At 47.4% G+C, this 71,644-nt stretch overlaps 1 protein-coding gene across 3 annotated transcripts; it reads right to left on the bottom strand.

The window, feature by feature from the left end:
* Positions 1-21,765: 21,765 nt before the first annotated feature.
* NXNL2 (nucleoredoxin like 2) lies at positions 21,766-62,022 on the bottom strand. Of its 3 annotated transcripts, none has more exons than XM_004048223.4 (3): positions 61,322-62,022; positions 26,417-26,538; positions 21,766-22,472 (listed from the first exon to the last, which is right to left on the bottom strand). In XM_004048223.4, exons 1-2 carry the CDS (start codon positions 61,621-61,623, stop codon positions 26,433-26,435), a joined length of 408 nt encoding a protein of 135 aa, XP_004048271.1. In that variant the 5' UTR covers positions 61,624-62,022; the 3' UTR covers positions 21,766-22,472; positions 26,417-26,432. The 3 variants fall into 3 exon arrangements, with proteins under 3 accessions (XP_004048271.1, XP_063552611.1, XP_004048272.1); XM_063696541.1 differs by lacking the exons at positions 21,766-22,472; positions 26,417-26,538 and adding exons at positions 52,739-53,339; positions 59,256-59,411; XM_004048224.5 differs by lacking the exons at positions 21,766-22,472; positions 26,417-26,538 and adding an exon at positions 52,739-53,339 and having other exon boundaries at positions 61,322-62,015.
* Positions 62,023-71,644: the final 9,622 nt, after the last annotated feature.

Here is a 71,644-nt window from a genome sequence, read left to right as displayed (position 1 = left end):
GTCTGTCACAGCTTCCCTTGGCTAGGAAAGGGAAATCCCCCAGCCCCTTGCACTTCCCGGGTAAGGCAATGCCGCCCCCTGCTTCAGCTGGCCTTCTGTGGGCTGCACCCACTTTCCAACCAGTCCCAATGAGATGAACCAGTACCTCAGTTGGAAATGCAGAAATCACCTGTCTTCTGTGTCAATCATGCTGGGAGCTGCAGACCGGAGCTGTTCGTACTTGGCCATCTTGGAATGGAGGGTGAAGCATCTTTTATTCTAATGAGGCAACTCTTGGTGGCTTCCTAGATATCTTGAGGATTGGAGCTAGTGGCCAAAAAGACCAAGCCTTCATTAGAAACTTGGAACTTTTGTCCCCACCCCTGACCTTTAGGGAGGAAGGAAAGGCTGGAGGGTGAGTTAATAACTAATAGCCAACGATTTAATCAGTTGTGCCTATGTAATGGAGCCTCCATAAAAACAAATTATGGGGTTCAGAAAGCTTCAGGGCTGGTGGATACATGGAGATGGTGAGAGGATGAGATGCCCAAACAGGGCATGGAAGTTCCCTGCCCTTCCCCCATACCTTGCCCTATGTCTCTCTTCCTTCAGGCTGCTCCTGAGTTGTAACCTTTATAATTAACTGGTAACAGTAAGTGAAGCACTTTTCTAAGTTCTACAAGTCATTCTACCAAGTTATTAAACCTGAGTGGGGGTGTGGGAACCCCAATTTTGTAGCTAAATTAGACAGAAGTGTAGGCAAACTGAGGACGTGGTTCTTGCAACTGGAGTCTGAACTGGGGGCTATCTTGTGGGACTGAGCCCTTAAACCTGTGGGGTCAGCTAACTCCAGGTAGTTCATGTCAGAATTATGGAGTCTTCATTAGGGAAAGGGCTAGTGGGACCAAGGGAAAACAAAAAGAGGAAACAGATAAGCTCTAAGTCTGCCTTTCTTCATGGTCCAGGACACATGGCCCTCCTGTGCAAATAACTCACAATCTTCCTGTGCCCAACTGTCACCGGATACCTGCAAGTGAGTTCACTGGAACCTCATCATTTTCAGTACTGCACAAACCCTTCTTCAGCTTACAGCATAAACACTATTCTGTAAAATCCCCACCAAGCCTTTGTCTCCTTGCAGTCAGCTCCTCTCTTGCTGATTCTGTCTGTTGCTTTCTTACAACGTATTTTCCTACTTCCTCTAATAAATCTGCCTTTCTTTGCCTACCACTGTCTTGATAAATTATTTTACCCCTGCACCACTGGCCCAGGCAGTCACTGCTCACCCACAACAAAAATAGGACTGAGTTACTGGACACCCAGTTTGTGTTTGGAGAGTTGCAGAATTGGTCGTTGGTGTGGAAAAAACCAACACACTGGTGTAAGTCAGAAGTGTTGTGAATTAAAAAAGACCTGTGTGTGTGTGTGTGTGTGTGTGTGTGTGTGTGTGTGTGTGTGGTGTATGTGTGTTTACAGTCGCATCTCTATCTAGAGAGAGAAGGAATGATGAGGCAAATATGGTAAAATGTGAAAAATTGGAGAATCTGGCTGAAGGGTGTCAGGAGCTCTTTCTATGCTTTTTGTAATTCTGGAAAAAATGCTGTTTTGTTAGTGTCCTTTGTGCCGCATGACACACTGCTCCGTCTCATGGAAGGAACCACCTCTTTCACCCAGTTTTTCCACTGGCAATGACTTTGTATTCTTCAAATTTAATTTGAACACATTATACCAGGTGTATATATACCAGGATATGTAGGTGTAATAGTTCTCAACGCTGTGTAACAAATTATCACACACTTATGATTTAAAACAACACTTCACCAGCTCACAGGTCTATGGCTCAGAATTTTGCAATGGCATGGCTGGGTTCTCTGCTCAGAGTCACACAAACATAAAATCAAGATGTTGGCAGGCTGAGTCTTCCTCTGAAGGCTCTAGGTAAATATTTGCTTCCCAGCTCATTATTCTTGTGTCAGAATCCAGTTCCTTGTAGCCATGGGCCTAGGGTACATGTCTCCTCACTGACTGACTACAGGCACTCTGCTGTCTTCTAGGCCAGCAGAGCCAGAGAAGGGTTTATGTGACTAGGTTAGCTGACAGGAGAGTCTCCCTATCTGAGGTCAAACATACTGCATAACCTAACCTAATCACAAGAGTAAAATTTGTCACAAAAGACATTAAGTGAAAATTCATAGTCCCAGGATGTGCATGATCTTCAGGGATGTCTTATAATTCTGCCTACCACATACTTCTATTGATAAGAACTTAACATATTTTACAAATCACAAACCAAACTGTAATGGATTAGTCAATACTTGCTGCTGGGAAAATTATTGATCTCATTGAGGGAAAATAAGTCAGCTTTCTAGTCTAACTTCATGTTACATATCAAGATAAATGTTGAATGGATTAAAAGGTGAAATACAAATCTGAAATCATAGAAGTATTAGAAAAACTGTAGGTGAATAGTTACCTTTCTTTTGCATAGGGGTAGGAGATTTTGCATAAAAAATAGCAAAAAAACTAATAGAACTGAAATTACTATAAACAAAATTAAATAATGCAGTAAGCAAAAGGGGAAATGTTGACATCAAATAGGAGAAAGTTTATATTTATAATATTTCAAGAACTCACAAATTTGGTGAGAAAACCCTAATTGTAAAATAGGCCAGGTGTGGTGGCTCACACTTGTAATCCCAAGACTTTGGGAGGCTGAGACAGGAGGATTGCTTGAACCCGAAGTTCAAGACCTGCCTGGTCAACATGGCAAAACCCTGTCTCTACTAAAAATACAAAAATTAGCTAGGCGTGGTGGTGCACACCTGTAGTCCCAGCTACTCAGGAGGCTGAAATGGGAGAATCACTTTAGCTCAGGAAAGCAGAGGTTGCAGTAAGCCGAGATGGTGCCACTGCACTCCAGCCTGGTCAGCAGAGCAAGACCCTGTCTCAAAGAAAAAGAAAAGAAAAGAAAAAAATAAATAAACAAGAGACAGAACCTTCAAAAAAGAAGAAACACAAATATGTAAACAAGTGCCTGTATGAATGTTTGCGCTCACAGTCGTTAAAGAAGTTCAGATTTGAGCCACACTGGAATGGCATGTTTTACCCACGAAATTGTAAACACTGAAAATGCTAGCAGTCTATGACAGCAAGGATGGCATAGGAAGCCCACTCCACTCACTCTACTACTGTTGAAATTGTGAATTGGGACAACATATCTGAAAATGAGAATTTAACAATGTGTATCAAGAAATTAAAAATTATTTAAATCTCTGACCTAGTCGTTCCACTTCTAAAAGTATATGCAAGGGAAATTAAATGAAAAAGAGACAAAATTATATCCACACAGTGACGACAAGAGTGCTGTTTCTAATGGTCAAAAAATGGGAACAGCCTAAAAATCCAACAGTAAACTATGATTTGGAGACGGAGTATTATGTAGCCATCAAAAAAGAGTTTGTGAAGAATTTTTATGGAAAAGGGCTTTTTGAAAGCATAAACTTTTGAGAAAGACTGAAAAGAAAAGCAAAATATTAACTGTGGTGTCTGTGGAAATATGGTTTGGTTTCATTTCCTGCACTTTGCAAAATTTTCTCTCGGGGTATTCTTAATCTGGAGTTATGGGCCCCCTGGTGGTGAAGGGGATCTATAAAAACCCTCAACAATCGTATATTGGGTGTATGTGCAATTTTCCCACATATAAAACAAGCCCTTGAAATGAAATTATGTGGGCTCTAACCACCAAGAAAGCTGAGTCATTTTTTTCCTCAAGAAAGCAAAGACCCTGAGGACCTACACGTTCTTTTCCCCAGCACAGCCTACCATTTCCAGGGGCAAAAGAGAACCATGGTGCCCCACAAATCCCACCTGCCAAGAATCTGTCCCAGGCAGTGTCTCTAGAGCTTCTGGGCAGGTGGAGGAGCCTGCAGGGAGCTGCAAAGAAAAACCAACTTTCCATTTGGCATTTGCAAAGCCTTGACACAGAACCAGGTTTGTCTTTGTTTTTTGCTTGTTTGTTTGTTTCTTTGTTTGCTTTTGCACCTTTTTGTAGGTGCATTTTTTTTCAAAAGGCAGAGAATTTCCTTGCTCATTCCCCTTGTCTGCCTGAAAGATGCAGATGGAATGTGTACCTGAATCCCCAGTGGAGATTCGTTCAGAGTCCTGAGCCTACAAAATTACCTGCACCTGTTCCTGCTTCACGAAATCACAAGAATAAAAATGTTAGCAATCTCATCTTTGTCTGTGAATCAGTTACTCTGAGAGTGTCTTAGGCAAAAGCTTTTGGAATTCCCTTTTGCCCTAGAAACCTGACCTGCAGAGGTGTGCACCCCACACTCACCATTGTTGCTCCTGCTGAGCTGCCTGCCCTGGGCTTGAACGACCAGAGGCTGAATAACCAGACAAATCAATAAGATCCAATGGGCCGAGGTGACACATAGCCCCCAGTGCCAGTCTACAGGCTCTGCACAGATGCCGATAGGTCATTTTTAATCATGATTTTCGATTTTTCAACCCCAGAATGCCTTATACACCCAAGTCTCACCGTGCAGATTCCCTTCTTTAGAAATTACAGAGGTGCATGGAAAGAGGCTGCCGGCAGGCTTGTGCTGCCTGGGTCAGCGTCCTCCATGTGCCACTGATCAGGGCTGAGAAGGCTTCGCGGAGCGCATCTCGGTGTCTTTCCAAAAGCCCAAAACTCTGTATTATGTGGCATCCTCAGACTGGTCTAGGAGAGCCCAGAGCTCCCCAGCTCTTCCTGATATCAGCTTTTCGGGGGTTGAGAGGGAAAACACAACACTGAAACACGCACACAACTGACAATAATATCCTTCCTCTGCTGGCAGCTGAGTCCTGAGAATGAGTTTGAATAGTTTGGGAATGCCCCAGCCCACTGACCTTTCACCTAGCCGCAGATGGTAGACTTTTATTTTTATTTTTACCAACTCTTGCTCCTGCTCCTGATCCCTTAAGGTTTGAACTCTGTCCTACATGTTGTTCCCCTCTGTGTGCCCATTGCTGCAGGTTCATTATACAGGTAAACTCGTGCACAGGGGTTTGGTATACAGGTTATTTTGTCACCCAGGTACTAAGCATAGAACCCACCAGTGATTTTTTTGTAATCCAGCCCTAAACCTAAAATAAAAGTTGAAAAAAAAAACACAAAAAACTACCTATCAGGTACTATGCTCACTGCCTGGGTGATGATATCATGGTAGTATTCACACCCCAAACCTCAGCAACATGCAATTTATCCATGTAACAAACCCACATAAATGCTCCCTGAACCTAAAAACATAAAATAAAATCAAAAAAATAAAAGAACCCTGTCCTACATGGATAGAAATTATTTCAAAACCTACCTCAAAAATGCCAGGACCTCATGCTCGTTTGCCACTTGGTTAAGTCACAGTTATCCTGTGTGACTGTTAGATGAGTTTCCTTCAAACGTGAGCCCTCTTCTTAACAGAGAGTTGTTCCTGACTCGGAAACTCTGCTTTTCGGTGGACCATAAGGTGCCCCTCACTCATTGCAAAGCGCAGGGAGGTTCTTGAGCTCTCCTGGCTGGAACACAGCAGGCAATTTCCTCCATGAAGCTTAACTTTTATTTTATATAAAAACAGATAAATTGTATGTACAACATATAATTTTTAACTTACAACAAAGTATAGCTACATAATTTTATAGTGGGGTTTTGTGATGACACATGAGGTCAAAGTAAAGAGCACAAAGTTGAACTACAATGCCGCCAGTTGCAACGCTGCCCACAAGAAGGGAGCTGGTCCACAGTCATATGTGTGGCACATTCGTGTCCTCACAGCAACGACACGGCTTCTGAGCTCCATCCTCTGCCTGGAACCAAGCAAGTCTATTTTGCTGCTAATAGTAAGGCCCATCTCAATTTCAGAATTTGTGTTAAAGAGTGAAAGAATTCTGTGTTGAGACTCAACAAAATACTGTTGTCGAAATGTGCACAGCTGCTGCAGGGTCCTCATTCACTGGCCTTGCCAGGAAGCCACAGCGTCGGCAGGCAGAAAACGATGCCCACATTGAGTGGAGAATTTCTGTTTCTAATGAAATCTTCCACGCAGTTGATGGCCTGCATACCCTGGCCTATTTTCCACAGCAAACAGAGTCCTTCCAAAAGATTCATCAACTTAGCAGCATGCATTACATATGCACACGATAGACCCTTTCCCCCTCCATTACTGCCTCTCAGCTGACTGCATTTGGCCTGAGACAACTTCATGGCTAGAAAAATCAATAGTGTGGAGGGCAGCCACGCCTTGCCAGTGGATCCATTATCTGTCTCTTTCCTATCTCCATTAATAGAGGGAAATGTTTTCTTAGTGTTATGCGAATTAGAGAAAGAAGCAGTGTCTGCCACGGAATATTGTATTTGTTGAAATTGCCTCTTTGGTGGAAATTTGCCATAAAGTATGTCTGACCAAAGGCTAAAATCACCCAATATTCCTGATTCACTTTCCCTCTTCCTGCTCCCAAGAGAGCATTGGCATTGGAGGTGCATGCTCTCCAGGGGACATGGATGAGAGTGAGGCAGGATATTTTCTTGACCCTTTTGCGGGACTCACGAGAAGGGTGCCCCTTTTACTCAGCTGACCATGCTCAACCCCTCTCAGGAGGGAGCACATGAGCGAACCAGTGCAGGAACCAGCCAGCCAATTCTGGCTTCTGTGCAGACAAGAGCAAACTCGGTTTACTCCAGCCCACCACACTCCATTTCTTGCCAGAGGGAGCGAGTAGGCAAGCCAGTGCAGGAACCAGCTGGCCACTTTGGCGCCAGCAGAGAAAACTCAGTGCAGGCCCTGCGTCAGCATCCAGGTGGGGGCGCCTGCGATCCCAAGGCCCCAGAGGGCATGTTGCAATACTCCCTTAGTTTTGCTGTCCACAGACAGCAGTGTGTTGTCAGCTCGGTGGGCCTTTTGTCTCGCTGCATGGGGCAGCTGCCCTCCACCAGTGAGGGCAAAGGGCCAGTGTGACAGCCTTTTTGGTACCCGCATTTGGTAGGTCTTGAATTCTTGTCCAGTTCCAAGAAGAATGCGGTCACATGAACAAATTGAAGGATGATGAATGTGGAAATTTTATTGAGTGATGAGAGTGGCTCTCAGCAGAGAGTGGAACTGGAAAGGGGATGGAAAGGACAGGCCACTCTCCCCTGAAGTCAAGCAGCCTCTCTGCCTCCCTCCTCTGAAATCAAGTTGCCTCTCTCTGAAGTACAGCTGCTTCTCTCTACCAGCTAAATCTGGGGTCCTTATAAGCACAGGATGGGGGGTGGGGCAGGCCATAAGTAGTTTTGGAAAAGGCAACATTCAAACGGAAAAAACACATTACTCAGAAAAAACTAATAGGGAGAGAGTAGGCAAAGAGGGACGGAAGTTCTCACTTTAAGCCGTGGGTGTCAGGCTTTTTGGCTTGAAAGTGGGGCTTCACCAGGGACCAACTCCTGTCTGTCTAGAGTTTCTCTGCCTCCTGCCTCTATCAAGAGGAAATAGTAAAAATAAGTGAGGTGACAGCCATGCCCTATTCCAGGTGTCAATGTACAGTGGGGCACAGGCAAGGCAGTGGGGCCAGTGGCTCCCTGCTGGGCCTTGTCCTCAGATGGGCACAGTGGGTGGCTCGCAAGAAATTTGAGAGGTCTTCCCCACTGCCTTGCATTGATTCTGGAGCCTGTGTGTGCAAGCCCTCTGATCCCTGCAAGGCCACCCTCCCTGAAAGCGTCTAGAACAGGGGTGATGCTGGGGTTGCCCCACACCACGCTCAGCCCTGCCCTCAGCCAGGCTCACCCCAGGGGGACAGGGTATGTGAGAGGCGTGTCTACACACCCCTACACAAGGCCAGGCCAGTGGGGACTTCTGGAGGCATCACAGGTGTGCATGTGGCAAGGGGCACATTTAAAGCTGGTTTCTAGTTCCTGCAGAGAAGAGGAAACTGGAGCCTCTCCCCTGTACCCTGTGTGTGCACAGCCCCATTTTCAACCTTGCTTACCAACCTTGGCACCATCCCTGGGAACGTTCCAGTTTTTAAGCTTCTCTGCCCCTCTGTTTAACTCTGGCCCTCTTGTCACACCAGAGCAAATCCTGGGACACAAAAGTATCCTAGCAGGACATGGGGTCAACAGAAAAGGCTACGGAGTGGTAGAACAAACTAAGATTTGGAGCCCAAGTTCAGTTTCCCTTGAGGTTTCTCCATGGAACCAAGTGAAAATGATACCCCCACCCCTCCGCTCACACTGTTCCAGCGTGGACACACACACCACAATCTGCCACGAGCAAAGGAGAATTCTGGGCAGCACAAGCTATTGTGGCTAAATCCAGAATTAGGGCCCATTTTCCCCTTGCCCACAGCTGGTTGCCTTCTCTGCTCATGCATAGAGCATAAACTGAGGCCCAAGGCACCCTGCCCCACAGCCCAGCAGGGCAGACAGATGCAGATCAAATCTCTCTTTCCTTTGTGTGATGTTCTTGGGTATCTTTTTCCACTATTTTCTGTGGGCAGAAAAGGGATGGTATAGAAATGTGTCACCTCCCACCCACAAGACCCCCACAGTCAGGAGAGAGGTAAGGATTGTTCTGCCAGCTCCTATTCACTTTATTCATTATTGAAGACTTTAAAGACGAGGTAATGAGACAACCTGGACCCTGTTGAAGTACATCAATAGGAGAATTTTAAAAAACAGAGCATGGCCCCTCTGCACGAAATCCACAAGTTTCTGTGTGTCTGCGTAGCTGTTGGGAGAGAACAGGCAGGACTGACACCACTCCTGCCGTTCCACCAACCAACCTCCCTGGCAGGGCCTTGCCTTTGGGGAAGCTCAGCCCATGAGTGGTATTAGTTCCTGTCTTCATCCATTTGGGTGGCTATAATGGAATACCATAAACTAGGTAGCTTATAAACAACAAAAAATTATTTCTCACAGTTCTACAGGCTGGGAAGTCCAAGATCAAGGCACCAGAAGATGTGTTGTCTGGCCAGGTGAAGGCTCCTTCCTCAGAGACAGCGCCTTCTCGCTATGTGGTAGAAGAGGTGAGGCAGCTCTCTGGGGTCTCTTTCAGGAAGGCACTAGTCCCATTCACGAGAGCTCCACCATCATGACCTCATCCCCTCCCACAGGCCCCACCTCTTACTGACATCACACTGGAGAGTCAGTTTCAGCACAGGAATCTCAAGGGACACAAACATTCAGGCCATAACAGTTCCTTTCCCATGATCTTTAGTGCATTGACCACTGAAGATCACCAAACTAATCATCTCCATATGTACCCTACCTCCAACTGTCTCTATCTTCTCTTGCCCCTCCCCCCAACCCTATTTCCTGCCTGCATAGGAGAGACCTGCTCAGCAGCCTGGAATCTATATGGAAACATCTTCACAGACACAACACATCTAGCAAGAGCAAGGGCTGCAGCCATGGAGGACCCTTCAGAGTCCCTCAAGGCTGTGTTTGGCCTGGGACATTCCACAGGCACCATGAGCATGAAGAAGAGGTTCTGAGAGGACCTTGTGTGCCACCCCGAACACATGCACACCCTGCTGGATAACCACAAAAAAGGAACAGATCCCACCACCTACACCTGGGGAACCCTGAGACCAGCCCTCCCTGCACACCCAGGGACGCTCCAGACCAGGTCCTGACCCACGCACGGGGATATGGGGACCAGAGGCCCACCCACACACTCAGGGACATAGGAACCAGAGCCAACTGTCCTTGTCCTCTTCTACCATGTACCTCAGGAGCTTAAGGCAGTGGCTTATGTGCCTGGAAAAGCAGAAGATTGCAGAAATCGTGTTTTGGAGGGAAATGAACTTGCAGGGGTTTTTTGGTGACAGGAAATGCTGTTTCCTGCCTGGATCTTAAATTTGTTTGCGAAGCATCTTTCTGAAGGTGGTCTGTCTTTCAAGGGTCAGAGCTTTGTTTTCTAAATTCAAAATTATAATTGATTTTCATGCTATCACACAGGCCAAGTTTTATTCTCCTTCCCTCCCTCCCTTCAGCAGTGGGCTGAGACCTGATGCCAGCCTGATGCCTGGGCTCCATCACTGGGCAGAAAGGACCCAAGAGGGTGTTTGAGAGAGTTAGAATGCAACCAGGAGCACATCCTCATGCCCACCCTTCCTCTGCTGCTCCTTAATTTCCTTGTCTTGGCTCTTGTCTCCACTGCAGCTCTATAGAGGAAACATGTAGGCCTCACCCAAACACACCCTGCAGCCCTGGCCTCAGTGTCACCCTGTGCTGTTGGCACCCAACCCTGGCTTGCTGCCAGCAAAACTGAAGAAGAAAACACGACCTGCAGCAGTCCTTCAGATCTATTGAGAAATAGATGAGTCATTCCAATTTGAAAGGAAAGACAACCACAAGTTGGGGGGTGTGGGGGGTACTATCTCGTAACAAAAAAATTAACAAAAAAAAAACCCTGCTGAGAAAATGACAAACACTATTTTTTATAAAGGGAAAGATATTTGGATGTACTGATAGACACAAACCACCTAGGCAAAGACCCTTCAGCCTGTAAAGAATGACCACTGTGAAGCACTGAGCACTGGCTCAGTGTTAAGCAAACAGGTGAATGAGTTGTATAAAGGAGGTGGAACTAGGGGCATCTTTCAATCTTTAACTTTAAAGTTAAGGCCTTCACTTACCACCTCATTATCAGTGAAGATGTTATGTTGCCTGCTATCTTCCTGAAGACACTAATACCTAAAAAACTCCAGGGGAAAATTATTTTCAGCCTGAAATTATACATTCAGCAAAGTATTCATCACATGTAAAGACAGACTAAAGAAATTTTCATACATATAAAGATTCATAAAATTGACCTTTCTTGGCCCTTCCTTAAATAGCTACTGAAAATAATGTCCAGTAACATTAGGAAAACAAAGAAGCAAAGAAACAGTAGGCCCCACCCAGGAGAGTAAGAAGCAGCTCTAGGGTGAGAAATGCGCCACAGGCCTAGAGGGCAAGCAGCCCAGATGTGATGGGTTTATAGAAGTATGCAGAAGGGAAGACTCTTGGGGAAAGGGAGAAATCTAGTAGAACAAATTATAAAAATTGAACATTTGGGGACAACAACAAAAATATGTGGCTAGAAAATATACAAGTGAAAAATGAGGCAATTAAAAACTCCAGCAGAAACAAAAAGCTCCACAAAACAGGAAATGGACACACTGTATATTCACCTCTTGGGGCCTCAGTGAACAATATGTAAATAGCTATCCTAGTAATAAAAATATTGATTATTGATTCAACTGTATGATAAGATGTGAGAGAAGACAAAAACATGAGGCAAGAAAATCTGTCATTACAGAAAATCATTTCACAATTACTTAATAAAATTGATCAAATCAAGAAGTAATTATATGAGCATACTGACTAAAAGCTATGGAGGTGACTAGCAGAAGAAACTGCTAAGAAGTTTAAAAGTGAGTGACTCTGAGAAGCTGGGCTGGGGGACCTTGGGGAGGGGCAAGGGGACTTATTCTTTTCATTGTGAGATTTTCGGTTCTGTTTGATTCTTTGAATAATAAGTATGTTTTACATTGATAAATATGTATTTATTGATTTTAATAAATAAATATTCCCAATGGATGAACAAACCAACGTCGGCCTGTGAAAGGGCAGAAAGAAGAAGAGCAGCAATTGGTGGTGAATGTGATGCAATAAATAACCGAAGCTGGAGGACAGGACCTCCAGAGGACAGGTGCAGGCAAACCCTTGGAGACAGGTGCAAAATTCAGGTGGAAGGGGAAAGGTGAGAGGGCCTTCCATTCAAGTCCTATCCAGTCGTCACTTCCTGGAGAAATTTATTGTCAAATGTGGTATCAATTCAAATTGAAATGTCTTCACTTTCATCACTCCTTTTTTACTCTCCTAAGCAATACTAGGAAATATTTGCTTTTGATATTCCTGGACACTTGGCAAGGAGTAGAATTTGTTTGTAACACACTGCTGCTGTGTTTATGCACATGGTTGGAACACATTCAGGGAAACTGTACCACAAAAGCCCAAGAAAAGTAATTCCCAGTGGTGAAAATAAACATGGTTTCTGGAGAAAATGCTACATATAATCATCACATGTTTGTCTGGATTCAAGAGAATGTTAAAATCACTTCTCAGGGAAAAGAACTCATCTAGGATAAGTGCACAGAATTGACCATTTTCCAAAACAATGATGGCAGAATTTCAGCTCTGTCTGGTATTATTGGTGTGTGTGGCTCAAAAAGAAACTTAAGAAAATAATTTCTCCATGGAAAACTGAGCTGACCTGCTGAGGTGTGTCTTTACTTCTAATGTACATACATGTGAGGAGGAACATAGCCATATAACCTAGACTTCATAAAATGAAGTGAGAATGTGTTTTCTCATTAATTTATCAAGGGTTCTGTGCTTAATGACATGTAAGTGGTGATCTTTATGTCTCACCATTCAGAAACGAGATGTCATGAATTAAGACTTCAAATAGAGCTGAAGCTGTTGCCTCTAACCCTTCACCCTCTTCTTCAGGACCCATTTCTGAACTGACTTAGAAATACAACAGGAGAGGCAAGGCATGGTGGCTCACGCCTGTAATCCCAACACTTTGGGAGGCCAAGTCAGGCAGATCACTTGAGGTCAGGAGTTTGAGGCCAGCCTGGCCAACATGGTAAAACCCCATCTCTACCAAAAAAACAAAAATTAGCTGGGCATGGTGGCGTGTGCCTGTAATCCCAGCTACTCGGGAGGCTGAGGCAGGAGAATTGCTTGAACTCGGGAAGTGGATATTGCAGTGAGCCCAGATTGTGCCACTGCACTCCAGCCTGGGCATCACAGTGAAACTTCATCTAAAAAAAAAAAAAAAAAAAAAAAAAAAACGGAAACGCAACAGGAGAAAATACACACCCACACCCCATACCTCATTGTAGCTCAGGAGACTAGCCACAGGTGAACTCCCCTGTCCTTAGAGCCTCTAGGAACTTGGGCTGATAGCTCAGATGGCTCAGACTCAGGAGGATTGATGACTGATCCTCCCTGAGTGGATGGTTTCTTAGCTTCAAACATGTTTTTTCTCTCTGGACATTAAGTGACTGTATTTGTTCGTTCAGGCTGTCATAACAAAATACCACAGGCTGAGTAGTTTAAACAACAGACATTTATTTCTCACTGTTCTGGAGGCTGGAATTCCAAGATTAAGGCCCGGCAGGATTAGTTTCTAGGCAGAGCTCTCCTCCAGGCTTGCAGACAGCCGCCTTCTCTTTGTGTTCTTGCATGGCTTTTTCTCAGTGAACGCACACACTTCCTGTTCTTATAAGGACACTGGTCCTATCAGATTAAGGCCCCACCCTTATAATCACATTTATAGTTAATTACTTCCTTCCTCCAAACACAGTCAGTGATGAGTTGTAGGACCTCAGGCAAATCACCTCGACAGCACTTGGCTTCTTCTGAGATTATTTCATATTTAGAAATACTAAAAACAGACTGGCTGTCAGGCTAAAGAATTGCTTCTTAGTTTCACCAGCTTCTTCCCAGTGATGCTTTCGGATGATTCTGCAGGCAATTGGATTGCTTCCACCAGATGGCTTGGAACAGAAAGTGCAGGCATGGAGAAAAGGTGGCCGCATGTATTAGTTGGCTCCGGCTGCTGAAGCAAAATACCATTGACTGAGTGGCTTACAGATAAAAGAAAATTATGTTCTCATAGTTCTAGAGGTGGGGAAGTCCACATCAAGGTGTCAGCTGATTTGGTTCCTGGCAAGGGTTCTCTTCCTGGCTTGCAGACAAGTGCCTTCTCAGTGTGTTCTCACATGGTGGAGAGAAAAGAAGCTCTTTCTCTTCCTCTCCTTATAAGACCACAGTCACATCAGATTAGGGCTACCCTGTGACACATTTAACCCTAATTGCATTCTACAGACCTTGTCTCCAGACACAATCACATTGGGCGTGAGGGCTTCAACATATGAATTTGGTAAATGCAGGACACAATTCAATCCACAGCAATGATAAACCACCACCACCACGACCAAAGTCTAGCTTTCATCCCAAAGCATCAGAGCAGCACAATCTCAGCACCATCCTAAGATTTCATGCCCCCAAAGCAGGGGTGTCTGTGTAGGGTGGAGTCACCCGTGAACAGTCAGACCCCTCAGATGCTGACCAGAGACCAGTGGGGTGATGGAAATCCATTTTGGGGCCAGATTACCATGCAGCATCAAATACCATTATTCCTGCTCGACCTAAGAAGAGTGAGCTATGGATTGGGGGAATTCAGAGAACATTCCCTCTCACTCTTGGAAGTTGTGCCCTGCTGAAAGAGTGAACCCTGATATTCCAAAGGAACTAAGAAGATAACACTGAGCGGGTCTCCATGAGCATGCCACGCATTAGGGCTTTCATCCCCGTTTGCAGTGCAGCGGTAACAAATGCCGCAGAAGCAGAGACTTGAACAGTGCTGCACAGGCTTAGAATCCCAAAACCACCATGGGAATGAGCCCAGTCGGGCCTGCCAGGGGATAAGAGGCCACAGAGAGCAGCATCAAGGTGCCCTAGCTGCCTGGCTGCCCACTGGCCACAGACACATGGAATTGTCCAGTAGAGACCATCAAGCTGGCCCAAACTAGAAGAAATGCCCAACCAACTCCTAGACTAGTAAACCAAAGAAAAGGGGTATCTTGGGCCAGGCTCAGTGGCTCATACCTGTAATCCCAGCACTTTGGGAGGCCAAGGTGGGAGGATCCCTTGAGGTCAGGAGTTCGAGACCAGCCTGGCCAACATGGCAAAGCCCCATCTCTACTAAAAATACAAAAATTAGCTGGGTATGGGGCACATATCTGTAATCCCAGCTACTCAGGAGGCTAAGGCACAAGAATTGCTTGAACCCAGGAGGTGGAGGTTGCAGTGAGCCAAGATCGTGCCACTGTGCTCCACCCTGGGTGACAGAGCAAGACTGTCAAAAGAAGAAAGAAAGAAGAAAGAAAGAAAGAGAGAGAGAGGGAGGGAGGGAGGGAAGGAGGGAGGAAGGAAGGAAGGATTGTCTTAAGCCTCTAAGTTTTGAGATATTTTGCTATGCAGCAAATAGTGCTTAATACTTGCTAATGGTGCAATCTCCCAACTTAGACTACTTTTCTTTTTTTTCATTTTTTTATTTTTTTGAGATGAAGTCTCTCTCTGTCGCCCAGGCTGGAGTGCAGTGGTGCGATCTCGGCTCACTGCAAGCTCCGCCTCCCGGGTTCACACCATTCTCCTGCCTCAGCCTCCCGAGTAGCTGGGACTACAGGCGCCCGCCACCATGCCCAGCTAATTTTTTGTATTTTTAGCAGAGACAGGGTTTCACCGTGTTAGCCAGGATGGTCTGACCTCGTGATCCGCCCGCCTCGGCCTCACAAAGTGCTGGGATTACAGGCGCGAGCCACTGCACCCAGGTCTAGACTGCTTTTCTAATGAAGAACATCCTCCCCTTCCCAAACAAAATTCCATTTCTTTGTACAAATATAGGACTAGAGAGTAGCAAAACCTCCTGCAACTCAAATATTCTTCCAGAAGCCAGGTGAGGAATGACAGAAGTAGTGAATGAGAACCCCGAATGAGCTCTGGGGTGGGGAGTGGTGACAGGAGAGGAAGCCGAAGTCCATAAGGAGATGTGCCAAAACCACTCCTCTCCATGGGCTGCAGCCACCAGAACCAGCCACAAATGTGGTCATCTTGCCCATGGTTAGGCTCACCTTGAAAAACAGAACCTTCTCAACTGTAGAGAAAAGCATAGACATCAGCAAGTACTTATGTGCAGCAAAGTCCATTCCACAATATGTTCTTACTGATCTGGAAACAACACAGTCACAAATAAATGGGTTAAGAAAGTGTTTGCAGCCGGGTGCAGTGGCTCACGCCTGTAATTCCAACACTTTGGGAGGCCGAGGTGGGCGGATCACCTGAGGTCGGTTGTTTGAGACCAGCCTGACGAACATGGAGAAACCCCGTCTCCACTAAAAATACAAAATTAGCCAGGCATGGTGGCACATGCAGGCGCATGCCTGTAATTGCAGCTACTCGGGAGGCTGAGGCAGGAGAATCGCTTGAACCTACGAGGCGGAGGTTGCGGTGAGCTGAGATCACGCCATTGCACTCCTGCAGCCTGGGCAACAAGAGCGAAACTCCATCTCAAAAAAAAAAAAGAAAAAGTGGTTGCTTCATTTAAAATTACTCATGCTCACTATTGCCAAACTCCCCCCAAAAGTGGTAGCATTGCCTTTGTCTTTGGACACACTGGGTATTGGAGGTCATTGATGAGGAACTCCTTGTGGACCCCCAGCCGGCTTTGTCCTCTTGGTTTCAGTGAAGCTCCAATTAGGCTTCGCCCATTTCCTGCAGTGGGTAGCTGCAGACAGAAGCTCCTTCCAAGGCAGTGGCTGGGACAGCAGCTAAAAGACTTAACTTGGCAGACACTGTGAGTCAGTGCATGAAAAGGCTGGTATGGAGATACAGATTAATTACATAGGGAAAAATAGCAACTGCCCCGAGGAGAAAGCTGCACACAGCACCTTCACCAGGTGAGCCGGGTTAGCATCATCAGTCATGCCACATACTGGCCTTATGTGCCCTCTGATACCACACACTGAGGAGGATACCACGTCACTCTTATGATATTCTTGCAAAAAATAATGCATAAGCTACATTTAATCAGGAAGAACGTGCCACAAAATCATGGCCAGTACTCTTTAAAAGTCTGAAGGTCATTAGAGACAAAGAAAAGTTGTGGAACCATTCCAGACTAAAAGAGACCAAGGACATTTGATGACTTAAATACAGCATGAGATATTGGACTGGGTCCTGAATCAGAGAAAGACATCAGTGGGGCCATGGATGAAATCTGAAGAGCATGGGTGGATTCGTTAACAGTACTGCATCAATGCTAAGTCCCTGGGATTGACTATCTTAACATAATTATGTGAGGTGTAAACACTGGGGAAACTGGGGTAAGGCATACGGAAAATTTTTGTACTGTTTTTGCAACTTTAAGTTCCAACTTATTTCAAAATCAAGTTTAAAAAGTAAAAAATAAAATCTCTTTAAAATTTAACAAGAAGAGAAAAAAAAAGAGAGAAGCTCCCACCACTGTTGGCTGACATCTATGTTCTTTAAATTTAGTGGGAAAGAAATGATCAATTTTGGCCAGGCAAGGGAATCCTAGCACTTTGGAAGACCGAGGCAGGTGGATCACCTGAGGTCAGGAGTTCAACACCAGCCTGGCCAACATGGTGAAATCCCATCTCTACTAAAAATACAAAAAATTAGCCAGGCCTGGTGGCTGGTGCCTGTAATCCCAGCTACTTGGGAGGCTGAGGCAGAAGAATCACTTGAACCCAGGAAGTAGAGGTTGTAGTGAGCTGAGATTTCACCACTGTATTCCAGCCTGGGCAACAAGAGTGAAACTCCATCTCAAAAAAAAAAAAAAGAATTTTATTTTTTTTTGAGCTGGAGTCTTGCTCTGTCACCCAGGCTAGCGTGCAATGGCGTGATCTTGGCTCACTGCAACCTCTGCCCCCAGTTCAAGCGATTCTCCTGCCTCAGCCTCCTGAGTAGCTAGGACTACAGGCGTGTGCCACCACGCCCGGCTAATTTTTTTGCATTATTATTTTTTTAGTAGAGATAGGATTTCACCGTGTTAGTCAGGAGGGTCTCGATCTCCTGACCTCGTGACCCACCCTCCTCAGCCTCCAAAATTGCTGGGATTACAGGCGTGAGCCACCACGCCCTCACATCATTTTTTAATTCATTTGGCTACCAGCCCTCAGAAGGTTAACAGATAGCCATATGGTGGACATCTGTTTGGGGCCACCCTGCATAACCCACTCACCCCCTTCTCTCACCCCAGGTTTTCATTGAGGAGTTTATTTTTCCCTTGACTCGCAGTCATAAGACTCTGGGGAAGGAGCTGCTAACTCCAGCCCTAGAAAAGAGGTGTGTGGCCCAAGCCTACCCAGCAGCATATGCAGTCTCCTTGGCCCTGGTGACACTCCACAGAGGGCATGTGACAGCAGGAAGTAGACTTAATTCTGAGCGTTTGGCTTAAGCATCAGGAGGCTGTCACAACCAGCCCCACCTCCACTGGACTTGAATAAGCTCAATGGGGACCAAAGCTACCTCTGTGACCAGCTGCTGCCAGGAGGGAGTCTGTCCCAGCAAGGAGCCAGCCCTGAAGCTGCAGAAATGAGTCCTGCCACAGCACCCAATCCCTGGTCAGGCCACACCTGACTCCACCCCGTGGGTCCTGTAACTAGAAGAGGTCAGGAAGCCCCCCGTCCTTCAGGCATTCCGGATTGCAGGGGCCTCCGGCAACCAACAGAGCCATGTTTAGCTGAGTTCCATCTCCTGCTGAGAAAGTCAAGATCAGCCAAACCACATGCTGCAGTGTCAGAGTCTCGGATTATGAAAGGCGGCATCAGTGGGGTAGTGAAGACAGGAGGAAAGGGCAGAGAGGCCACCAGTGTGCCTCTGGGAGGACAAACATTTTACATTGGCCAGCGTGCCCCCATATTTTGGTGTTCTGACAACCCACCCACTTAATCAGCAAGAAATCGAGACTTTCCTGTGATCCCCATGTCCAGTTCATCCTTTGCAAGTTCCTGGGCGGGGAGCAGAGTGGCTGTCACATAGACAAAGATGTAGGCCGCCCACCAGCGCCTACTTCTCCAACTTCAAGGTCCCCTGCTCCATCCACTGCTCCCCAGATGGCCTGGGCATCCTTGAACGTGGCCAGCCCTTTCCCCGTGAATCAGTTCCCTGTATGGAGTCCAGGTTGCTCAGAACTGCCTGTGGACAATGTCTGAGCCCCAGTCGAGGCTGAGCTCCACCAGTTCCTGTGCCCTAATGAAGTCAGGAGATGGGGCTGAGCGCCCAGCCTTCCGGAGGTCGGAGCCTGCTGCCTAGCAGATGACCAGGAGGGGGCAGTGTGGAGCAGTTGGTAGGCCGGGCCGGCGGCTCCTGGCTGACCAGCCGGACCGGACTTCCCAATCTGAAATCCAACCGGAGGGAAGAGAAAATACACAGCCAGTGGGCAACAGCCAACCCTGAGTGGCGGGGTGGCAGATTATGTTTATTTCCCAAATGTCCTGTAATTGATAAGTAACTGATTACCAAATAAATTTTATTACTAAAATGAAAGAAAGAAGCCAGATCAGTAGATACTTGTTTTTCTGCATTGCTTGTATCCAAATTCACACATTTGTCCAACTGCAAAGATCCTGAACAGGTGTCACGGACCACTCCAGGACCGGCAGGGACTGCTTCAGGCAAGGAAGATTTGTACCCCTGGGAGCCGCTGTGCCCGTCTCCACCTGGGGTCCAGCGCAGCCCACCTGGGGTCCGGGAACCCTCGCCTTGAGGACAGGTGTCTCTTATCCTGCGTCCAGTTATTTTGGTTGTGATGGAACTCCATTTTCTCTTGGAGATTAACAGCGCCTGCACTTTGTATGCTTGAGGACATTGCCAGGGGTGCCCTCTACCACCCCGCTCTTAACTTGTTTTCATAGCGACATTTCCCAAATTCTCAGTCATTTCACGTGAAGTCTTCCCAAATTCTCCATGGATCCACTTCAACCGTGAAGACACTGGACACAGAGTGCCATGAGGACTGAATATAACGGCAAGGGCCTGCGCCTAGGGGCGGGTCCCACAGCAGGACACTGCTCTTGCTGCCAGACCCACCGCTGGACCCAGGGTTTCTAGGCACTGATGACTCCCAACCACCCAGGGTTCTTGTTATGGACAGGATCATGTGCCCGTAGTTCATATGTTGATGCCCTAAATCCCGATATGGCTTAGAAATGGCACTTGGAAGGACATATTGGATTAGAGTCTCACACTTTTGAAATGAGGTCATAAGTAAGTCCCTGATTCAATATGATGATGCATCCTTAGAAGAAGAGGAACAGATGCACGGTGCTGCGCTCACTCGCTCTCTTCTCTCTCTCTCTCTCTTTCTCTCTCCACATAAGCACAGGGGAAAGGCCATGTGAGGACACGGTGTCCACAAGCCAGGAAGCAGGCCTTCATCAGAAACCAGATTTGCCAGCACCTAGATCTTCAGCCTTCAGAACAGTGAGAGAATGAATGCCTGCCATTTGAGCCCCCAGCCTGTGGTATCATCTGAGGCAGCCTGAGCTGGCACCTGCAGTTCTCTTAGGACCGTAGACATGCCTACCCGGCACAGAGGCCACCATGTCCATTGTCTGTGCAGGGCTGTTCTCACCCCTGCCCAGGGGTGCATCACAAACACCTGATGGTCTCATGCCGCCCCCCCATTCACAAACACACACACCCCATCCATGAACAGTAGAAATAAGCATCCAGGAAAGGAATCAGGGAGCTAATTCCTCTTCCTAATGCTAAGAATTGCTCAGAAATCCATGCACTTTTAACCCTCACTTGTCTGGGGCTCTGACAGACCTCCCTCTCTGGATGGCAGCTGTGTGTGCTTCAACCTGTTTCAGCACAGTCACCCCACTCCCCTGCTTCCTCTCTGCTCCTCATGGCCAGGACACCTCGCAAGGACCCTCCCTCACCCTCTACCTTGAGGGCAGCCATAAGCAGTAGCCTGGGGCTTGGGGGTTGGGAGCTGGGACCCCCCTACCTACCACTCTATGGGTGGTGGCTCACCCCAGTTGAGGATAAGGCTGCAGGGAACACAGTGTTGGAGCCCCTTAAGCATGGCTGAGAAGAAGCACTTCATGGAGACACTCAGGCAGCAACATGGCAGGGGCTGTGTCTGGTCCTCAGGCTCTTACATCCCAGAGAACCCAGAGGAAAGCAGGGCCGACCTCCCTGCCACGGGCTGCCTGTAGTCTACTCCATAGTCCCAGGAAAACAAGCTCTGCCCTTTCCCTTTGAGGGGCTGGTGGAGAAGGGAGCAGTCCCAGCCAAGAAGACACAAGTTGTCCTTCTAGGCTTGTGGGCCCCGAGGAATAGCTGCCCCTCCCGCACCTCCATTGGCCATTCTCCCTCTTCCCCTTCTCCCCTCAGGAGAGCAGACATGTCTCCCTTGTCACCTGCTAGCAAACTGGAAGTCTCTCTCCCTCCTTCAGCAAGCACCCCTGGGAGACTTTATCTTCAGCAGACAAGCTCTTTGCTCACCCTGCACGGGGAGAATTCAAGAGGCCTTGGACGTCATGAGGAAACCTGGCCCATGTGGGAGCTGGGGGTCCAGGGCCACCACATAAGTGTGAGCCCCCAACGTGAGAAAGAAGCAGCCACCTATTGAACCAGGTATAAAAGGAGTCGAGAAACCTTGAGAAGTCTAGGTCCATTGCTGTGGGTTCACATGTCAGGAGAGTCAAGCGCATTGGGTTTTTGTTTGTGGTTTTCAATATTTTGTTTGTTTGTTTGTTTTCTTTTCTTTTTGAGATGGAGTCTCGCTCCATCGCCCAGGCTGGAGTGCAGTGGCACGATCTTGGCTCACTGCAACCTCCGTCTCCTGGGCTCAAGCAATTCTCCTGCCTCAGCCTCCCAAGTAGCTGGGATTACAGGTGCCCGCCACCACACCCAACTAATCTTTTGTATTTTTTAGTAAAGACGGGATTTCACCATGTTGGCCAGGCTGATCTCGAACTCCTGACCTCATGATTCACCTGCCTCAGTCTCCCAAAGTGCTGGGATTACAGGCGTGAGCCACCGTGCCTGGCCTAATTTTTTTATTTTTAATTTTTGTGGGTACATAGTAGGTGTGTATATTTTTGGGGTACATGAGATGTTTTGATACAGGCATGCAATGCATAATAATCACATAATGAAGAATCAGAGTATTCATCCCCTCAAGCATTTATCTTTTGTGTTACAAACAATGCAATTATAGTTATTTTTAAATGTACAATTAAATGATTATTGACAGTAGTCACACTGTTGTGCTATCAAATATTAGGTCTTATTTATTCTTTGTATTTTTTTGTACCTATTAACCATTCCCACCTTCCTCCCAACCCCACTATCCTTTCCAGCTTCTGGTAACCAACCTTCTACTCTCTCTGTCCAAGAGTTCAATTGTTTTGATCGTTAGATCCCACAAATAAGTGAGAACATGTGATGTTTGTCTTTCTGTGCCTGGCTTATTTCACTTCACATAAGGGCCTCCTTTTCCATCTATATTATTGCAAATGACAGAATCTCATTTTTTTAATGGCTGAAGAGTCCTCCATTGTGTATAGGTACCACGTTTTCTTTATCCATTCATCTGTTGATGGACACTTAGGTTGCTTCCAAATCTTGGCTGTTGTGAACAGTGCTGCAATAAACATGGGGGTGCAGATACCTCTTCAATATACTGGCTTCCTTTTCCTTTCTTTTGGGTATATACCCAGCAGCAGGATTGCTGAGTCACATGGTCACAGCACATTGTTAATGAGCACAGACTCGCAGAATGCAGGACACGGATGGTGGGGGGGGAGAACAGCTGCACTCTCGGGGTGTCCAACTCCTCTTCAATATCTTTCCCTCACCTAATTCACAGCAATGGCTTCAAAGGAATAAGAAAGGGAGGGTGAGCTTAGTGCCAGGTCTTTTAATGACCTCCTCTTAAGCTTAAAAATGCAGTTTCAAAATCAAAGAGTCCTACAAAAAGAAATTATTGAAAGTAAGTTATGCAATGTGTGCCCTTTGGAAAAACAGCAATGTCCTTAGAGTTATGCCCCCAGGATGGTGGGGACAGGGCCTACATCTGCAAACACATGTGCTCAGACCACCTGGCCCCTGCCAGGATCCCCCACCCCTGGCCGTCTGCAAGTTTCCAGTCTTCGCAAAAATCCATTCAAGTCTGGAAAACATTCCTTTCCCCCACAAGCTGGCTCCTTCCCTCTATTCAGATCAGCTAAAAATCCTCTTCCTAAGGATCCAGCCCCAAATATGCTGTATAAGGAAGTCCCCACCTCAAAATCTCCACTGCTCTATTTCTTACTGAAATTCCTGTGGACAAAGGACAGACAGAGCTCAACGTCATCTCTCTGCACACTGACATAAATGCATATCTAATTGCTTCCTTTGGAACGACTAATCAGAAACTCAAAAGAATGCAATCATTTGTCTCTTATCTATCTATGACTTGGAAGCCCCCTCCTTGCTTCGAGTTGTCCCTCCTTTCTGGACCAAACCAATGTACATCTTACATATATTGATTGATGTCTCATGTCTCCCTAAAATGTATAAAACTAAGCTGTGCCCTGACCACCTTGGGCATATGTCATCGGGACCTCCTGAGGCTGTGTCACAGGAGTGTCCTTAACCTTGGCAAAATAAACTTCCTAAATTGATCAAGACTTGTCTCGGATACTCTTTGGTTTACAGTATGGTACCACATTTGTGTATCCATTCATCAATTGACAGACATATGGGTTGCTTCCAGTGTTTGACAATGGTGAATAATACTGCTATGAACATTTGTGTATATGCCTTTCTGGGGCATATGTTTTCAGTTCTCTTGGGTGTATATATATATATATATATGTGTATATATACATATATATATATATACACATATATATATATGAGTGGAATTGCTAGACCATATGAAAACATTTAACTTTTTAAAGAAATCACTAAACTGTTTTACAAAGAGGCTGCACCATGTTACAATCCCAGCAGGAATACAGGTGTTTCAGAGGCTCCACATCCTCACCAATACTTGTTATTAACAGTCTTTCTCATTCTATCCACGCTAGTGGCAGGGAGGTGGTATCTCACGGTGCTTTTGATTTGCATTCATTTGATAACTACTAACGTTTAGCACTTCTTCACATACTTTTTGACCACTTGTGTATTTTCTTTGGAGAACTGTCTATCCAGATCTTTTTTAAAATTGTGGCAAAATGCTCATAACATAACACCATCCTAACCATTTTAGTGTACAGTTCAGCAGTGGTAAGTATATCTGCACTGTTGGGCAACCCATCTCCAGAACATTTTCATACCCACTAAAAACCGTGCCCCATTTCCCCTCCCCCTGCTCTTGGCAACCACCAGTCTACCATTTCCATGCATTCAACCACCTGCTCGTGAGTGCAATGAGTAACTCTATTCAATCCCCTAGTGTGATGATCCTATATAAAACATGTCCATTTTATTATGGAACTCTTTGGGGCACCAATCTCTGTTAGAGCATTTCTCCAATATTACCCAAGATAGTATGAGTATTTCAGGTTTCAAGACTACTGTATGGCCAGGCACAGTGGCTCATACGTATAATCGCAGCACTTTGGAAGGCTGAGGCAGGGGGATCACTCGAGCCCAGGAGTTCGAAACCAACCTGGGCAACATGGCAAAACGCCTTCTCTACAAAAAATACAAAAATTGGCTGAGCATGGTGGTGCATACCTGTAGTCCCAGCTCTCCGGGAGGCTAAGGTAGGAGGACTGCCTGAGCCCAGGAGGTAGAGGCTGCAATGAGCTGAGATGTCACCACTGCACTCCAGCCTTGGTGACAGAGCAAGACCTTGTCTCAAAAAAAAAAAATTGACTATTTTATGTCCTTCAATCAATCATAGGAACAATTTCAATAAATGTTCAATAGCAAGCTAGTAATTGACCCTCAGGTGGGAACTCCCTAGCCCACAGGTAAATCGGCCCTTCCGGCAATATTAATTGGACACATTAATGGGAAGGAGCAAGATTACCCAGGCCCACACAGGGTGCTAATTTCAACAGTACAGAACAGAGGCTGCAGTGCTGGCAGCAAAGTCTCTGCACAATGGCCTCTTGTGGGACACGGACTGAGGCTTATAGCACCAGCCTGTGAGCACATCCCGGCCACACGTGAGTTAGATCCATCTCTGTCTTGGGCGCCTCTTCACCACGAGGATTAAAGAATAATATCCAGGGTGCTGTCAAAGTGCCGGGCCTCCTTCTCCTAACTCAGACACTCTTAGGGTGACATGGGGGATGGAGAGCTAAGGTGTCCATCATTAAAGCGAGGCTCAACCTCACCTCAGAGGGATACTCATGATCCCCCTTCACCTCCCAACACCTGGGTCGCAGCACAGGCCCATCGCCCTGTGTTTTGCCAGGATCGGCTGCTCCTTCCGGCCGGCAGGAGCTTCCGCTGCTGAGCATGTCACCTGGTAGGGGCACGGCTCACCCGGTCTGAGGGCGTCTCCAAAGGCCCGTCATTCGTCACATGTGTGACTACCTGCAGGGTGTACTGTGCATGTTTAACACCCAGCTGCAGGAGGAGCCGCTACTTAGAAGTGTTTTCTGATTTCTGCTCTGTGAATACTCCCCCATGGTCCATTTCAGGCCCGTTTCCTACTATGGGTGGGAGGCCGAAGAAAGGTTCACAGGGGAGCCCTAGGAGCTGTCCCCACCTAGGATCTACTCCACCCATCCACAGAGTCAGAACATGTTTGTCCCAAGGGCAGGCACAAGGGCTGGGATAGAGAAAGCCCCCAGTAATACAATCGAGTGAATGAATGAGTGCACGCCCCAGAAACAACACTAACAAAAGTGTTAAAGGTTCTAGTGCTATTAGAACTGAACTTGGGGTCAGCTATTTAGGGACACGCCAACAGGAATCAGATGCATTCTGTCTGGAGGTGGGCTATGGGGGACTGAGGGAGGGAGAAACCGCCTTCTCTGGGCACATGCTCCTCAGCCTTGGGACACCTATTCACCTTCTCCATTTGTTTGGGGACCAGAAGCCACTCAAGTCTTCAAGGAAGAGATAAACATGGGCCCTGTGTGGCCACCCCCTCCCTGCGTGCCCTCTGATGGTGAAAATGTTTCTCTGAATAGATGTGGTCCTGGCTCTCCTGGCTGAAGGTCTCCGGTGGAGACGTTAAATGGGCAAGGCACAATTCTGAGGAGGACTGGCCTGAACCCCCGTCTTGCCCAGTGAGATGCCCCCAGGTGTTCAAGGATTCATGGTGGGACTGGGCCCCTCTTCCTGACGGAGCAAAGCTCTTGGTGAATTACACAGGACTGGACTAAACCTACTGACACAGGAACTTGCCATTTAGTTTAATTCAACCCTTGCTTGGAAACAGGAGCTCTTGCCATAGCAACGGTGGAATCACAAGATTCCCTGCCCACTCCACACGCGCAGCACAGTTACCAGAGCCAAGTTGTGGTAGGAGAGAAAGAGAATTTCAACAGGAAAATAAAACATCAGTTCTGATTCTGCCAGCTAGCTTTAAGAATAATAAGGTATTTAAGATTTTCCCATGTGCAGGCCTCAACATTCTTCCTGCACAGTGGAGGCATCTTCCAAAGCACCTATAGCTCCAAGCTCTGATCATTTGAAAGCATCAAAACAGGGCCAGGAGCTGTGGCTCACACATGTAATCCCAGCACTTTGGGAGGTCGAGGCGAGTGGATCACCTGAAGGTCAGGAGTTCGAGACCAGCCTGGACAACATGGTGAAACCCCGTCTCTACTAAAAATACAAAAAAAATTAGCCTGGCATGGTGGCACACACCTGTAGTCCCAGAAGCTCAGGAGGCTAAGGCTAGAGAATCACTTGAACCCAGGAGGCAAAGGTTGCAGTGAGCTAAGATCACGCCACTGCACTCCAGCCTGGGCAACAGAGCGAGACTCCGTCTAAAAAAAAAAAAGAAAAGAAAAGAAAGCATCAAAACAGTATTGGGGACCTGGCACCGGTGGCTCACACCTGTAATCCCAGCACTTTGGGAGGCCAACTCAGGCGGATCACCTGAGGTCAGGAGTTTGAGACCAGCCTGGCCAACATGGTGAAACCCTGTCTCTACTGAAAATACAAAAATTAGCCAGGCATGGTGGTGCACTCCTGTAATCTCAGCTACTCAGGAGGCTGACGCAGAAGAATCGTTTGAACCCAGGAGGCGGAAGTTTCAGTGAGCCAAGATCCTGCCACTGCACTCTGGCCTGGGCGACAGAACGAGACTCCATCTCAAAAAACAAAACAAAACAAACAAAAACCAGTATTGGGCTCTTCCTGTTAAATCTGAGATTCTCTGAAGCTAACCAAATGAACCAAGCATTTACATAATGTTTGCTGGGTGCTGGATGCCCTTCTAAGAAGTCTGCATATATTCACAATCCATCTATTCCCCCAACAGCCTTATGAGATAGGTGTGATCATTATCTCCATTTTACAAACGAGGAAACTGAAGCATGATGAGGTAAACAAACTTGCCCAGGAGTTTGCATTTAAATAAAGGATTCAAACCTAGTACATCTCCATATTCTATTCACCAAAAAGGAAAGTACATCTTTGAAAATTAAAAACAAGTAAAACCTGCCAGGCATGGTGGCTCACACCTGTAATCCCAGCACTTTGGGAGGCCAAGGCATGGGGATTGCTTGAGGTCTGGAATTTGAGATCAGCCTGGCCAACATGGTGAAACCTCATCTCTACAAAAATGCCAAAATTAGCCGGACATGGTGGCACGTGCCTGTAATCCCAGCTTTTTGGGAGGCTGAGGTAAGAGAATCACTTGAACCTGGGAGGCAGACATTGCAGTGGGCTGAGATCACACCCCTGCACTCCAGCCTGGACAACAGAGCCAGACTCTGTCTCAAAAATAAAAATAAAAATAAAAATAAAAAAATTAATTAATTAAAAAAATAAAAACAAGCAAAACCAAGAGTGACACCCTATGAAAAACCACCGAGTACACTGCAAACTACACAGGTGGGTGGACAAAGCCCTGAATGGGCATGGAGGTTTGCAGACATGAGGCGCCCTGCAGAGGTCTGCAGAAAAGACAGCACATTGCTGGGAATGGCAAGATCTGGGGGCAAAAAGTGCAGAAGAAATAGCATACAAAAAACAATCTCTGCAAATAACCTAAATAAAATATTAGCAAATCTAATTCTAAAACATATTAAAATAATAATAAATCATGGCCAAATAGAATTTATCCCACAGGAATGCAAGGAAAATTCAAATTAAGAATCTATTAACACAATTCACTACATTAATAAGTCAAAGAAGAAAAACCACATAATTGTCTGCATACAGCTAAAATGGCACTTTAAAAATTCAGAATTCCTGATTAAAATTTTAAAACACTTAATAACAATAAGTGCATATTATGATACAAAGCATATCTTAAACCAAAAACAAGTATTAAACTTGATATCAAAACATCAGACATATTTTCATTATGTCTCTGCCATTATTAAATGTCAATTTAAGGCAAGAGAAAACCCGAAGAGATGAAAAATTACACTAAGGAAGGCAAAATTGAAAGATGGCACCTCCATGTGCTTGGGAAATCCAGATACAACTGAAATGCCTTAAAAACAATAAGGTTGCTGGCAAGAAACTACATACTGCACAGAACTTCTTTTCTATATATAAAGTTTGAAGGAAGAAAAAAAAGGAAGGATTATCTTTACAATGGCAACAGCAACAACATATGTGAAAAGTTACAAGCCATGCAGACTTGTATGGAAAAAACATTAAAACTCCAGCAAGTGGGCCAGGCATGGTGGCTTATGCCTGTAATCCCAATATTTTGGGAGGCCAAGGCAGGAGGACCATTTGAGACCAGGAGTACGAGCCCAGCCTGGGCAACAGGGTGAAACCCACTCTCTACAAAAAAAATACAAAAAAATTATCCTGGTGTGGCGGTGCATGCCTGTATTCCCAGCTACTCAGGAGGCTGAAGTGGAAATATCGCTTGAGCCTGAGAGGTGGAGGCTGCAGTGAGCCATGATTGTGCCACTGTACTCCAGCCTGGGTGACAGTGAGGTGTTGTCCAAGAAAAAAAAATTCATCAAGAGATGTAAAACAAAATTTGAATAAAAGATATCTCAGATCTTCTTGCTGGATCAAAGCCTCCATAATGTAACCAAGTGGGTTCTCATCAAACCGTATTATAAATGAGTGTGAAATAAATGTGGATTCATGTAAAAACAACAGGATTCTCTTCTGAACTACATACTGACATTTAGCTTATTGTAGAAAAACTAAACATGTGAGAATATCCAAGGAAGTTCTGCAAAAGAAGAGAAAACAGGGAAGATTTGCTCTACCAGATGATAAAACATTATAATGATACAGAAAATCAAATAGCTTGATAGGACAAACAGATTGACGGACTACATGGAAAGACCAGAAACAGGCCCAAGTATAAACATAAATATGGAAAGATAATGCCAGATGCAGGTGACTCTTAGAGTTTGAGGTTGTGGCCCCCAGTGCTGATCCCCTGGGGGGCCCAGTGTTCCCTCAGTCTTTTCAGTGGCACCAGGCCTGCCTCTCACCCTCCCCGGTGCGGAGCTGGGTCCATGGCTGTCTGGCCAGGGACGACACCCCCGGGCTCTCTCTACTCAAGCACAGCCATGTGACCAAGTCTTGGCCAGAGAGAGGAAAGCTGAAGTTCTGAGTGTGGATCCCCCTGTGCCATCCCATTCAGTAGCCACTAGCCACATGTGGGCATTTAAATTTAAATTTAAATTAATTAAAATAAGACATTGTTAAAGATGCAGTTAGTTGCACTAGCCATATTTCTTGTGCTCAGATAGTTGCATGTGCCTGCGGCTGCAGTGCTGGGCTATAGGGAATTCTGTGTACTTGATCATCTCTAACTTAAAAGCAAGTCACTTCCCCTGGGTATTCCCTAGCCCAGCGTGGCTCCACCCACGGTAGTAACCATCTGTGGTCACACAGTAAGAACACAACCTTAGAGGCAGGGTTGCGACTGGGTGAGGCAAGTCACGTACCTAGGTTGCAAAATTTAAGGAGGGACTGGCACCCAGCATCACCCAAGTGAGGGACCCCCTGAATTCTGAGCATCAGTACCTCCTTCAACTCAGGCTGGTCTTGGTCCTGCTGTAGGGAGTGGAGAGCAACCCGATGCAGAGAGCCTAGGGGTTGGCCTGGAGTCTGGGCTGCTCCCCACACAGAGAAGAAAGGCCCAAGTACTTAAGTCACAGCTCCAGGCCCTCGTGGTATAAGTGAGAGATTAGTGCCTTACATATTAGTGTCTTATTTTATTAGCGGGAGAAAGACATTATTCCCTAAGTCAGGATAGGACAACTGGCACACTGTTTAGAAAAACAGAAATGAATCGTTTTTTTACTCTTTCACCAATTCATCTTGAAGTTAATTATAGTCCAACAAAAGTCCTGGTTGGCATATATACGAGGATATTTATTGAAGTAAAAGTTAAAGACTGGCATCAATTCTATCAACCAAGGACTGTAGAGAATAAATTATAGTATACCCACTTTAACATGCTGCATAGACATTAAAAAGAATTCAAGCCCAGGTGCGGTGGCTCACGCCTCTAATCCCAGCACTTTGGGAGGCTGAGGCGGGCAAATCACGAAGTCAAGAGTTGGAGACAAGCCTGGCCAACATGGTGAAACCCTGTCTGTACTAAAAATACAAAAATTAGCTGGGGATGGTGGCAGGCGCCTGTAATCCCAGCTACTCAGGAGGTTGAGGCCGGAGAATGGATTGAACCTGGGAGGCAGAGGTTGCAGTGAACCTCGGTTACATCATTGCACTCCAGCCTGGGCAACAGAGCAAGACTCCCCCAGAGAAAAAAAAGAATTCAATAAGTCAGCAAATAGTTATAGAGAATCTACTATGTACCAGTTCTATCAACCAGGCAGATGGAATTTCTGCTCTCAAAGAAGTCATAGTCTGTCTGTGGAGAAAGAAAACATATTAGATGATAGATAGATAGATAGATAGATAGATAGATAGATAGATAGATAGATAGGTGATAGATAATAGAAAGATGATAGATTAGAAATGACAGAGATAGATTAGATAGATAGATAGATAGATAGATAGATAGATAGATAGATAGATGATAGATAATAGGCTAGACAGAAGGATAGATAATATACCATTTTCAACAGCATCAAAAGAAATAAAATACTTAGGAATAAACGTAACTAAAAAGATGAAAGACTTGAACACTGAAAACTACAAAACTTTGATGAAAGAATTTCAGTAAGTGGTGTTGGGAAAACCAGAAAAGAATGAAACATGCAAAAGAATGAAATGTGTCCTTTGTCTACACCATACACAAAAATCAACTCAAAATGGATTAAAGATTTAAATATAAGACCTGATACTGTAAAACTCCTAAAAGAAAACATAAGGGATCGGCCAGGCGCAGTGGCTCATGCCTGTAATCCCAGAACTTTCGGAGGCCGAGCTGGGTGGATCACCTGAGGTCAGGAGTTTGAGACCAGCCTGGTCAACATGGTGAAACCCTGTCTCTACTAAAAATATAAAAATTAGCCGGGTGTGGTGGTGCGTGCCTGCAGTCCCAGCTACTCAGGAGGCTGAGGCAGGAGAATTGCTTGAACCCGGAAGGCAGAGGTTGTCATGTTGTCATGAGCTGAGTTCATGCCACTGCACTCCAGCCTGAGTAACAGACCAAAACTCCATCTCAAAAAAAAAGAGAAAAAAAAAAAAAAGAAAGAAAAGAAAACATAAGGGAAATCTTCATGACATTGGCCTTGGCAATGATTTAATGGATCTGGTATTAAAAGCACAGATAACTAAGGCAAAAATAGACAAGTGGGATTACATCAAACTAAAAAGCTTCAACACAGCAAAGAAAACAATCAACAGAGTGAAAAGGCAACCTATGCAATGGGAGAAAATATCTGTAAACCGTATATCTTATAAGAGGCTAATTTCCAAAGCACATAGGAATTCATAAAAATAGAAAAAGCAAAACAAAAAATTAATAACTCAATTAAAAATGGGATTAGGACTTGAACAGGCACTTCTCCAAAAACATACAAATGGCAAACAGGTATATGAAAAGATTTTCAACATCACTAATTATCAGGGAAATGCAAATCAAAACCACAATGAGATATCACCTCACACTTGTTAGAATGGCTATTATTAACAACAACAAAAATACAAGTGTTGGCTGGGCATGGTGGCTCATGCCTGTAATCTCAGCACTTTGGGAGACCAAGGTGGGTGGATTACGTGTGTTCAGAAGCTCAAGAACAGCCTGGCCAATGTGGTGAAACCCTGTCTCTACTAAAAATACAAAATTAGCCAGGTGTGGTGTCCGGCACCTGTAATCCCAGCTACTCAGGAGGCTGAGACAGGAGAATCACTTGAATCCAGGAGGCAGAGGCTGCAGTGAGCCAAGATCATGCCACTGCACTCCAGCCTGGGCAAGACAGAGAAAGACTCTGTCTCAAAAATTTAAAAAAATTAAAATTAAAATACAAGTGTTAGAGAGGATGTGGAATAATTGGAACCCTTGTACCCTGTTGGTGGCAATGCAAAATGATGCAGCTGCTATGGAAAACAATATGGAACAATTCCTCAAAAAATTAAAAATAGAACTCTCATATGATCCAGCAATCCTACTTCTTGGTATTTATCCAAAAGAATTGAGATCAGGATCTCAGAAAGATATCTGCAGTCCCATGTCCCCTGCAGCATTATTCACAATAGCCAAGATGGAAACATAACCATCATGTCCATTGACAGATGAATGGATAAAACATGTGGTACACGCATACAATGGAATATTATCCAGCCTTACGAAAGAGGGAAATCTTGCCATTTGTGACAACACAAATGAACCTTGAGGATATCGTGCTCAGTGGAATAAACCAGGTGCAGAAGGACAAATACTGCATGATTCCACTTACAGGAGGTGTCTAAAGTAGTCAAACTCACAGGAATAGAGTAGAATGGTGGTTGCCAGAGGCTGGGGGAGGAGAAAATGGGAGGTTGCTACTCAATGGACATGAAGTTTCATCTGTGCCACATGAATAAGTTCTAGAGATCTGCTCCAAGACATTGTGCCTGTAGTTGGCAATACTGTATTGTCAACTAGAAATCTGTTAAGAGAGATCTTACATGAAGTCTTCTTACAAAAATAAAATCAAAATAAGAATCAAGAGATCTAAAGAAAAAGAAATATTAGTAAATGTATAATAGACAGATGGTTGACAGAGATAAAGATAGATGAGAAAGAGAAAGGTAAATAAAAGACAGATAATAGATTAGGCAGATTAATAGATACAGCTGGGCACAGTGGCTCACGCCTGTAATCCCAGCACTTTGGGAGGCCGAGGCAAGTGGATCACCTGAGGTCGGGAGTTCAAGACCAGCCTGACCAACATGGAGAAACCCTGTCTCTACTAAAAATAAAAAATAAGCTGGGCATGGTGGCACATGCCTGTAATCCCAGCTACACCAGAGGCTGAGGTAGGAGAATCACTTGAACCCAGGAGGCGGAGGTTGCAGTGAGCTGAGATGGCGCCACTGCACTGCAGCCTGGGCGACAAGAGTGAAACTCCATCTCAAAAAATAAATAAATATATAAATAGATAGATATGTACATATATTGTACATATATACATGATAGATAATAGATGACAGATAAATAGATGATAGCTATAAATAGACGATAGATAGATAGATAGATAGATAGATAGATAGATAGATGATAGATGATAGATAGATTAGATAGATAGATAGATAGATAGATAGACAATATCAGAGAAGGGCTTTTTTTTTTTTTTTCAAATGGAGTTTCGCTCTTGTCCCCCAGGCTGGAGTGCAATGGTGCAATCTCAGCTCACTGCAACCTCTGCCTCCCAGGTTCAAGGGATTCTCCTGCCTCAGCCTCCTGAGTAGCTGGGATTACAGACACGTGCCACCACGCCCAGCTAATTTTTTTATTTTTAGTAGAGACAGCGTTTCACCATGTTGACCAGGCTGGTCTCAAACTCCTGACCTTAAGTGATCCACCCACTTTGGCCTCCCAAAGTGCTAGGATTACAGGTGTGAACCACCGCGCCCGGCCCAGAGAAGGGCTTTGATGAAACTCAAGCATGCTAGAAGTCAGGTGCCATTTTTGAATGAGAGGGTCAGGGAAGGGTCCTCTGAGGAGATATTTAGGCAGAGGTGTGAACAATTGGAAAGAGTGATGACTGCAAAGAGGTGGGGAAGGATGCTCCCGAGAGAACGCCCAGCCAGCCACAAGCTCTTGAGAGGAGAGGGTGGTGTGTCTGGAGGGGAGAAAGGGAGGTGCAGAAAAATAGGGGAGCAGCAGGGTGGTTGGGAGAGGACTGGACTTTAGTCTAAAGGCACTGAGAAGCAGCAACACCACATGATCCAATTTAAACCTCAGAAGGCTCATTTGAGTGGCTGTATGGGCAAAGCATTATAGGGAGTCCGGAGTGAGTACTGGGACTCCAGCGGAGAGCCCACTGTGACCACGCAAGTGAGAGGTTGAGGGGCGCAAGGAGGGTGGGAGTGGGCGGTTCGAGATAGATGCCTCCTAAAGCACCGGGTGTGGGACGTGAAGAACAGCAGGCACTGGAGATGACTCCACAGTTTTGACCTGAGCTATGGGAAGTCAGGAGAAGAACTAATGTATGAATATGAAGTAATCAGCAACAGATGCTGCGACGTGAGAAATTCAGGGTGCAGAAAAGTTAGAATAGAAAGTTGCCAAGTGCACACACATGTGTGTGTACACACATATGTGTGAGCATGCATGTGCATGAGCATACATGTGTATGCCTGTTCATTGTGTCCATTACCACAAACAGGAATCAAGTCGATCTATCTCTGTATTCTGACCCCAGACCCCATATGTGGTAAGCCCTCAGTCTGTTTATTTTATTTTTATTTTTATTTTTGAGATGGAGTCTCGCTCTGTCACCAGGCTGGATTGCAGTGGCATGATCTCGGCTCACTGCAACCTCCGCCTCCTGGGTTCAAGCGATTCTCCTGCCTCAGCCTCCCGAGTAGCTGGGACTACAGGTGTGTGCCACCACGCCCAGCTAATTTTTGTATTTTTCGTAGAAACAGGGTTTCACCATGTTGGCCAGGATGGTCTCGATCTCTTGACCTTGTGATCCACCTGCCTTGGCCTCCCGAAGTGTTGGGATTTTGTCAATAAGCAAAATTTCCTCTGCCTTCTGTCCTACTATTTGTATGTCTCTTAATGCCTCACTACAATTTTTTTTTTTTTTTTTTTTGAGACAGAGTCTTGCCCTGTCACCCAGGCTGGAGTGCAGTGGCATAATCTCAGCTCTCTGCAACCTCCACCCCCCGGGTTCAAGTGATTCTCCTACCTCAGCCTCCTAAGTAGCTGGTATTACGGGCCACGCCACCATGCCTGGCTAATTTTTGTATTTTTAGTAGAAATGGGGTTTCACCATGTTGGCCAGGCTGGTCCTGAACTCCTGACCTCAAGTGATCCACCCACCTCGGCCTCCCAAAGTGCTGGGATGAGCCACCGCTCCCAGTCTCCTTACTACAATTTAAATTGCTTTCCTTTCTTTCTTTTTTCATTTTTTATTTGAAAGTTAACAGAAATGAAGGGCCTGATGGATTTTCATGAAGTGAACACACCCATGTAACCAGCACCTCCAGCACTCCCAGCCGCCCCCAGCCGCACCCTTGGGTGCCCTTTGCATTTCTAACCGCCCCTCCACCAAGAGTGAGCACTATCTGACTTTTAACAAACACAGATGAATTTTCTCTGCTTTTGTACTTTCTATCAATGGAAACATACAGTATGTACTCTGTGTGTCTGGCTCCTTTTCCTCCACGTTAATTGTTGAGATTCATCTCTATTGTATGTAGTTGTAGGTTGTCCCTGTGTAGTATCATGTTGTGTAAGTATACTACAAATGATTTACGCATTCTACTTCTGAGGGGTGATGGAGCTATTCCCAGTCAGGACCTGTTACAACTAGTGCTGCTATGCACATTCCTGGTCGTGTCTTTGGGTAACATAGGATCTGTTGGGATACACCTTGGAATTCCTAGATGTGCAATTTTTCGGCTTTAGGACAATCAGCCAAATTCAGTTTCTCAAATGGCTGTATGAGTCTGCATCCCCACCAGCAGCACAGAGACTTCCAGTTATTCCACCTCTTCTCCTGAGCTTGGCTTTGCCACCTTTAGGATCAGAGTCCTTCTGGTGGGTGTGCACCAGTGTCACGTCATGGCTGGTGTGGCTGGTTTCTAATCCTCTGGGTGGAGGTTCTCGGCACATTGGGATTACTGTCCACACAAGGCTCCCCTCTTGTTATTGGTGCTTGCTTATTTATGCCCCTTTGTATCCCCACACCCCTACCTTTCCCCCTCCTCCAGCATTAGGAATTCACTCTAAGGCTTTTATTGTGTAGACTGGTTTGTGTGTGTCATTGTCCCATGTATTAGTCAGGGTTCTCCTAGAGGGACAGAACTAATTAGACAGATAGATGATAGGTAGATAGAAGATAGATAGATAGATGGATAGATAGATAGATAGGTAGATAGATAGATAGATAGATAGATAGATAGATAGTAGATAGTAGATAGATTGATCGATAGATTGATAGATGATAGACAAGAGGAGTTTATTAAGTATTAATTTACACAATCACAAGGTTCCACAATAGGCTGTCTGCAAGCTGAGGAGCAAGGAGAGACAGTCCGGGTCCCTAAACTGAAGAACTGGGATGTTTAAGGGCAGGAAGAATCCAGCATGGGAGAAAGATGTAGGCTGAGAGGCTAGGCCTGTTCCGTCTCTTCATGTTTTTCTGCCTGCTTTATATTCGCTGGCAGCTGATTAGATGGTGCCCACCTGACTAAGGTGACTGCCTTCCCTAGCCCACTGACTCAAATGTTAATCTCCTTTGGCAACACCCTCACAGACACACCCAGGATCAATACTGCATCCTTCAATCCAATCAAGTCGACACTCAGTATTAACCATCACACCCCATATGTGGGTTCTTCTTGTGTGTGTACGTATATTTTAAATTGCATAAAGATAATGTTGCACACCCATCTCATGAATCATCTTGTGTTTTGCTTTCCTCCCCCAGCGCAGTGCTCTCAATATCCATCCCTGCTGCTGTGGGGTCAGATTCTGGGTCTCAGCCCAAGGCCACTCCTCTCTACTCTACACTGTGATGCTGGAAATGAGAACCTATAGTGACATTCAACATTCCCAGGCTTGTTGTCTGCAGCTTCCTAAATCTTCTTTCTTTTTTTTAGAGACTGGGTCTTACTATGTTGCCCAGGCTAGACTTGGACTCAAACTCCTGAGCTCAAGCGATCTCCAACCTCAGCATCCACAATAGCAGGGATTTACAATGCACAGCGCTGCACCTGGCCTGTGTCTTCTTTGCTCTTGAACCTTGCATAGCCAAGATACTTCTGCATGCTCTTCTCTCTGTTTGTAGCAGGTAGTGCAGTTTCCCTTTTCTAACTGATTCTGTTATGCTTCATAAACATCTAGTCCCCTGCACTCTAGATGCTGCATCCACCATGTGGATCTTTGCTTTGGTGGACACCCAGGCCCCTCCAATTCCAGAGATGCCCTGGCAATCCATTTCTCCGATGACAAGCGAGGTTTAGCATCTCCTCGTGGGGGTGTCAGCCTTTCCATCTCTTTTCTGTGGCTTGCCAGTTTGTGTTTTTGTCTAGTACCGGGTAGGAGTTCCAACAAGCAGAACGACTGAGTGGGCAATGACAGGATCTGAGGGGAGAACCTCCCGCTGGCAGAAAGATGCATCCACATCCAGAGGTCCAGGAAGGGCTGTCTTGCAAAAGTGACCAGGCCTTTTTTCATCATCTTCACTGAGGCCAGAATTTACTGGGAATTGTTTGAACTGCTGCCTAAGGATGTGTATTAGGTTCCTGATGATAAAAGACAGGAAGACCCTGCAATTATTCCCAGGGAAAACTACAGACCTCCTTCCATGAGTCCCACTAGATCCTGAGGCCACGCAGCAGGGCCAGGACAGGGCAGGCCATGAAGGTTAACCCGAAAAGGTTTTAGAAACCCTCCAGACCCTCACATCCTGTGTTTACATATGTCCCATTTCAGCCAAACCTTTTACATTCTCAGGACAGGCTGACTTCATAAAACCTGCCACTTGGTGGCTTTGCTCTGTATGAGAAGTGGAAATGGCCAGGAAGGGCACCAGCTGGTCCTGAAAGATGGACACACACACTCTTTCCACTGAGGCCATTTGTTTTGCAATTTCAGGGTAGAGGGACTTACTGGTCGTGATTGTTCTGAAATGTGGGATTTAAACAAACTGGGCAAGTAGAACGAAGCTCTGACCACAGGCAGTGCATGGAGTGTGGATTTTGTGCTCAGAGTCTGGCTCAGGGACCTGCTGCAGTAGCTGGCCACCTAGGCCCTTGAATCCCCATTCAAGGGACAGGCCTACGGATGGCAGGGATGAGGTTGAGCAAGTGAACGTGCTTGGTAGCGAGGAAGCCCTTTGCAATTCGATTTGCTGTTGTTGCTGTTGGAGGGGCAAGTACCAGAGGCTGGCTGGTCATGAAGGACAGATTCTTGTAGGGGGCAAAGCTCTGAGTCTCAGGGGACAAGCTCCTATTGCAGCCTCCTCTCTGGGCTGTCATTAGAGCCCAGCATCATAGGTGCCTAGAATAGCTTTCAGCCTCCAGAGAGCTGCTGCTATTCCTGGTGGCATTGATCATACTTGCCATGTTACCTGTAGTCCACGGGCCATGAGCAGGCCTCCTCCCGGGCCTGAGCACATGCCATCCCAACAGAGAAAAAGCACCAAGCTCCTTGTCCCCATCCCTCCAGAGGCCACCTGGAAGTGGAAGCAAACAAGAGAGCAGGCAGTGGTCCCTATGGGAAAGAGGTGGTCTGAGGGCTACCTGGACCCTCTGGCTCTTCTTTGTTGTCTGTGTCTCTTGGGAAACACAGAGGGTATCAGCTGCATGCAGAGACATCTATTTGCTCAGCATGGAGAGCTTAAGGGAGGTTGAGTGCTGGGTGCCATAAGGGGAAAGATGGGGACAGGGACCACATCAGTGCTGACGGACCTGCTACCTGGGATCAGAGGGGACTATCTCCACCTGCCATCTCTCCCCTTGAGACCTAAGCCCCTACAGGTAGAAGGAGGCTAAGAGACAGGAAAAACCAAGGTGTTTCTCCTATTCTTACTACCACTCACCACTCACTTCTGATATTAGATGTGTGGGGGTTTTCCCTACACATCAACCAGTTCTCCAGTGGACATCAGCTGGGAGTCCTATAATTCGATTCCATTTTGACACAACCTGCCTATAGTTAGCAGGCAGGTTGGGATATGTAGGGTCATATCCCACAGGTTAAGGGATCAGTCCCACAAGACGGCCTCTTCTACTTCAGACACCAACCAAGCCCCAGGTTGTTTAACCTGTGCTTTTGACCCAGTGGCTATACATAGGGGTTCCCACGACCATCTCCTTAAGTTTGTTTAATTTGCTACAGGAGCTCACAGAAATCAAAGAAACACTTCACTTACATCTATCCATTTATTATAAAATATATGAAAAAGGATACAGATTATGTAAGGATGTCTGAGGATGAAGAGATGCTTAGGGAGATGCATATGAGAGAAGGGGTATGGAGCTTCCATGCCCTCTCCAGGAACACCATCCTCCAGGAATCTCTACGTGTTCAGCTAGCCAGAAACTCCCCAAACTCTGTTCTTTTGGGGTTTCATGGAAGCTGTATTATGTAGGCATGACTGATGACATCATTGGCCATTGGTGGTCAACTCAATCTTCAGCCCCTCTTCCCTCTCAGGAGGTCCCATCAGAGCTGAAAGTTCCAACCCTCTGACCACATGGTTGGTTCCCCTGGGAACCAGCCCCATCCTGAGGCTATTCAGGGGCCCCCAACCAGCAGTCATTTCATTGACATACAAAAGACTCATCACTTTGGAGATTCCAAGTGTTTTATGAGCCATGTGCCAGGAAACAGATGAAGCCCAAATATATATTTCACAGTGTCACAGAGGCACAATCCTATTCCCACTGAACACGTTCTCAGTGATGTCTGCTGAATGCAGCAAGGGCAGAAAAATTGTTGCAGGGGAAATTTCCTGGAAAGAGAGAGCAAAGGCCCCTCATTCCAACTGTATGCTCAAACAGGAGAGTGAAATAATCCCTCCTGGAAATTATGCTCTATCTAACGTGTGGATTCTTGAGTGACTGCAGGGATTCTGATGAGTGGCTGCTGGTTGGCTGGTTTTCTGGGCTTTGCCATTCTCCCCCTCTGGGTAGTGTGAGGTGGAAAGCACAATTGTAAACCAAGGTTGCCAGTCAGCGCTCATTTTTGGACAAAGGTCAGTTGTTCAGAAATTAGACTATTCCTGCCTCCTGTCTTAGCTGTTGGTGGCTCCACTCCACCTGAACACAGGGTATAGGGAAGTCATTTCAAGCCCAGTGATTCTGCAAATTGGAATGACTCTGACAGCAAAAGTTGTTTGTTCATATGTTTGTGCATTTGCTTAATTCACGTTTACCTTAAGAACATGCTCACCCTGTGATCTCTGCAGAAATCCTGATTCTGGTGCAGGAGCCTCCACTAGGAAAATTTGGAAAATTTGATGCCCAGCATGAAAGGAAAGCCACCCAAGCCTGTGATTTCTCAGGTCCCTTTTAAAGCTGATGTCCCAACAGTATTGTCAACCTAAAATAATCAAAAGGTTCAGAATCTAGTTCAAAGAGAATTTATCCCAACAGTACAAAGTTGAGGACAGCCCACTTGGGAAGAATGTATTCCAAAGAATGGAAATCTGTGCTTCAAAGTGTAGTAGAAGTTTGGGATTGCTTATATGAACAAAGCTTAGGGAAGCTTAACAGAATTTCAACATCTTTCTTTTTTTTTTTTTTTTTTTTTTTGAGATGGAGTCTCACTCTGTCACCTAGGATGGAGTGCAGTGGCATGATCTTGGCTCACTGCAACCTCCGCCTCCCGGGTTCAAGCGATTCTCCTGTCTCAGCCTCCTGAGTAGCTGGGATTACAGGGGTCTGCAACCACACCCAGGTAATTTTTTTTTTTTTTTGTATTTTTAGTACAGATGAGATTTCACCATGTTGGCCAGGCTGGTTTCGAACTCCTGACCTCAAGTGATCCACCTGCCTCGACCTCCCAAAGTGCTAGGATTACAGGTGTGAGCCACTTGCACCTGGCCTAACATCTTTCTATGGAAGGCTTAATGCATAGTTACAACAATCTGATGAGCCAAAGTGTTGATAGCAGTAGGAGGCAGACAAATTCCTAGGCAGACAGGGGCAGGTCCCCAATGAAACCCGATCTTCAAGCCATAGACAGCCTGAAGCCTGAAAACCAGGCAGCCAGCTCCAGGTAGAGTCCATGACCTGAGTGAGAACTTCCTTGATGCTTTTATAGCCAATCAAATGGTGCTTTTTCCAGGACTGCTTATGGACCAATCAGCACACACTCCCCCATTCTGAGCCCATGAAACCCCTGGACTCAGCTACATGTTGGGACTACCCACCTTCAGATATGGGTTACCCACTTCGGGTCCCCTCTCATGTCAAAAACTGTTCTGTCACTCAATAAAACTCTTCTCTGCCTTGCTGACTGTCCGCTTGTCCATGTAACCTCATTCTTCTTGGACAAGAACCTAAGACCCACCAAACAGTGGGTGAGAAAGGAGCTGTAACACTGTAGCCCTCCTGCCCTCTGCCATTGCCAGGTGGCCTCCCCATGTGACAGGAAGCAGCAGTGGGGCCAGGCCAGCCACAGGCTGAAGTGGACTGGCAAGACTGAACAAGCTGTAATGCAAACGAGCTGAAACATATTCCTGGCTGGCCCACCAAGTTGCAGGCGGTGATGCACTCCCATTCACCAGACTATGAGAGAAGAGCTGTGACCCTCTGGGGGCCGAGACCTCGGGACTCCCTGAGCCAGAGTTGTGACCCACTGTAACACCCGCCTGGGGCTCCAGGGTTGCTGTGTCTCTGAGTTTCTGGGAGCCACTGTGTTGCCCTCATCCAGATGCCAGCACCCAAGGTGGAAGCCATTCAAGGCACACCTGGTCCAGCTGCAGCCTTGCATGGAGCCCATGCCTGTGCTGGCACCTAGAGCTGCCCACCCAACCACAACAGCCGGCGTGCCTGGCTGTGCACTGTGGCCGGACCCTCTGCTCACTGGCTCACACACCTTTTGCCGCTCTGCACCTGGCTTGCCCACAGAAGGTGAAGGATCTGGGACAGTAGCAAGAACTGAGCGCAGCCCGCCAGGCTAAGTGGGAGGAGTGAGCCCAGTGCCAAGCCCAGAACCAAGCAAAGCCTGAGCAAAGGCACCACCGGACAGAGGTTTCCAGCTGGCAAAGCGTCACCGAAAGAATCGCCAGGGCTTTTTTCCTTTCAGGAAAAGTATATTTACATTCCACACTGAAGATATAACTGTCATTGAGATAGGAGTTTGCAAGGACTTGTTTCACAAGACACAGGTCACAAAGACCCTGCTGATGTGGCAGAGAAGCCAGTCCAAACCAGCTAGAACACAGACAGCTGCAAAAGCAACCTCTGGTTGTCCTCATGGCTCATTATATGCTAATTATATAGTGCATCAGCATGCTAAAAGACACTCCCACTGGCGCCATGACAGTTAACAGATGCCATGGTAACTTCCAGAAGTTACCCTATATGGTCCAAAAAGAGGAGGAACCCCGGGTTTTGAGGATTCACCACCAGTTTCCAGAAACCTCATCAATAATCCACACTTTGTTTAGCATATGATCAAGCAACAACCATAAAAATAGCCAACCAGCAGCCCTGAGGGTTGCCTATGAAGTGATCGCCCTTTTATTGATTTACTTTCTTAATAAACTTGCTCTCACTGTCTCTGTCAGCTCACTCTTGAATTCTTTCCTGTGCAAAGCCAAAAAACCCATGTGGCCTCCTGGGCTAAGCCCCAGTTTCAGGGTTTACCCTGCAACATCATCAAGTCTTGTGTACCATCTGGTCTGAGTTAGGTACAGGACAATAAATGAGGCAGTCAATCTATAACCAAGATCAGTGATTGGAAGGTGGGTAGATCTGGTATCTGGTCTCTCCTAGTCAATTCTAGGACAAGAACAGTGAGTGAGAGAGTTAAGCTATAATAAGAAGCAGAATTGCAAACAACATGCTACGTGACTCAGTCTCCAGGCTTAAGTTCCCCCATGGTATAAAAATTTATAGGGCCCTGAAATTTTATTTTCTTTTACAATGTCCAGGGAGAGATCGGAAAAAGAGGAGCCTCATTCAGGTGAGATATGTAAACGAGACGGCAACCTGCCAAAAATACTTGTTGCAATTAATATTTGTTGCTGCAATGTTGTTATATCCAGGGCTCTGCAATACAGAGAAATATTCCTAAATGATTTCCTTCAGTGCAGATATATAATTCTTGGTTCAACTCCAGCAGATGGTTATTATCAACATAAAGAAATAAATCATTCCCTGCCAAAGGCATCAGATTTCCTCTCCAGGAAGTGGTCATTGAGGTCTTCTTTAAAGGGCCTGTCTGGGTGTGGTGGCTCACGTCTGTAATCCCAGCACTTTGGGAGGCCAAGGTGGGCAGATCACTTGAGGTCAGGAGTTTGAGACCAGCCTGGCCAACATGGTGAAACCCCATCTGTACTAAAAAGACAAAAATTAGCTGCTGTGGTGGTGCACACCTATAATCCCAGCTACTCAGGAGGCTGAGGTAGGAGAATCACTTGAACGTGGGAGGTGGAGGTTGCAGCGAGCCAAGATCTCACCACTTCACTCCCGCCTGGGTGACAGAGGGAGACTCCATCTCAAAAACATAATAATAAAAATAAATAAAGGGCCATCGTGTCAGAATGGGGCAGTGGTCCTTACAGGTTCCTCCAGCCCCACTCTATCTTCTCCCTCTGAGCTTTATCCCTGCCTGAGGCCCTGACCCCACCACCTCATCATAGACCATTATAACGATGAGTTTCATGTCAGCCCAGGCCTGGAGAGAGAAGAACCAAATGCCTGTTGAATGAATGAATGGATGAATTAATTAATTGATATCTAAAACCTTGTACTAATACAGTACATTTACCTGAAGATGATTATTTGTAACAAAATCATGACAACACATACATAAGGAAAGAGGAACAAAGATCATTACTTTTCTGTTTCAGAAAGTGAAAATAGAAAAGCAAAAAGAACATAGGAATGAAAAATGATGTCTCTTATGCCTTATCACTGCAAATGTTTACCCAAAAAAACCATAAGGCTTTAATCTTGAGGATTTATTCCAGGTAAATATATCTGGAATAATATCAGATCTTTTACATGAAGTATAAAGGAGATATGATTTCTTATGTCCCTAGCCAGCCCTCTCTCTGTCACTCCACAGCTAGATAAGAAAAATGTTCTTCTTACCCTGTCGGACTCTCCACCTCCCTGACCCGCTAGAAAGAGCCTCTGGGTTAGACCCAGCTGCAGATGTAGCACCAGGAGAAAAAAATAAAGCGATGCAGATTCAACCAGACATGCTGCAACACACTATGTAGCAAGGAGTTCAGAGACAAGGAGAAGGAGGGTGGGGAGCAGAGCCACATGGGCTGGGCCTCAAAAGGAGTGGATGGAAGACTCTGGAGGGCTATTTGGGGAGGAGAAGCAAGGGTTTTTTGTTGTTGTTGTTGTTGTTGTTTGGGCTTTTTTGAGACAGAATTTCACTCTTGTCACCCAGGCTGGAGTGCAATGGCACAATCTCAGCTCACTGCAACCTCCGCTTCCCAGGTTCAATCAATTCTCCTGCCTCAGCCTCCTGAGTAGCTGGGATTACAGGCGCACATCACCAAGCCCGGCTAGCAAAGGAGGTTTTAGATGAGTAGCCTTGGGTTGTGAAGTGGATCTCCTCAATTATTTTTCAAATGATGCAAGTAACAATTGGACTTTGGTTTTTGCAATTATTACGGCATTCACTGAAGGCAAGACTGGGTCCCATGGGACATTAGATTATAGATGGGTTTTTCATGTGGAGTGGAAGGATATCATCCAGGATTTCAGATCTAAGATTCCTAGCTAGCTGCCCCTAGTTTAAAATCATCCTTTTAGGTCTTAGTCGTGGGCAATTTTTCCACCACTTCCTACCTCTGGTGTCAAGTGGTCAGATTCAACTGGGCACAATTGTTCTCATTCTCATACTCCAATGGCAAAGTCAGACAGATATTGTAGAAATAACTTTGAACTTGTCATTACAACTGTAGAGGTATTATAAAGGTTAAGAATGCATGTTTCACCGGGCGTGGTGGCTCACACCTGTAATCCCAGCGCTTTGGGAGGCTGAGGTGGGCGGATCACGAGGTCAGGAGATTGAGACCATCCTGGCTAACACGGTGAAATCCCGTCTCTACTAAAAATACAAAAATTAGCTGGGCGTGGTGGTGGGCACCTGTAGTCCCAGCTACTCGGGAGGCTGAGGCAGGAGAATGGCGTGAACTCAGGAGACAGAGTTTGCAGTGAGTGGAGATTGCCATTGCACTCCAGCCTGGGTGACAGAGGGAGACTCCATCTCAAAAAAAAAAAAAAAAGCATGTTTAAAGCAGAAAACTAGATTCACATGGCATTTTGTCAGTTCACTAAATTAAGTAAAATTTTAAAAGGAGTCTTCCTTGTAAAATTGCAAACATAAAATTAACTTTTCTCAACAATCAGGCAAATAGGCAGTTTAAACACATGCATGCAATTTCACTCCCTAATAGAGCCATTGAAATGACAGCAAAGGGATTTGTTTTTTTAATGATGGGGAAAACAAAAGAGTAAACAAAACAAAAACATGTTTGGAAGCTGTAAAAGCGGAAGGGGAATGGAGGCTGTCTCCACAGACACACAAGCGTGATCTGGGCCAGAGCTGGAAAATGTGAGAACCAACTGGTTTATCCCAAGTAATCCTCAAATGACTGGGGGCCAGTGGCTCCAGAAGCCCCCTTGAAGTAGTAATACAGGCACCTATAAGGAAGAGTGTGATGTGTTTACAAAGTGGTTTGATCTCCAGGCTCCCTCCCACCTCCACATGCTGAGTGATTGAACTTACCACCCCTGAGGTGACAAATGGGCTCTCTTGGTTGAGAAATACGTGGCTGAAAGTAAGAGCGCCAAAATGAAATCAGGGTAATTTCATGAAAAGGTATGATCCTACCCAGCTCCCAGAACACTGAGCCTTTCATCCCTCCTCCTGATAGGAGATAAGAGGATGCTTTCTAGTAAATGTCACAAGCCAGAAAGAGCAATCTTGCTAACAGAATGGCCCCAGCAGGATCACTCTATAGGGGAGCTCAGCGTTACCAAGCCCCACTGATGTTCTGCTAAGTCCCTCCCAAAATAAACAGGAGAGAGAAGCAACAGGGGAAGGGGAAGGGGAAGCCACTTGGGGTGAACTGTGCAGAAAGAAGACATTTTAAAAATATGGTTAATATCCTTAGAGAGGTATGAGGAGATACTGCTTTCATGGAACTAGAACAGAATGCCATGAAAGAAAGAGATAGGAAGGGAAAGGAGGGAGAGAAGAGAGACAGAGAGAAACTGACTCAGACAACAAAGAACTCTTTATATGTATTAAAATCATGATAGCAGATAAAGGGCTAGAAGATAAATTTGAGGAAATCTCTCAAAAAGTAGAACAAAAATAAAAAGAGATGGCAGATAGAAGAGAAAAATATAAGGATGTTAGAGGTCCAATCTAGAAAGTCCAACATTCAAATACTAGGAAATGCCGAAAGACAAAGCCAACCAAACAGAAGACAGAAAATTAAGAAAAATAACTCTGAAACATTTCCCAGAAGAAAACGAGTGTGTTTCCAGACTGAACAGCTCCCAAGAGCCAACAGGCCCTATGGTGAAAACAGAGGCTTGCTAAGGCATCATGAAAGTATAGAACAACAGGCAAGGAGAATATCTGACAAGTTCTGAGAGAGAATAGACCACGCTTGAGATGCAGCAGGGACCCCTCTTGGAGGCCTGCCACCCCCGACAAGCATGGAAATAAAGGAACATCTTGAGTTTCTTTAAGGGAAATTCCAGGCACCTACCCAGCCTTGAGAAGTAAATAAGCAACCTAGAAAACAAGAAGCTGACGAGAGCCTCACACAATAGCCAAGGAAGTCAGAGCCACAGAATGTTCGGTTCCCTACAGAAACTAAAGATTACACCTTAACAATATTCTTGAGTTGCTTTTCAGAAACCTGGACCATACCAAATGGAAAATGTCATCTACTGGCACATAGACCTCAGAGAAGAGAGAATTGAGGACTGAACTGTGACCACTGTTCTCTATTCTAAATTTCTTCCTACTAAGGGTCCTGGAGGAAGTCACACCCACAGGCCAGAGCTCAAGATTCCTTTCTGCTGACCCCAAGTTTTTAGACAAAGCTTAACCAATAACAAGTCAGAAAATCTTTGAATCTACCTATGACCTATGAGCTTCCCTGCTTCAAGATGTCCCACCTTTTTAGGCCAAACCAATGTGTAGCTTCCACGTATTCATTTATTACTTTGCATGTAACCTCTGCCTCCTGCCTTTAAAAACCCTTACACGTAAGCCATCAAGTTTGGGTCTTAAGCCTGAGCTGCCTGATTCTTGTTGGCACCTCACAATAAATGCCTCACTTTCTCTCACTGCCATCACCATGTTAGTGTTTAGCTTTGCTGTGCTGGGTGGGCAGACCCAGGTCCAGCTTGGTCACTGATGTAGTTTGGATGTGTGTCCCTTCCCAAATATCATGTTGAATTGTAACTCCCATTGTTGGAGCTGGGGCTTGGTGGGTGGTGATTGGATCATGGGGGTGGGTTTCTCATGAATGGTTTAGTGCCATTCTCTTGGTATTGTCCTTGCAATAGCGACTGAGCTCTTGCAAGATCTGGTAGTTTAAAAGTGTGTGGCAGGCCAGGCACTGTGGCTCATGCCTGTAATCCCAGACCTTTGGGAGGCCGAGGTGGGCAGATCACCTGAGGTCAGGAGTTTGAGACCAGCCAGACCAATATGGAGAAATCCCATCTCTACTAAAAATACAAAAAAATTAGCCAGGCGTGGTGGCCCATGCCTGTAATCGCAGCTACTCAGGAGACTGAGGCAGGAGGATCACTTAAACCTGGGAGGCGGAGGTTGCGGTGATAGCACCACTATACTCCAGCCTGGGCAACGAGTGCAAAACTCCATCTAAAAAAACAAAAAAAGTGTGTGGCACCTTTCCCCTCCCTTTCTTGCTCCTGCTCTGGGCATGTAACATGCCTGCTCGCCTTTCACCTTCTGCCATGATTGTAAGCTTCCTGAGGCCTCCCAAGAAGCTAAGCAAATGCCAGCATCATGCTTCCTGTATAGCCTGCAGAACCATGAGCCAGTCTCAGGTATCTATAGCAATGCAAGAATGGCCTAATACAGTAACCTCTCACAGGGCCAGGGGTCACAGTGTAGTTGGATCTCTCAACATTAACAAAGAAACAAAAAAAAACTATGAGGTAGTGCCTTCAAATCACTGAAGGAAAGTACTTCCAACCTAAATTCTGCACCTGCCTCTCATCCAGTGAGTACATATAGAATGGAGGCTTTTCAGACTCAGGAGGCTTCAAAGAGTTTGCCCCCTTTCACCTGTTCTTAGGAAACTATTAGAGGATGTATTCCAACAAAACAAGGGTGGAAACCAAGAAACAGAATGACAAGAAAGAGAAACTCAATGCAGGAGAGAGCCGTGGAGCAGCCCGGGGATCATTCCAAAGGGTGACATCAGGTTGACAGAGGTACCAGGCACATAGCTCCCCAGAACCTATGGAGATGTTGGGAGACTTCAGCACAGGTTTCTTCAAGAAGATAGAAGGGACAGACCAATGGATGTGTCTGCATATCTCAAGAGGAGACCTGGATAGCCAGTGGAGGGTTCAGGTTAGACTACTTACAGGCGCTGTCTTTGTCTGTTCAGGCTGCTATCACAAAATACCACAGACGAGGCTGTGTATCATAATAGAAATGCATTGCTCACAGTTTTGGAGGCTGGAAGTCCAAGGTCAAAATGGCAGTAGTTTCTGTGTCTCTTAAGGGCCCACTTCTTGTTCACAGATGGCATCTGCTCACTGTGTCCTCATATATTAGAAGGGGTAAGGGTCTCTCTTAGGAGGACACTACTCTCATTTATGAGGGCTCCACTCCACCCTCCTGACCTAATCACCTCCCAAAGGCCCCACCTCCTAACACCACCATCACCTAGGGGTTAGGACTTCAACACATGGATTATACCGGACAGAAACATTCAGGCCATGGCAAGTACATAGAATAAAATACACACACAAAGCAAACAGCCAGATAAGATGATTCCTTTTTTTTTTTTTTTTTTTGAGACAGAGTCTTGCTCTGTTACCCAGGCTGGACTGCAGTGGTGCCATCTCGGCTCACTGCAAGCTCCGCCTCCCAGGTTCAGCCTCCCACCTCAGCCTCCTGAGTAGCTGGGACTACAGATGCGTGCCACCATGCCTGGCTATTTTTTTTTTCTTTGTATTTTTAGTAGAGACAGGGTTTCACCATTTTAGAGACAGGGTTTCACCATATTAGCCAGGATGGTCTCCATCTCCTGACCTCGTGATCCACACACCTTGGCCTCCAAAAGTGCTAGGATTACAGGCATGAGCTACAGCACCCAGCTTTTTTTTTTTTTTTTGAGACAAAGTCTTCCTCTTGTTGCCCAGGCTGGAGTGCAATAGTGTGATCTTGGCACACTGCAACCTCCACCTCCTGGGTTCAAGCAATTCTCCTGCCTCAGCCTCCTGAGTAGCTGGGATTACAGGCACCTGCCACCACACCCAGCTAATTTTTGTATTTTTAGTAGAGACGGGGTTTCACCATGTTGTCCAGGCTGGTCTTGAACTCCTGACCTTAGGCGATCCACCCACCTCGGCCTCCCAAAGTGCTGGGATTACAGGTGTGAGCCACCACACCTGACTCATCAGATAAGATCATTCTTTTTTCTTTATTTTTTTTTTTTTAAGATGGAGTTTCGCCCTTTGTTGCCCAGGCTGGAGTGAAGTGGTATGATCTCGGCTCACTGCAACCTCTGCCTCCCGGGTTCAGCGATTCTGCTGCCTCAGCCTCCCGGGTAGCTGGAATTACAGGTGCCCACCACCATGCCCGGCTAATTTTTGTATTTTTAGTAGAGACGGGGTTTCACCACATTGGCCAGGCTGGTCTTGAACTTCTGACCTTAGGTAATCCACCCACCTCGGCCTCCGGAAGTGCTGGGATTACAGGCATGAGCCACCGTGTCCAGCCCAGATAATTCTTAAACAAAAATGCAGGAGAGAAGGGTAATTCAGTTTACCAAATGGCTCAAAGGTTCTAGATAGCTGGCAAAGTGGAGGTGACTAAAACAGAGGCTCTTTTCAATCAAAATTAGCATAGGACACCCTACTGAAAAGATGGGGTTTTAAGGTACCTCCATGGTGTTTGTAAATTCGGCCTAAGTCAGTCCAGCCCAATAGAGCATAATTCTCCTGACTGGTGAGCTCTGTGTCACCCCTCTTCTTCCTTTCTCTAGGAATGTCTGTGTCTGTGTGTGTGTTTGTGGTGTGTGTAGGTTATATGTGTGGTGTGTTCTCTCAGTGACTTCCCCTCTCCAGTGCACAGTGACCAGCATTTCATGAGTCTCCCTGAGGTCTGCACGCGCTCCTGCAGGAATGCCAGTGGCTAGGCCTCTCCTGAGAGAGGGGAGGGCCCCCACCTGCCCCAGGCCTGATGGCTTGTGGAGCACCCTGGGCTTTGATAAAGATGCCCCAGTTGTGGGCTGAAATCAGTGAAATGACTTCAACAAATTCAGTGGACAAGACACCTTTGCAGAGCCATGCTTCTCAGATGTTAGCGCCCACGGGGCTCACCAGGGAGTCTGGATGAGACGTGGGCCTGGGCTGGGTCACGATGCTGCATGTCTTTCAACCCCTGCCCCATGGTGCCCACACCATGCTGCCACTGCTTGTCTATGTCCACACGCAGGGTGGCAAGTGTATAAAGATGAAAAGCAACGTGTACACACAGAAAAAATAAAAAGGTGGTGACTTTAGGGGACATATAGATGGACTAAAACATCCATCATGGCTTTCCCTCAGGATGATGGAATCTTTTTCCTGATGTTCGTCCACAGTGAGCACGTATTGCTTCTGGAACACAAAGGGCACAAGGCACTTGTAGAAATAGTCACAAATTACACAGTTCTCGGAAAGAAGGCTGGAATACTTTGCCTTACATCAAGAAAAATTGTTTGGGATGTTATAATATTAAAGTGTGTGTCGGCCGAGCGTGGTGGCTCATGACTGTAATCACAGCACTCTGGGAGGCCGAAGCGGGTGGATCACTTGAGGTCAGGAGTTCGAGACCAGCCTGGCCAACATGAAGAAACCCCGTCTCAACTAAAAATACAAAATTAGCCGGGCTTGGTGGCAGGCGCCTCTAATCCCAGCTACTCGGGAGGCTGAGGCAACAGAATCGCTTGAACCCAGGAGGCAGAGATTGCAGTGAGCCAAGATGGTGCCGCTGCACTCCAGCATGGGAGACAGAGACTCTGTCTCAGAAAAAAAAAAAAAAAAAAAAAAAAGAATGTGTCTTCAGGGAGTAATAATGGTTCAAAGGACACATCACTCTCCCAGCCCTAGGTGACGAAGGCCCATGTCCTACAGGGCCAGTCCAGCCGAGGTGGACCCCGCCTCTCCCTCTAGTCACCCCAAAGCAAAATCTTCCAGCCCACAAACACCAACACAGTTCTTGGCAGTTACAAGCACGTTTACCAGGAGGGCCGTTTCTCTACCTTTTAAAAGTGTGCGGTTGTGGTTCACACACGCACACACACACACACGAACACTCAGTTTATGGATACTCTACATGCAAGAGATGTCCACCCAGTTCCCAAGAATGTGTGATTGAAAATACCATAATTAGGCCGGGCACGGTGGCTCACGCCTGTAATCCCAGCACTTTGGGAGGTCGAGGCGGGTGGATCACCTGAGGTAAGGAGTTCGAGACTAGCCTGACCAATATGATGAAACCCCGTCTCTACTAAAAATACAAAAATTCGCTGGGCGTGGTGGCGGGCGCCTGTAATCCCAGCTACTCGGGAGGCTGAGACAAGAGAATCGCTTGAACCCAGGAGGCGGAGGTTGCAGTGAGCTGAGACCGCACCATTGCACTCCAGCCTGGGCAACAAGAGTGAAACTCCATCTCAAAAAAAAAGAAAAGAAAAGAAAAAGCCATAATTAAATAAATATTTCATCTCCGAGTTTTGGAAGAAAACTGCATTTCTACATGACTTATTGGGGGCACGAATAACAATGAGGTTATTGTTAACAATGAGGTTAAATGCATCCTTAGTCAACCCACAGGGCCCCCAGGAGGCTGGGTCTCAGTGCTCAGGGAAGCTAACTGACAGCACAGAGGGTGAGGGAGGTTGAAGGGACTAATTAATTAACAGCTGTGTCTCAGTGGCACAGGTTCACTGACTATCACCCACTGGGCTTTCTTACTCTACTATTGCTGGTCCTAGTGGTGTCAGCTTCGCTCCAAATTCTCAGCTGAGGAACCCAGCAAGCTGACCAGATCTGCAGGTGAGGACTTGGCTAGAGATGGGTATCGGTATTTTCACAATCCCAGCTGATTGGATAAGAATGAGGGTGGAAAGAAACAGGAAAGACCCACCAGAAAGAGGCCACAGGGGAAGCTGGGACAGTAACCTGAACCACTGACGGCTTTCACCACCATTAATAAAGATTGTTTACTTCGATGGATTATTAACTTTTAGGTAACACTGAGGTTTGATCTTGAAGATGTGAAAACACACCCTTGAAAATTTCATTGCTTTCTAGGATATTGTAATGCTGTTACAAATAAGTGTAAAGAAAACAAAGAGAAGAAAATTCCAAGATGACATATAATTAAAAACTAGCACCTGTGACAAATAAGACATATTTAAGCACGGTATTTGTCAAGAGCCTCCTTTTCTTCCTACTGGCACCTGGAATGGAATGAGAAAGAAGGCAATACACTTGTTTATTAAAGTACACAGCTTGCAAACTTTATTAAGATAGTTGTGAAAGCATATCATTAAAATAAACAGATCGCCAGAAAATGTTATCAATAAATATATTATTTTACCTGAAGAGACTTGTACAAATAAATGTCTTGCATAGATTTCCAACAGCTCAGTATGAACATATGAGGATCCTTCCTTAAGCACAGGTGGATAAAGGTATGCAAAGAATAACAAAAATAACTATAATACAAACAGGCTGCATGATCAAAATATGGAGTGTATTATTTCCTGAGCAATAGTTGCTTTTGACCACAGCTTAGTTCTTCTGCTCTGAAATACAATGAAATCACACCAACAGAGGAAGGAACCCAACATGCTCCTCTTTGCCCCAGCGTCGGTGCTGGAGAAGCAGCACCTGTCGTGGCCCTCTGAGGTCCCTCCCACTTCAAACGGAGAAATTCTGGAAGATATCGGCCGCCTCCACCCAGTCCTGGAAGCAGGCCAACCCCCGCTCCCGGATCTGCTTCCGCCCTTTGTTGGTGATGACCTCCCCATTTTGTTTCACAATCACAAGCTTGGGGATGGCTGTGACGTTGTACCTCTTCCTCAGCTCACTGCAGGAGAGAAGAGTGGTACCGAAGTTAGCACTCCCACATGCACATCTGAAGGGACACGCCCCCTCCCTCCAGCCTGAGGTACAGCCAACTTGGAGGAAGCCACCGGGTACCCCACCCAGCCTGCTCCTGCTCTCCCTCCTGCTGGGGTGGGGGCTCCTTTCTCCTTGGTGCTACTATTTCTTTTTCTTTTTCTTTTTTGAGATGTAGTTTTGTTCTTGTCGCCCAGGCTAGAGTGCAATGGCGCGATCTCGGCTCACTGCAACCTCCACCTCCCACGTTCAAGCGATTCTCCTGCCTCAGCCTCCCAAGTAGCTGGGATTACAGGTATGTGCCACCACATCCAGCTAATTTTTTGTATTTTTAGTAGAGACAGGGTTTCACCATGTTGGCCAGACTGGTCTCGACCTCCGGGCCTCAAGTGATCTGCCCGCCTTGGCCTCCCAAAATGCTGGGATTACAGGCGTTAGCCACCACGCCCAGCCTTGGTGCTACCACTTCTAACCCAGTTCCACACCAGAGAGCTGCCTGCAGCAGTGAACTCTCCGTATCTGTGCTACCCAATCCAGTAGCCACCAGCCACATATGGCTGGGAGAGCTCAGAATGTGGCTAGTGTGCCTAAGGAACTGAAGTTTTCATTTTAATTAACTTTTAATTTAAATTTAAGTTGTCACAAGTGGCTAGTGGCTACCAGATTGGATAGTGCAGGTCTAAACCCACAAATAAACCCAGTAATTTTTTATGTCCTCTACATCTCAAGGGGTTGAAAAATATCAGGTACATATAATGGTAAAAGTTAAAATTCCAGCCAGGTGTGGTTGCTGACACCTGTAATCCCAGCACTTCAGGAGACTGAGGTGGGAAGATGGCTTAAGCCCAAGAGTTCAAGACCAGCCTGGGCAACATAGTGAGACCTTGTCTCTACAAAAGTTAAAAAATTAGCTAGGCGTGGTGGCAGGCACCTATAGTCCCAGCTACTCAACAGGCTGAGGTGGGAGGATCGCTTGAGCCCAGGAGGTCAAGGCTGCAGTGAGCCGTGTTAGTGCCTCTACATTCCAGCCTGGGCGGCAGACCCCATTTCTAAGGGAAAAAAAAAAAAAAAAAAGTTAAAATTCCATGAGTTCTAAATACATCTAGAGCTTCACTTGACTTTCCACCCTACAAATTCAGTGATGCACCAATTGCCATTATCATGATGAGAGGTTTCTTAGCCTCATTTTACATCATTTACATTTACAGTATCTATAACCTGATGAGTGGTCTTTTTACAAAATTATTTGTATTCATTTAGGGAAACGAGCATCTGCCTTCTTGGTTTTGCAATTCTTGTAATCTTCACTGGGATTACTCCCTCAAGACAGGGCAGCCGGGTGAAATCCCTTTCCTGTTTATCATGGCCAGGTCACCAGGGCCTCACAGTGACAGTAATCGGATTTCCTTGATCTGTCACCCTCAGGATTGTGAACCCGAGTGGAAGGAAAAACCCATTTGAGACCCTCCTATTAGCAAATCTCCCCTTTGACACGTCCCTCAAGTTCTTCCTGCCACTTTCTGGCATCCAAGTCAAAGACACACCATCACTCAAGCAGGAAAAAATACAGGGTCCCCTACGATCAACAGAGAGAGAATATGGTTTATTTCCAAACATCTATGAAGCAGTGACAAAATCAATCATGTTCTCAAGTCACAAAGGAAGTATTAAAGAATTTCAAGTGGTCAATAACATACAGATCACTTAATCAGACCAATGGTAATGGAATTGGAAACCAATAAGAAATCATTTTTAAGAATGATTTTTAAAACTAACTGTATGTTATATGGGAAATAGTAATGCAGATGACAAAGTATTTAAAACAGAACAATATGGAATATACTACAAATCCCAAGCTGTAAACACAATTAAACACACTTAGGAAGCTGTAGCCTTAAAAACACTTATCCAAAACTTTAGTATATCGATGACTTATGGATCTAATTCAAGAAGCTAGAAAAATAAGGATGGCACAAACACAAAGAAAGTAGAAAGAAGGCAGAATAAGATTGAGAACAAAAATTACTGACATAGGAAATGAACCAACAAAAACCAACATGGGGTGACCAATAAAACCCAACCTGGTTCTCAGGAAACACTAAAATGTGAAACAAATCTCTACCGAGCCTGGGCACAGTGGCTCACGCCTGTAATCCCAGCACTTTGGGAGGTCAAGGTGGGAGGATCACTTGAGCCCAAGAGTTCAAGACATCCCTGGGTGACATGACAAGACCCTGTCTCCACAAAATAAAAAAAAATTAACCAGGTGTGGTTGCACGCACCTGTAGTCCCAGCTACTTGGGAGGCTGAGGCAGGAGGATCGCTTGAACCCAGGAGTTTGAGGTTGCAGGGAGCTGTGATCACACCACTGCACTCCAGCCTGGATGACAGTGCAAGACCCTAGCTCTAAAAAAAAAGTCTACTGAGATTGAGCAAGGAAAAAGAGAGAAGGCACAAGAATATCAAAAATCAGGCCAGGAGCCTGGTCATTACACAGGCCCAGTGTGGACTGAACCTCCTTGAGGGGACACTGGTGGGCGACATGACAAGACCCTATCTCCACAAAATAAAAAATAAAATAACCAGGTGTGGCTGCGCGCACCTGTAGTCTCAGCTACTTGGGAGGCTGAGGCATGAGGATCGCTTGAACCCAGGAGTTCAAGGTTGCAGGGAGCTGTGACCACACCACTGCACTCCAGCCTGGATGATGGTGCAAGACCCTAGCTCCAAAAAAAAAAAAAAAAAAAAATCTACTGAGATTGAGCAAGGAAAAAGAGAGAAGGCACAAGAATATCAAAAATGAGGCCAACCTGGTCATTACACAGGCCCAGTGTGGACTGAACCTCCTTGAGGGGACACTGTTGGGAGGGCTGTGGCCTTTCTGGGGCTGCATGACCTCTGCCAGGACAGGCCTATTCCCCAAAGAACCAGTGGACACAGCCCCCACCCCGGCAGTCCGGACCTGCTCCCTGTGGTGTCCAATGACTCACCTGGGGAGGGAAAGGAAAAGTGGGAAAAAACAAACATGTAAACTATTCTCTAAAACCTATCATGCGTAGTGAAAAAAAGACACAGCAGAGACCACTCAGCCAAAACTGTATTTGCAGAACTGAGAAAGTCATGTCTCAAACACAGAGCAGATGTGAATTCATGTCAAACTGCAGGTTTAGGGGACACCAACTCCTTCACGAACAGCCATGAGTGCTCACAACAGGGGAGGCGCGTGTGGAACTCGGCCAGATGGAGCCTGGACAGGTCAATGAACCACAGCAGTCGGCATGAAAGATGTGGCAGAGATGTCTCTCTCCAGCATCTTAAGAATCCTGCACAACACCTATTTTTTTTTTTTAAGATGGAGTCTCGCTCTTTCGCCCAGACTGGAGTGCAGTGGTACAATCTCGGCTCACTGCAACCTCCGCCTCCCAGGTTCACGCCATTCTCCTGCCTCAGCCTCCAGAGTAGCGGGGACCACAAGCGCCCGCCGCCATGTCTGGCTAATTTTTTGTATTTTTAGTAGAGACAGGGTTTCACCGTGTTAGCCAGGATGGTTTCGATCTCCTGACCTTGTGATCCACCCGCCTCGGCCTCCCAAAGTGCTGGGATTACAGGTTTGAGCCACCACGCCCGGCCGCACAACACCTAAAATTTAAAATGCCTAAGCAATTAGCTTTTCCCAAAGGCATAAAACAAAAATGTGTGGCCAGGTGCGGTGGCTCACGCCTGTAATCCTAGCAATTTGGGAGGCCAAGATGGGTGGATCACCTGAGGTCAGGAGTTCGAGACCTGTTCACATGGCGAAACCCTGTGTCTACTAAAAATACGAAAATTAGCCGGGTGTGGTGGTGGGTGCCTGTAATCCCAGCTACTTGGGAGGCTGAGGCAGGAGAATCACTTGAACCCAGGAGGCAGAGGTTGCAGTGAGCCAAGCCTGCGCCATTGCACTCTAGCCTGGGCAACAAGAGCAAAACTCCATCTCAGAAAATAAAAAAGAAATAAAGAAAAAGGTGAAGAAAAGAGAAACAACCAAGTAACTCTTTGCATAAAGACTGCAGCAAAATGGCCAGCAGCCTGATTTAAGCTCTTTATCCAGCAGTTTTGGCAAATGGGTTATTTTAGCATCTGTACTTTGGGCAGTGAGACAGGGCACGGCCCGCACACGTCACTTCCAGAAAGGAAAGCAGACGGTCTGGCTGGGGCCAGACCAGGTGGGACTCTGTTATCTCAGGAACCTGGAACCTCTTCCCCAAGGCCATGAGGACTCCTTGGAGGGCTGCTGGTGGGTCGTGAAGGGGTTGGGATGCCAGCAGCAGCAGCAGCAGTATCTCACCTACAGATTCCTGAGCACCCCCAGGTCCGACAGCATCTGCACTCCTGACAGATTCCCAACTGACATGGGTCCATGCACCAGCCTTTGACCAGCACTGTCAGGAACAATGTGGGGTCCCAGGAGCAGCAACACCAACATCATCCGGAAACTCATCAGAAATGCAATCTCCCCACCTCTGATGCTGGGGCAGTGCCCAAGATCTGGTGGTTTATGCTTGCTCAAGTTGGCCAATCCCACAGCAGGCTTCCAGGGCTTTCTGCATCCCCTGCACCAACTGGGAGGAGGTAGGAGATAGCAAGCGGAGAGGAGGCTGGGCATGGTGCCCCTGACAGCACGGGGAGTACAGGCCTGTGGTTTGCTGCTCAGCATCTGTGACCCTCCTTGGGAAACCATGTCTCCTTCATTTTCTGGCGTGAACTAGCTGTGTGTCATGGGCAGGCTAGTTAACCTCCTGCACCTCGGATTCCTCATCTACACCACGGGAATAACAGAATCCACCTCCTGGAGTTGTTGTGAGGATTAAATAAACAGCTTAATGAAGAATGAGGCTTGGCACATAATAAGTACTTGATAAATGCTAGCTGTTCTTACTTACTGTGTGGGAAAGACCCACCTCCAATTCCACCTGGGCCAACTGCTCAGTCAGCATATCTATCTGGTGGCCCCTGGCTACACTTAATAGTACAGAAATGGGGAACTAGCCAAATCAGAATCAATGAGGCGTGGTGCAGCACCTGGCTGTGTGCTGGGAAAGAGGAAGGTGTAGGAATGCGCAGTCTGAGACACAGCAGCCATTCTGCCACCGTGAGGAGACACAGGATTTGCCAGGCAGCAACTGCCTGCAGCCTGAGCAAGGGGCAGACATGGCAAAAGACGAGCCACAAAGCTGCATCCTCCGTGGCCTCCAGCTTGCCCTTGACACCATCTTCTGGCTGATGGGTGTCTCATTAAAGCCAGCCCATAACCTTTACTGTTCAAGCTCTTTGAGTTGTTCTCATTGCTGCTGTTTTAATCACTTGCAACATTAAATCAAGCTCTAACACAGTCAGGGGGATGCAGAGCAGGCTGGGCTTTGAGGAATCAGGAGGGTGGAGGTGGTCATTTCACCGATATTCCAAGAGACATGTACCAGCCCTCAAATCCCCAGGCTGGCAGCCTCTGCCTGGGGAAAAACGTAACCTTGGAGCTGCACATGAGAGGCAAAGAACCTCACTTTTTCCCTAATGTCATCTCAATCCCCTCTGGGCCCTGAGCTGTGTCCACAGAGAAAAGAACTTGCTTTTGGGGGAGAGAATGTTGTCATGGTAATAACTTAGGACTTTAAGCATTTGGGGAAAATCCAAGAGCCCAGTTCCTCCTTGTCCTCAGCACTGTTGCAACCAGCGTTGGTCCCTGCCTTCAACTAACACAGCCACATCCTTGTTGCTGGCATAAACCACACTTCTGGGTTGCCATGGCAACTCCTGACTCTAGTCTGTCATCTCAGCCAGGAGCAGGCTGTGGCCAAGCAAATCTCTCTGCAGAACTGTCTTTTGCTCACTTGCTTCAACTACTCACCAAACACACTCCCTGGGGATGCCAGGCACGGAACCATGTCTGGCTCTGTCCTGTGGGCAATGGAAACTCAGGAAACCCCCGGAGAGTTGGAGCAAGCCATGGCTAAACCGGATTGGTCTTTGAACCAAGAGCCAATCAGATGGGAACATCAAGGTCCTGTAGACGCAGGATAAGCAGAATTTAGGGCGTAGCTCCAACAATTCCCACAGAATATCCCACTCCCTAGCTTACATATGACAACTACAGGGTTAAGGAAGTTCAGTGTGGAGAGGGGTAGGGACAAACAGCTAAGTTTACAAAAAGAAAAATCCCTCCCAGGCCAGCCAGGCTGAGAAGATAGGAGCACACAGCTGACCCACGTCACGCAGCTCACTGCCTCCAGCTGGAGCTCACAGGCTTGACCAGAGCATCAGAAACAGACAAGCAGTCTCCATGGCCCCAAGCGATGGCCTCCCCAGTCCAATCTGTGTGCCGCTGGGGACCAAGGCTCACCACCCCCTCAGTGAGGAAGTAGGGCACGGCAGAAAGAGGGTCCTCAGAGCCAGGAGAACTGAAACTCTATGCCTCGATGGCACATCTGTAAAATGGGGCAATAGACTAGAGAGCTGGGACATAACCAGCGGACACATGAGCTCATATGTGATCAGCTCAACCCTGACAACAACCACATGATGTATCATATGCTCAGCAATAAAATACCTTGCCTGCCATCACCTGGCAAGTAAATCCCAGAGCTGGGCCAGAGCTTTGTGCCTAATTACCATAATGATACTGCCATCGTCTCTCGCTTTCAAACCTGTGTTCTTTCAAAAGCTTACAAATAACTTGAGTACTAAACAAGTCCAATCCTGTTTTTAAAAGCACCACTTGAACTGATTCTATAAGAAATCCTTTTGCAAAGTGAACCACCCATCTTTGAGATTCATTATCAATAGAACTTTCAGAGTCCCGGTGTGAGTGAGGCTCCCAGAAGCAGGTTACCCCCCTGGAAGGCTGGGCGGTGCCCTGCCTGGGCCTCTTCTTTCACTGGGAATCACCAAAAATCATGTTTGGGGGAATAATTAGATTTCTTCCCATTAATTACTCATCTACAAAACTTTCCAAAGTTAGCTTCCAGTTTTCATTTTCCAGAAGGAATGTCATCTCATGATAATCAGTTTAGGGGGTAATGCCACAACTTAATGATAATCCCCAGAAATGTGAGGCTGTAAAGCAAAACCCAGAAATTCACATGGGTACCTAGAAAGGGGTGGCCAGGACAACATACTTGACGAGGCCTGCTTTAAACCTAAGTCTGGACTCTTACACCATAGGAGACCACAGGAGACCCACCCCAAAAGCAGAACAATCAATCCCTGTAATCCCCTCTCTGCCAATCCCTACCCCCTCCTTTCCAACAGTTAGAGTAATAAAGTTTATAGTAATGAGTGTTATGCTTCTCTAGTGATGAAATTCCATCAGTGTCGGTAAAAATGAAACCGCAAAGGTGGCCAGCACCTGGGTTCCTGCCAGCCTTGAAGCCCCCGTCCCTCCCTCTCAGCAAACCAACCACGGCCTGCACTGTGGGTGCCTGTCACAGAGCTGATGTCCTCGCGGGTCATCCCTCATCCCCGCATCCAGACACCGGGTCATGTCCCTGTGCTTCCTGCCCACTAACTGGGAGGATGACGCAGCGGCGCCGGGAGTCCAGGGCTGATTGGGCCGGCGGTTCCCGGAGCCGAGCCCGCGAACCCACAGCATCAACACCACTGAGAGCTCCTTCGCAATGCAGATTCCCGGAGCTCCAGACCCCAGGCAGAAACGGGCCCGCGTCCATGCTCCACGAGCCCCCTTGGGGTGCCGATGCCCTGGGTTTTCGAATCTGGTCTGCACCCTCCCTGGTCTCCAAGAGAGGTTGAAACTGAGACTGAGTGTGATTTACCGGAGTCTGGACGTGAACCGAGAGACGGGGAGGTGGTGGGGGAGGGGGGCTTCATAAAGAGCTCCCCAGTGCAGAGGGGGAGGCCTGGGGGAACATGGGGGAGACTTGCCGGGCGGCCCCCGCCCCCCCCAGGACCCCCACTCACTGCCGGTAGGGGTCGTGGAAGGGCAGCGCCAGCCAGGCGCCATGCAGCTCGCGCATGAAGGCCAGCATCTCCTGGGAGCTGCCGTCGGCTGACACGAAGACCACTTCGAAGGGCGCGGGCCGCCGCGCCTCGGCCACCAGCGCCGTATAGAAGTCGCAGAGCAGCGGCGTGAAGTCGCGGCTCGGCGCGCACCGGGCCGCCGCGAAGTACAGTGCCACCACCTTGTTCTGCAGCGCCGCCTCGGCCTCCACCGTCGCGCCCTTACAGGTCACCAGGTGCCGCCCGCCCAGAATGTCAACCATGGCGCAGACGCGCAGCCACCTGAGACCCGAGGACACCTGCAGGAGGATGATCACCTGCGGGGAGGCGGCGGCGAGCGCCGCGGTGCCCCGCCTCTGTCCGCACCACCGGGCGCTGGACCTCTCAAGACCTGCCCCAGATGCGCCCACACCTTGGCCAGGCCTCGCCTGTGGCTGGAGCAAGAGTGTTCGCGCCGACAATGAGACACTCAGACACCAGAGACCCCAGATACCTGGGCGACAGCGCGGCACCCGCCTCTGGGAGGGGAGCCAGCCAGGCAACCTCAAGCCCTCAGGTCTCTGCACCCTCCCCCAACTGCGCCCCGCCCACACTCCTGCGCCCTCCCACCACTGCGCCCCGCCCACATTCCCCGCATGCTCCCCAACTGCGCCCCGCCCACATCCCGCACTCTCCACCCACTGCGCCCCGCCCACATCCCCACCCCCGCCCCCACTGCGCCTCGCCCGCATCCCCACACTGTCCCCCCACTGCGCTGGGCCCACATCCCTACACTCTCCACCCACTGCGCCCCGCCCACATCTCTGCACCCTCCCCCACCGCACCCCGCCCACATCCCCGCACTCTCCTCCAACTGCGCCTCGCCCACATTCCACAGTTTCCCCTCACTGCGCCCCGCGCACACTCCCGCTCCCTCCCCCACTGCGCCCCGCCCACACTCCCGCGCCCTCCCCCACTGCGCCCCGCCTACACTCCCGCGCCCTCCCCCTCACTGCGGCCCGCCGACATCCCGCGCCCCCGCCCCCATCCCGACTGCGCCCCGCCCACCTCCCGCGCCCTCTCCCACTGGTTGTCCAGCCCACATCCCGCACTCCCTCCACCGCGCCCCGCTCACACTCCCGCACCCTCCCCTCACTGCGCCCTGCCACACTCCCGCACTCTCCCCCCACTACGCCCCCTACCACATCCCGCGCCCCCGCCCCCGCCCCCATCCCCACTGCGCCCCGCCCACACTCCCGCGCCGTCGCGCCCCTGGGCTCTCCCGTCGTGGGCACTCTCCCCAGCGCCTCTACACTTTCTCCCGACGCAGCGCCCTGCCCTCCGTCCCGCCCCACCTATTGCCTCCTGCGCTTCCCCCACACCGTGCTCTTCCTCCTCCTTCACTTCCTCCCACTCCTCGCGCTCCCCTTCAGCGCCCCACGCCGCCCCTCCCCCAAAACCCCGCGTCGCTCTCCTTCCCTCCTGGCCTCTCTTCCAGTCTCGCGCTCCCTGCCGGGCCCCGCCGCAGGCGTCCCGCAGCCGTCTCCCCAGGGCATTTGAATCTTGCCTTGGAGCTCTTGCCGCGCGGCCCAGCACCCTGGAAGAGGCATCAGGGAGGATGGGACGACCAGGAAGGGGAAGGGTAATTGGGCTTGGAGCGGGCTTGGGCGGGGTGGTAGGGAACCTGAGCTCCGTTGGTTCAGGGTGTTTGCCCCTGACATCCTGTGTCCTGGCTGGGAGGGTTCGTGAAGTTCAGGAAGAAATTGGGAGCAGTCCTTACAGAATGTTTTATTTGAAGAACCAAGAGTATTAATTTTTTGGCGAGCACTGTTGTAGGCCCTGGGAATTCAGCAGTGAGAAAAATAATTTCAACTCCCTGCCAGACCCGGGCTAGAAGGAGGCAAGCGAGCGAGGCACTCGCATGGGGGCAAAATTTAAGGGCGCGACAAAAAACTCAGTAATCAAGGTAAATAATGTTTTAATACAATATCTTAAAAAGTCAAAATGAATGCAAAAAAAGTTTATAATGAACAAAATATCAAAAACTTAAAGACAGTGAATGAAACCAAAATATGCCACCCTAAAATATGCCGCTTTGGTATATTGATTATTTTGAGCGAGAGGCACTTGAAAAATAGCAAATGCAGAGAGACGTTCTCCCCTTACCTGTCTAAAGACGGAGCCTCCAAAAGAAACTGATTGTCGTAAATTCCCTCCCGGGAGGATGGACTCTTATCACAGCAGAAGTCCACACCACACCTAGACAAACTTTGTCACAAACTCATAAAGACTTATGCATCTTTCCTAAAAATCAGTTACTCTCACCTAAGTGGCCTACACCAGCTTCCAGTTCCCCAATTTTAGAAGCTCTCAAAGCTCACTGGTTTGGGGGGTTTTCACCTAGTTTCCTGCAATGCCCCCATGCAGGTGATATTAAAGATTAATAAATGTGTATTCCCGTTCCCCCCGTTCATCTGCCCGTTGGCAGTTAATTTCATAGAGCCAGCTATGGAACCGGGGAGGACAGAGAGAAGGTCTTTGCTCTCCTAAGACAAGATGGATCCCACACTGACTTTGGACTCCCGTCACGTTCACCGACCCCTGAGTCCTGCTCCTGTGCCTGCCTGGAGCTTATGTTCTAACGGGCACAAACAATAAATAAGGAAGATATTTTGCAGGTGCTATGCCAAAAGAAGAGCCATGAGGAGGGGCGCAGGTTTTTGTTTTGTTTTATTTTGGTTTGGTTTGGTTGGTTGGTTGAGATGGAGTCTCGCTCTTGTTGCCCAGGCTGGAGTGCAATGGCGTGATCTCGGCTCACTGCAACCTCCGCCTCCCAGGTTCAAGCAATTCTCCCGCCTCAGCCTCCTGAGTAGCTGGGATTACTGGCGCGTGCCACCACGCCCAGCTAATTTTTGTATTTTTAGTAGAGACGGGGTTTCACCATGTTAGCCAGGCTGGTCTCAAACTCCTGACTTCAGGTGATCTACCCACCTCTGCCTCCCAAAGTGCTGGAATTACAGGCTTGAGCCACCGAGGGGCGCAGTTTTAATCTAGCGGTGAGAGGAGTCAGGGAAGGTGAAATTTGCGCTTCCTGAGGACCCGCTTGCCGGCCCGTGCTCCCCCAGTCTCGCGGTTAAATGAACGGAAATTGGCGGACGCCGTTGCCTGCAGGCACAGCCCGTCGGCTCGGTTGCGTAAATGTACTTAGCAGCCAAAGCTCAGTGGAAACCCTGCGGCAGGATTGATTGGCGCTCTTAGGTGAAGCAGGCTGTCAAGAGCCCCGATTCACTGTCCTCTGGGGAAAATGGATAGACAAATCGGAGGAAAAAATTGAGAGGAACTGTGAGCAGTATAAATCTTGCATGAGGAGGACCCTGACTTACGTTAAAACCCAGAGGTAAGAGGAATGAAATGCAGCTAAGCTCTCAAAATCATCCAGACTATTTTGTTTTGTCGTCTTATCCTTGAACGCACAATGAGCCAAAGTAGACAGCATTCCTAATTAGTTGACGGTGCCACCCTCCCGAGAAAATTAACGGTCATTCGCATTAATACTGCCTGCCCTGGGGAACTCACCCAACCTCCATCCAGGAATGGATCGCACTTCCTGCTGCCGATGTCGGGGGCAGGGCGGCTTCCTAGGCATGCAGACCCTCAGAGGCACAGGGCCCTGCACTCACTTGGGGCTCAGTGTTCTGCGGTTGCAGTCTTTGTTGTTTTGTTTTTTGTTTAGAAACTGAATCTCACTCTCTTACCCAGGCTGGAGTGCAGTAGTGGGATCATAGCTCACTGCAGCTTCCAACTCCTGGGCTCCAGGGATCCTCCCGCCTCAGCCTCCGGAGTAGCTAGGACTATAGCCACATGCCACTATGCAAGGCTAATTGTTTTTATTATTATTATTATTATTTTTTAGAGATGGGGTCTCCCTATGTTGCCCAGCCTGGTGATTTTTTTTTTGGATGGAGTCTCACTCTGTGGCCCAGGCTGGAGTGCAATGGCGTGATCTCAGCTCACTGCAACCTCCACCTCCCAGGTTCAAGTGATTCTTCTGCCTCAGCCTCCTGTGTAGCTGGGACTACAGGTGCACGCCACCACACCTGGCTAATTTTTTTATTTTTAGTAGAGACGGGGTTTCACCATATTGACCAAGCTGGTCCCTAACTCCTGACCTCGTGATCCGCCCGCCTCAGCCTCCCGAAGTGCTGGGATTACAGGCGTGAGCCACCGCACCCAGCCAAAATTCTTAATTTATCTTTGAATTTGTGTGGTATATGAGAGGTCTTGGACAGTGGCACATATGTGAGTGTTTGGACCCTAGCTCATGTGTGCTCCCACCTGCCACTGCCTCCCTACCTCCCCAAGACAGGTTCTTATTCTTATTATTATTTTGAGACTGAGTCCCACTCTGTCACCCAGGCTAGAGTGCAGTGCTGTGATCTCAGCTCACTGCAACCTCCGCTTCCTGGCTTCAAGCAATTCTCCCTGCCTCAGCGTCCCGAGTAGGTGGGATTACAGACACCTGCCACCACGCCCAACTAATTTTTGTATTTTTAGTAGACACGGTTTCACCATGTTGGCCAGGCTGGTCTTGAACTCCTGACCTCAGGTAATCCGCCTGCCTTGGCCTCTCAAAGTGCTGGGATTACAAGAGTGAGCCACTGTGCCCAGCCCAAGATAGGTTCTTGACTGCTCAATCCTCTCCTTTTGGTGTCCTGGGCCACACCTGGACTCCCCATCTCCACCTCCACCCAGGAACCGCTAGTGTCCTCTGTGGTCACTGGGGGCCCAGGTGGTGGGGGGAAGACTGACGTCCGATGCCTTTGCCCCACAAGGTCTCAGGGTAGGTACGGCATAGGAATAGCTGGTGGCCTGCAGGGCCCCCAGACAAGGGTGAAAGTTGACATTCACCCTGTGCCCAAGAAAGTGTGACATTCAATGGCAAATAAAAGACCATGCTAGAAAGAGAAAAGCTTTTGCATATTAGTGCCTTTGCTGGCACTTTCCTTTCCTGCTTGTTGAACAAGGGGCACTGCATTTCCATTGCTGGGGAGAGCAGCCCACTCAGTGTTAATGGAAAAACCAAACTCTGTAAACTATTTGAAAGAGGTTTATTCTGAGCTAGTATGAGTGACAACAGCCCAGGGAAAGACATAAACTGAAAAAGCCTTGAGTCAGTGGTCTCAGGGCAGTTAGATCGCAACTCTGTTTTACACATTTCAGGGAAGCAGAAGTTATGAAAAAGTCATAAATCAATACATGAAGATTAGACATTGATTTGGCCCAAAAAGGCAGAATATGTTAAAGTGGGGGCTTCCTGGTCATAGGTCACTCCAGAGTCTTCAATTTGCAATTGGTTAAAAGAGTAAAACTTTGTCTAAAAATTTTGAATCAGCAGAAAGGAATGTTTTCAGTTAAGATAAGGAAGTCTGTTAACCAAACCACTGGGTCAGAGTGACCCATGGGGTGTGTGACTTAATCCTTGCCTGACATGGACTTAGGTCCTATTTATCATTTGCTACCTTATTGTCACAAAGAGTCTGTTTTGTTAGTCTTATGATCTGTATTTTAACATTTATGCTGGTCAGTTCTGCCTAAACTCCAAAAGGGAGGGCATGTAACAAGGCATGAGTCCAACCTCCTTTCCCATTGTGGCCAGGAATTTCGTTTTTAACTTTTTTCTGGGATCCTCTTGGCCAACAGGGGGTCTGTTCAGTGAGTAGAGGGTTAGGATTTTATATTTAGTTTACATCAGGGACCTGGGTGAAGCGAGTAAGCCCTCCAGGGAGGTGTGATCATGGGGGAACAGAGTCAGCCACCCCCATCCCAGATTCTCCTTGGACTGCCTGCTCTGAGCGGCTGTGTGTAGACAGCAAGGAAGAGGGGTCTTCGTCAGATGCGTGCACCAGAGACTCCAGAACAGCTCAGCCTGGCTCACTCAGTAAAGGGCATTCTCAAGGGTCATTGCTGACTCTTCCGGGGCAACCAGTCTTCAAATGGACTTTCCCAAACCCCTTCCTATTGCAGAAAGCTTGCGTCATTTGCCTCCAAATGCTGTCCCCCTGACCTCTCCCTGGGGAGGGAGTGGGCTGCAGGTGCCACAGGATGCAGCATGAAGCCCTGCATTCTCCCACCGCTGCTGGAGCCAAGTTCTCCTTCATGTTTCTCTCTGCACAACACACACAGGAACACTCACAAATGCAGTCCTGGAAACAGGATTAGGTGGCCCCTACTTTCCTAGCTGGGATATGCAAAGCCACTTTCATACCAAACTTCCTTCCAGGGCATCTAAAGGTGACATGAGTGTGGGCATCTGTAAGCAGCTTTACTTGCCTTGGACAACCACAGGGAAACTGGGCAGTGAGTCCCACTCCAGATGCTGGCTGGAGAGACCCCAGTGAAGGCTCCCTCAGGCCTGCCCTCCCTCCCTGAGCCCCTCTCCCCTCCCCGCTGCCCCTGATTTAAGGGTAGTCCTTTCTGCATTTCCTCCCGAGAGCACGATAATAACTCACTGCTTGACCAACTTCAGACAGACTCCTCCAGCACTTTTTTCAACTAGGCCTCATCCTTGGACCCCGTGCTCAGCCTGCCTGAGCCAGTCTTAGCAAAGAATCCTGTTAAGTCCTCTTCTGCCCTTAGTATCCAATCATCCTGGCCTGCCTGCAGCAAGTGTCCTGTTAAGTTAGTTTAGCAAGATACCCCCCTACCGTCAAGGTCCCCTGTTTTCCATCTGCCAACTCCCCACCTCCACCCTGTTCCTGGGCTGTAAATCCCCACTTGTCCTTGCGTTGGGAATTGTGCTCGGCGCTTTCCTTTTGCAGTAGTGCTCAACAGAGTCTGTCTTTTTGCCTTGGATAGTGTTCAGTTCTATTTCTCATTAACAGTTATGAAGGGCTGTGACACCTTGCTTGGCTTCTAGTCTTGACATAGACTAAAAGGCAGAAGGTTTCCAGAGCTCACGCTGGATGGCTGGGCAGATGAGGTCTTCAGAGACTCTCCAGGGAGGTATGGCTCTGCCTTTCTACTCAGTATGCAAGCTCCCCGGACTTCTGAAGAGGGGTGTTTCTCCTTAGAGAAAGTCTCCCTGAATGTGGGTATTTCATAAGTTCTTGGACCAGTTCTGCTCTTCTCAGTCCTGCTTTTTGTCAACATACATTGAATCACTTCTCCCTGGCAAAAGAGCAGCATGTGAAGAAAATGTGATCCTTGGTGGTTTGACATGAAATTGACTTTTCTTCTAGCAACACTTATGAATATTCAAATACAATTATGGAAAAGATTTTTTGCACTGATCAGCGTAACAAACAAATTAGACATCCCAGTATGCAAATATAACTTTCTGAATTTCCTAGTTTTAAATATTCCAATGGCCAGGATACCCTATCCAGAGGAAGCAGGACCGTCTCAGCTGACCAGGGCCCTTGCTTGCTAATAGCATCATGCATACCTTGTTTCTTCATGAGGCTGCTTGCCCGAGTTCCAATCCACCAGGAATTCATCTTGTATCATAGCTGATGGATCCCGTGTCTCGTTTCTAAGTTGGAGCATCACTTTGCAGCTCCCAACCAGGGCCAGCCACATAATTTGAAAGGCCCAGTGCAAAATAAAAATGCAGAGCCCCTTGTTCAAAAAGCAGGAAAAGAATGGGCCAGCAAAGGAACTAAAATAAACGAAAGCTTTTCCCTTTCTTCCATGGTCTCTCTTTTGACCTATCATGGTGTTTTTATTTGCTACTGAATATCATGCTTTCTTGGGACAGGGTGAGTGTCAACTGTCACACTTGCCCAGGGGCCCTGCCGAGTGACTTGGTGGGTACACAGTCCACCAGCTGCTTGCATGGCCATGCCCACCCTGAGATGCCACGGGTAGTGTAGTAAAAGCATCTGATGTCAACCCCACACCCCTCCACACATACACACTCAGGCTCCCACAGACCATGGAGGGCACCAGCTGTTGCTGGGTGAGGGTGGGGATGGGGAGGCCATGTGGGGCCCAGAACACCAAAGGGAGGGAGATGAGCAATCAAGAATGTGCCTGGGGGAGGTGGCGGGCCAGCAGCAGATGGGAGCACACATGAGACAGGCTCCAAGTGCTCACGTATGCTCCACTGTCCAATGAGGCCTCACTTACACCACACAAATTCAAAGATAAAGTTTTTTTTGGTTTTTTTTTGGAGACAAGAGTCTCACTCTGTCACCCAGGCTAGAGTGCAGTGGCGCAATCTTGGCTCACTGCAACTTCCACCTTCCAGGTTCAAGTGATTCTCCTGCCTCAGCCTCCCAAACAGCTGGGACTACAGGTGCCCACCACCACACCTGGCTAATTTTTTGTATTTTTAGTAGAGATGGGGTTTCTCCATGCTGGCCAGGCTGGTCTCAAACTCCTGACCTCAAGTGATCCGCCCCCCTCGGCCTCCTAAAGTGCTGGGATTAGAGGCATGAGCCACCGTGCCCAGCCTGATAAAATAATTAAGAATGTCAAGACAGCAATCACAGAGCACTAAACCCCAAGTGCAGGGCCCTGTGCCTCTGAGGGGCTGCATGGCCATGAAGCCACCCTGCTCCAGCATTGGCAGCAGGAAATACAATCCATTCCTGGATGGAGGTTGGGTTAGTTCCTCAGGGCTGCTGTAACAAAGACAACCTGGGTGGCTCCAAACAACAGAAATGGGCTGTCTCATAGTTCCAGAGGCCAGAAGTCTGAAATCAGCGTGGTACAGGGCCGTGCTCCCTCTGAAACCTTGGGAAGTCCTTGCTTGCCTCTTCCTGGCTTCTGGTGGCTGCAGCAATCTTTGGAGTTCCTTGGCTTGTGTCTGTGTCACTCCAATCCTAGGTCTTCACCGGTCTCCTTTTTATAAGAACACAGTCACATTGGGTCAGGGGCCCACCCTGCTCCAGTGTGACCTAACTTTAACTATTACATCTGCAAGGATCCTGTTTCCAAATAAGGTCACATTTTGAGGTCCTGAGAGTTAGGACTTCAGAATGGTTCATCTTTGTGGGGGATGCACAACCCATAATAGAGGTGTGGAGGAAGGAGAGTTTCTTCAAGGGGCAGGACTGGGAAAGACTTTGTAAGGAGGCTGGACCTTGAAAGAAGTGGCAGGAGCGGGGCCAGAGCGGGTTGGGAGAGGGAAGAGTGAGCTTCTCAGTTTGGCCACCATGAGGGTGGCTGTCACTGGGTGCAGACAGCCGACCCCACTGTCAAGTTCTAGGGCTGGGCACACTGTTGCCCAGGAAGCAGGAGCTGGTCAAACCCCTATGGGGGTTTCCTAGGAGATAAACCCCACAGCCCAGGTAGGGCACGACAGAACAGACTGTATGGGGACAAGAGGTTCAATTGGCAGGACTCTTGGTAACACAAGGAAGGGTGGAAATGCAGAGGGAACAAGCCATGACTGTCTGCTCTGCAAACATAACTTGTCACCCACTCTCTGCCTGGGCGCGGTGGCTCATGCCTGTAATCCCAGCACTCTGGGGGGCCAAGGCAGGTGGATCACAAGGTCAGGAGATTGAGACCGTCCTGGCCAACATGGTGAAACCTCGTCTCTACTAAAAATACAAAAATTAGCTGGGCATGGTGGTGTGCACCTACAATCCCAGCTACTTGGGAGGCTGAGGCAGAAGAATCGCTTGAACCCGGGAGGCAGAGGTTGCAGTGAGCCAAGATCGCACTACTGCATTCTAGCCTGGTGACAGAGCAAGACTCCATCGCAAAAAAAAAAAAAAAAAAAAAAAAGGCACCTGAAAGATGCTTCGCTATGACATAGAACACATTTCTATAGCTTGTATTTTTGAAAACATGTTTACCAGATGCCCAGGGCTTTTGTTTTTGGTGTTCTGTTTTGTTCTGCTTTTCCAGCATTTTTCCAGCAGCATCCTACAGATATTTCCAACAGTCACCGTCACTTCATCACACTCCCCAAAACTAACCGCGCCAGCTACTCCTAATGATGACAGCAGCAAGCCCCCTAGCCCGAAGGCCTTTTCATTTCAGAACAAAACCCTTGATATAGACACCATTCAGTTATCTGTTAAGCCTGACCAGAGAACTACCATCGCCAAGTCAGAAAATCACAAAAACCCTATAGTCCTAACCCACGGTTGAAAATTCAGTCCAGGTGCAGCGGCTCATGCCCAAATCTCAGCAATTTGTTAGATCAAGGCAGGAGGATCACTTAAGCCCAGGAGTTCGAGACCAGCCTGGGCAACATAGCAAGACCGCCCCATCTCTACAAAAACAAAAAAGAAGAAAATTCAGTCTTTAACGTAGCATGCATCTGTACGTAAGTGTGTGTGTGGTGGTGTG

The sequence above is a fragment of the Gorilla gorilla genome, chromosome 13, assembly GCF_029281585.2.
Source record: "Gorilla gorilla gorilla isolate KB3781 chromosome 13, NHGRI_mGorGor1-v2.1_pri, whole genome shotgun sequence".
Classification (NCBI taxonomy): Eukaryota; Metazoa; Chordata; class Mammalia; order Primates; family Hominidae; genus Gorilla; species Gorilla gorilla.
Note: the sequence above shows the minus strand (reverse complement) of the source record. Positions and strands in the feature narration are given on the sequence as shown.

Excerpts from the sequence above, each read along its gene's own strand:
- NXNL2 (XM_063696541.1), bottom strand. The coding sequence starts at position 61,623 with ATGGTTGACATTCTGGGCGGGCGGCACCTGGTGACCTGTAAGGGCGCG. Across the intron at positions 59,412-61,321 it reads TTCCACGACCCCTACCGGCA|GACCTTGATGTTCCCATCTG; the intron begins GTGAGTGGGGGT and ends CTGCGTCTACAG. Across the intron at positions 53,340-59,255 it reads ATCCCCAGGGAGTGTGTTTG|TGAGCTGAGGAAGAGGTACA; the intron begins GTGAGTAGTTGA and ends TCTCTCCTGCAG.